Source organism: Physella acuta, unplaced genomic scaffold (genome assembly GCF_028476545.2).
Source record: "Physella acuta isolate Inbredline_101_S28 unplaced genomic scaffold, ASM2847654v3 ptg000200l, whole genome shotgun sequence".
Classification (NCBI taxonomy): domain Eukaryota; kingdom Metazoa; phylum Mollusca; class Gastropoda; family Physidae; genus Physella; species Physella acuta.
In genome coordinates this window covers 918642-990730 of record NW_026731719.1, presented here as the reverse complement: position 1 = coordinate 990730, position 72089 = coordinate 918642, and the positions used below count along the sequence as shown (strand labels likewise).

At 36.9% G+C, this 72089-nt stretch overlaps 1 protein-coding gene across 3 annotated transcripts; it reads right to left on the bottom strand.

Annotated features, from left to right (window-relative positions):
- Nucleotides 1-43271: 43271 nt before the first annotated feature.
- Nucleotides 43272-70642, bottom strand: LOC131937147 (putative amine oxidase [copper-containing]). 3 transcript variants are annotated; one of them, XM_059294342.1, is made up of 18 exons: nucleotides 70573-70642; nucleotides 70389-70535; nucleotides 68306-68494; nucleotides 67977-68115; nucleotides 67729-67885; nucleotides 67379-67442; nucleotides 62946-63070; nucleotides 62545-62724; nucleotides 61920-62070; nucleotides 61231-61380; nucleotides 58767-58868; nucleotides 58387-58544; nucleotides 57831-57919; nucleotides 55779-55960; nucleotides 54635-54789; nucleotides 52940-53147; nucleotides 52082-52287; nucleotides 43272-43410 (listed from the first exon to the last, which is right to left on the bottom strand). In XM_059294342.1, exons 3-18 carry the CDS (start codon nucleotides 68489-68491, stop codon nucleotides 43296-43298), a joined length of 2367 nt encoding a protein of 788 aa, XP_059150325.1. In that variant the 5' UTR covers nucleotides 68492-68494; nucleotides 70389-70535; nucleotides 70573-70642; the 3' UTR covers nucleotides 43272-43295. The 3 variants fall into 3 exon arrangements, with proteins under 3 accessions (XP_059150325.1, XP_059150326.1, XP_059150327.1); XM_059294343.1 differs by having other exon boundaries at nucleotides 70389-70511; nucleotides 70573-70590; XM_059294344.1 differs by lacking the exon at nucleotides 70573-70642 and having other exon boundaries at nucleotides 70394-70534.
- Between the last annotated feature and the right edge of the window lie 1447 nt (nucleotides 70643-72089).

The following is a 72089-nucleotide window of genomic DNA, read 5'->3' as shown; positions in this document are numbered from 1 at the left end:
GCTACCACCTCAACTTTCTTTGTTGCTGAGGCTGCGTGTAAAGGTAAGGGCTACATGGTATAAAGGTTATGGCTACATTTTGTAAAGATAATGGCTACATTGTGTAAAGGTAATGGCTACATTGTGTTAAGGTAATGACTACATAGTGTAAAGGTAAGGGCTACATGGTATAAAGGTAAGAACTACTTCGTGTAAAGGTAATGGGTGTGAAGGTAATGGCTGCATAGTGTAATGTAATGGCTACGTTATGAAAAGTAATGGCTACATTGTGTAAAATGTAATGGCAACATGGTATAAAGGTAATGGCTCCATAGTGTAACGGTAATTGCTACATTGTGTAAAGGTAATTGCTACATTGTGTAAAGGTAATGGCTACATAGTAGCAACAAGAGAAGAAAAAACTGTCTTAAATGTGCTGAAATCAAACGGTGAACCAAACGTGTCTGCTTATTGCAGGCTACTAGTGTACATTTATCTTATGGTGATACGTGTCTACTTATGTAGGATACTAATGCATATTTCTCATAAGGTGATACGTATACAATATTTATGTTAAAGATTTTTTTCAGTAGAAATGATTATTTAAGTTGCTATCTTTTAAATAGTTAGTCTTTTAACTTAATCAAACGCTTTTAACTCAGAAATTAAAGTAATATGACTTCAGCAGTTTAGTCCTTGCATCACGTAATAACATTTCATTTACCTGCAGAATTTGGAGGAAACCTCTACACACCGAAGACATCAGATAAACTAAATATCTTGAAGACCTTCGGTAACAGAAACGTGTGGGTTGGCCTGGATGATATCCAGAAAGAGGGCGAGTTTAGATGGGTGGATGACGACTCCGTTGTCTCCAAGTCTTGGATGTCAACAATCTTTAACACCAGTAGGTCCTTCTCTTACCATAGACCCGTCCCTACAGCTGAATGCTCAACGGTACTTACAACATGTCCATTCCTTTTAACACACTCGTCTTACCATTTTCAAGACCAGACCATATATATGGACCATCTGTGATGTTTCTGTTCCAAAACAGCTACATGAGTACGTATCATCTATTTACAGATGAACCTAATGGTGGAGCATCTGAAAACTGTGGCGCCTATAACCCTTCTAGCCAAGGATTGAACGACGTCGGATGTGCTACTCTCTACGGATACTTGTGTGAGATGCCAGAACTGATTTATTGAAACTTTCTTGAGATTATATCAGTTACTCATCTTTGCTTTGTTGGAGAATGTTTGTATTATTTTCTCTTCATTATGTGCTATAAAAAAAACAATGTAAGACCTCAGCATGTTTAGTGTCCAGACGACCTTACTGACCCAACTAGCGTCAGGTACTGATCAGATCTGCTGGGGTACCTCGATTATATACACAATGCTCAGATTTATGTAAAAGTCTGTTGAATACAAGTTCAAGGTTTTCATTTCTGTCACCGGACTAAGGTTGAGATGAAAACTACGTGTTGTGTTTGTATTGTCGTTAGCGTTTTCACCTCTACGTGTTTTCTTTCATTGTGCTTGTATTATAGTTGCTTCCTTCATCTCTAAGTGTCTTTTATTTTGCTTATATTTATATATAGTCTTTTATACCAGCTTCTCAAATTTACAGCGGTTTTTTGGAAGGGTTATAAAAAAAACCTTCCATATTTTATTTTGAAAATGTGAATAGTTTGTAGAGACACGTTTGAAACAAGCACACTTGCAATTATCTGCTTTTAACTGTTTTCAAATATTAAAACTAGCGTTTAAATGACGTGTTCTGTGTGGTTATTAAAATATAAAACATTATTATTAACATTACAATTTTTTCTTATAGTTATACAAGTTAAAGACGCGTTACACATAAGTGGGGTTGTAGCTCTTATTGAATGTTTTTACAACGTTCTACTGCAGCGAATGTCGGGCAAGATTAGAAGAGTCTGTACTTCTCTCTTGTAAAACTGTGTGAGACCCGGCTAGCGTGTGTGAAAACCTCTGATTTATACGTGTACAAGATGAAAATAAAATACCAATGTGTCTACAACTCGAGAAAGTAAAAAAAAACAAATTAGAACGGCACTTGTTTTCCAAATATACCAATATATATATATATATATATATATATATATATATATATATATATATATATATATATATATATATATATAAATATTGTAACTTAGTTGTTGAGACACGGGTTTATTCACACAACCAAAGAGTCACACCCAATCCCCCTGTATTAAATTATCTGTCATTTGTTATTTATCATATTTATTATTTATTATTATTTATTATAATTAATTAATAATTAAATAATTATTAATTATAATAATAATTTGAATAATTAATAATAATTAAAGTAATTTACTATTTATCAATTATTAATAGAAATTGACAATAAATAATTTTCTTATTAGAATTCATTTACTAATTTTTTGCGCAATTTCCATACGGACAATTGCGATTATTAACTCATCATTTCTGGATGGATGGATGAATGAATGAATGGATGGATGGATGGATGTGTGTCCGCAGCTTTACCGCAGCTTTAAGTCGTATCTCCTCCTCAACGAAGCAATATCGAGGACTAGTTCCAAAAGCAAATATGTTAAGCAAGTTCCGAGGATGATTGTGGGCAAAAAGAATTCCCGGAATTCCTTCCTGGATTTCCCGGAAAAGCCAAAAAACCTCGAAATTTCTGGATGTATGGATGTGTGTCCGCAGCTTTAAGTCGTATCTCCTCCTCAACGAAGCAATATCGAGGACTAGTTGCAAAAGCAAATATGTTAAGCAAGTTCCGAGGATGATTGCGGGCTAAAAAAAGTCACGGAATTCCTTCCTAGATTTCCCGGAAAAGCCAAAAAACCTCGAAAAAATGCAGTTTTTGGCCCATATCTCGGCAACCAGACCATTTAGCGACTTGAAACATTTACCAATCGATTTCTGTCATAATTTAGAACAATATTGCCGAAGAAAGTTTTCAAAAATATCCTTTCGTTCGGTCACAATTTTTTTTTTTTATAATTACATAAACACCTACAAACCGATCGTTCTCCTAGCTTGAACGCACCCCAGCATTATACGTCTTTGTGATCACTATCTATTTTTAGATAACATAGGGAAATTGCGCTTAAATTGTCACTAGACTTTTTTATTAACTTGTTTTTAAATAATATAAAAATAATCTGACCTTCCTAGCTTTATGAATGAGATTCATCAAATACTATGCAAGTAAATTAATATCTGCTGGCTTTGTGTCTTACAAAATGTGCGGACGTGGTGAGGAAGTTCACAAACGATATATTTATCAATTCGATAAAGAGGGTGGGATGGGGAGTCTACTCGGAAATAAACATGAAATGAACAATAAAGCGTCGATGTAAATCAATAGTACCGAATTTGAATGGTCACTACTACTTTTCTCAAAGCTAATAAAAAACTTTCTCAAGAGGGGATAATTCAAAGTACACAACTTTACTATCGCATCTCTTGTAAAGGTAAAAACAAGTGAACGTATAAAAAAAGCCAACGCTGCTAGTATTATATTCTTTTTAATTATATATTGGATGCTGGATTGTAAAGGATAAAAGTTCAACCAATATCAGAAAGATATATTTTACATTAAAAATGTACATTGGACGTTTTTCTTTATAGTTATTTAAATAGCAGTGAATAATTTATTTTCTACTTTTTAGAGCATTATTACATTAAAGCTTGTTATTAAAGCGCTTTTTATTAATGTTTTTTCAGTACTTTATTTTTTTTTAATTTACAATAGTGTTGCATGACTTAAAACCATTGCGCACCTAATGAACATTACAAAGCGCGGATATTATTACGGAATAGTTGGATAAAACCGCCTACTTATTTGGACAAAATTTAAATTAATTCATAGAAAAAAAATTAATTAGGCATCCAATGTCAAATTTAATGTCAGATTGCATTGTCTTCATGTCTTGACCTACGTGCCAAATATGTTTAGGATCTGCGAGTTAGAAAAGCCCTTAATTTCGCGCGGGCGTTTCGATCTAGACAGAAAGACAGACTGATGACAGACAAAGGAAGCAAGTTAAATAAAAGCTTGAAATAAATAGCATGGATTCATAAAGTGTAATGATGTCAGATATTTAAAATACTGTCTGTTATTTATTTTATACACCGAACGTACTGTTTACTAATTATTATTATTAAGCAATACCAGTTTAGAAGACGCTATTAAATCTCCTCTATCTTTAATTTCCGTATTCGGACAAATTGGGGGTATTAAAGTTAATAACAACGTTGAATAAGGCACGTCTGCCATAGGACCCGGAACGGTTCAATGTTGGACCCCGGGCTATCCCGCGATCGCAATGGCGCATACGTTCGTTTTAACCAGTGCAATAGACTATGGATAAAAAGGTTACTATAGTCCTTAACTAGATCGAATCCAGGGCGGCATCCGGCGCTCCCAAAAGGTACTATATGGCCCCACGGGCCTTTCCGGGAGCGATATGGCAACTTCATTCGTTTTAAACAGTGCGATAGACTATGAATAAGATTGGGTATTATAGTCATTTACTTAATTGAATCAGGTAATTCAGCCGGCGCCTCGTGCCTTACTGTGAGCTCTATGCTTTCATTTTTGTATTTAAGATTGTGTTTATGTTCTGCGTTACTGTTTGCACTTAGGTTTGCATTTGTGTTTGCTTTTGTAATTGCGTTAGTGTTTGCATGTTTCTTTGTGTTTGTGTTTGTTTTTGTGTTTGCGATTATGTTTGCGTTTTTGTTTCTTTTTTTGTTTGCGTTTGCGTTTTTGTTTGCATTCGCTTATGTGTTTGCGTTTGTTTTTTGTGTTTGCGTTTTCTTTTATTGTCGGGTTAGGGTTTCGTTTGTGCTTGCCTTTTTGTTTACATTTTGTATGTGTTTGCGTTTATGTTTTGGTTTTGGTTGGTTGTGGTTAGGGTTATTTCGAAAAGTAATATAGATTTTCTAAACCCGGGCAATGCCGCGAATATGCTGCTTAATAAACACACAAGTCACGGTCCTTTACAGAAAGGTTTTTCACAGAGGCCAGTGCAAGGCCAGGTCGGGACGGCTAATATATATATATATATATATATATATATATATATATATATATATATATATATATATATATATATATATATATATATATATATATATATATATATATATATATATATATATATATATATATATATATATATATATATATATATATATATATATATATATATATATATATATATATATATATATATATGCATATGCATATGCATATGCATATGCATATATATCTGTAGAAAAAAAAAGTTTATAAAGTTTTTGTGTCCATGTATATCACATGTTCCAAGATGATCAGAGATGGTGACCAAGGTTAGTGCTGTGTCCATCTTTGTCAAATGTGCCAGGACAAGCACTCCATCTCACACAGGTAGAAGTCCTTATCAGAGCACCATGAGTCGTGGAGCGGGCTGTTCACAGGATAGTAGCTCACACAGTCCTGGTTGCCTACATTGTTGGGCTGACCTGCAATCAAAACATGGAACTGTACATGTATTTTGAGTAAACAATGTACGTAATTGTTTAAACTGATGAAACAGTAGGCCTATAGGCCTACGCAAATGTAAACACAATCAGTTGAAACAATATATGCTAAGCTTTTAACACGTTTTATTCTGCTTTTTTTACCATTTTTTATTTTCTCAAAAACACATTATACAAATAGTATTGTAATCGTGCAAAAAATCGAAATAAATATTTTCACAAATCTCGATGTTTTATACCTACCTGTGTCGGAATGTTTAGTTTTGCAATTTGGTCCGTATATCTGTGTGTGTAGATGTGTGAGTGTGTGTGTCTGTGTGTGTGTGTATCAACACGATAGCTTGCGTACCGATACACGAAAGTAGTAGTATATTAGGTCCCTTTTGGTTAGCATTTTTGGCGCAGGTGGTGGTGGGAAGGCGCAAAGGTTATATAGTAAAATACTCGGGAGCAGGGAAGGGTGAAGGCGCAAAGACATATAGTAAAATACTACGCCAACTGCCGCAGCCTGGCGCATCGCAGGGTGAGGAGCGAAGGGTGAAGGCGCAAAGACATATAGTAAAATACTACGCCAACCGGGGTTGGCGCAGGTGGTGGGGAAGTAGGTCACCTTTTGGTGACCTTGTGACGTAATCATTGACCTTGTGACGTAATTAGTGACTTTGTGACGTAATCACTGACCTAGTTACGTAATTTTAATGCGTTTTTTTAACTAGATTTAATGAGTTTTTAAAATTTTAATTAATTTTTGACCTAGTTACGTAATTTTAATGTGTTTTTATTACGTAATTGTTTAATTTGTTTGATTTAAATTGTTTAATTACTTTGTTTATATTTCTTTTCTTTGTTGTTTAATTTGTTGGTTTGTTTATTTGGTTGTATGTATGTTTAAAATTCTCCCCTACAACGCGAACGTATACTTTGTATACCACCCTTTAACCAACCGTGCAACATGTGTTACATATCGATCCGCAATCCTTTGTTTTTGTCAAACACTGGACAACGGGCGCGTTAATATTGATTCCACCCACGGGCCATCACAGCATGATGTCCCACCTAATTAAATTTTGTTATGCTTCACCGAGTTTCCCCGCTCGGTTTGACAGGTCATGATAATTAACGACGTACATTAAGTGCCTCTCCGCGTTAAGTGTGGGAACATCTGTTACCACTTTAATTGGTTTTACCACTCGGTTGGGTCCCGTGCTTTTCACTAACAGTTATACGGACAGTATCATAGGTTTTTCATCGAGTAAAGAAATAGTATTGAGCGACTCGGGTCGAGCCCGTGTGTTGTATGTAGTTGGTATATCCATGTTTTGTTGTTGGTTGGTGTAGAGTTTATACCAGGGTCGGTGAAGTTTTCACCGAGGTTGGTTTTGAACTCGGACCATGCATGTTTAGGAATTGCTAGGTGTAGAGTTTATACTAGGGTGGTATGGTTTTGGTTTCACCATGGCTTGGTTCAAAGTTGATACATGTATGCTTTGGAGTTGGTAGGTTTCAAACCTGCCTCGGTGAAGTTTTCACCGAGGCAGGTTACAAAGTTGATACAGGCATGTTTTGGAAGTGTTAGGGGCCGAATCCATACTAGAGTGGGAAGGATTTTGTTTTCACCGAGTGATGTTGGTTCACGGATGTTTTGGAAGGGGTTGGTGTAGAGTCTATACTAGGGTCGGTGAAGTTTTCACCGAGGCAGGGTTCGAAGCTAAACCATATATGTTTAGGAATTGTTAGGGGTAGAGTTCATACTAGGGTCGGGGGAGTTTTGTTAACACCGAGGCATGTTGGTGCATACATGTTCTTGGAATTGTTGTGGGTAGAATGTATACTAGGGTCGGTGAAGTTTTCACCTAGGTAGGTTTCAAAGTTGTTACATGTAGGGCCTATGTTTTGGAGTTGGATTAGGGCCGTGTTCATACTAAGGTCGGTGAAGTTTTCACCGAGGCCTGTTTCAAACTCTGTCCATCCATGTCTTGGAGTTGTTGCGGATAGAATTTATACTAGGGTCGGTGAAGTTTTCCCGATGTAATATTATTTTTGTCTTTACCAGTTCGTTTTGTGATTGTGTGTGTGTGTGTGTGTGTGTGTGTGTATGTGAGAGCTTTTTGGTTTGAGTGAAAAAAGTTTGGTTTGCGGTGTATTACAGACACCGATGTTTTGACTGCGTAGGATTTCAAAGTTGGATGGGAAAGTTGTCACACCTTTTAATCAGCTATTACAATAAATCACAAAAGAGCATTTAAATGTATATAAAAATTTTATTTACTTAAAACAACTCCTGTGTGTGTGGGTGTATGTGTGTGTGTGTGTGTGTGTGTGTGTGTGAATGTGCAGCCCGTACAAAAGGACAGTCTGGATAATAGCGTCGATGTTCTTCTTCTACCACATCACCCGTTTCCCAACCCCTCAACGTATTCAAACAGAAAATACACTTGACAAGGTCGCCAGGTCCAATGAAGATAAAACCATTTTTAGCCAAACTGATAGGGTCGACCGGGTAGAAGTCGGACCAACACCCTGAAAATGTTTGCAACCTTTCCTCCTCATCATGGAACCTGATGTCACTGTCCCTGTCAGAAGCTGGGTTGGGTGGTGGTGGTGTCTCATCAAGGGGTTCAATAAAGGTTCCACCTATAGGTCGCTGTACAAACACTCTCTCATAACCTAGATTCATATCCCCTTGATTAGTCTCATGAAAGGTATTGATCATCTGTACAGGATACAATCTCACTTCATCTGGTCCAATATCAAGACCCGTTTCCGTTTGATCCGACATTCCCGTGCTCTCACTGGAATCCCATCCACAGCACTGAAGACAAAAACATTCACCGGATATAGTATAGGGTTCTTATACGGCGGTGTTTATAGTATTCCCTGAATACCACGCCTGGGTGGGCTATCGATCAATGCCGTAAAGAGCTGTTTCCAACACGGATCCAGTATTTTAAATGGTTGATTTTGATTTCAGTCATGCCTCTTATACAGGATACCGAGTTACATAACTTTCAGGGACAAGTAACAAAACAATAACTCACATCAAAAATTTAAAAAAGACCGTTTATATCATAAGTTTTTATTGAATAAAAACAACCCCATCAGCATACCGTCATGGTTCTGTCTTATTTACATATTTACATTAAAGTCTCGTTAAAGTCATGGTTGGTAAACTAAAGGTTCTTATATGTCTAGGGGAGATGTTGTCACATTGTCTGCGTCTACTCGTCTTTTAATGTAAAAGTAAGAAAGTGAGTTTCTGTGTTGGGTGTAAGTATATATCCCCGTGTTGTATGCTCTGAACCCTGTGTTTGTCCCACCACTTGGTTCCTTTGTTGTGAGGACCTGCATGAAAGATTCTTTGCCTAATGTGTTGTGATTTTTAGATAATCCTTTGGTTGATGTTTTATTATACTCGCCAAAACAGTGGTACGTCTTACTACATAAAGATACCATCCCATCCCCTTCATATTCTAATTTAAACAACCCCGGTGTTCTTTTTTCATAAATTTTCCTAGCCCTACACCCCAGACAATGACTATCTACCGTGCCTTTGCCGCTTATAAATTGTGGTCTATGTGAGTCACATACTTCTGAGGGGAACCATTTATCGTAAATGTCAAAAAACTCGTGTTCTAGTCCCGGTCTAACGGTTTTTAACAAGTCATCGGTACTTAAGGCTACGTATAAACTGTCCGTGTCCATCTCACATAGCTGAAAGTCGGTTCTATCTATATATTTGTCTATAAAGTCATAATAAAATTCTAACATTCTAAGTTTTGCGTACTGATAAACGAAAAAGCCTATCTGAAGAGGGAGATCCCAAACTATCTTCTTTTTTAACGTTTCTACTTCGTAAACAGCGTCGGTAAGTTTTGTCATTTTTTTAAATCGTGGATTATTAATACAATCCCCTATATCCCTATCACTACAGTAGGTCATGTCCGCATGTCGTGTTTTATCCGTCAAAGTTTTACCGTATGCCGCGTTTCCTAACAATTTCATTGTTTCACTAGTTATCGCGTATTTGTCGTCTATGTCCCCCTTTCTTCGCGCGTCTGAAACTGTATCCCCAAATGTCTTAAAACATGCAACTGGATTATATTCAACGACTTGATAAATTTTACTGACTACCAACCCATGATTTAAATACCACTATAAAAGGGGGGTCGCTAATAAAATTTTCTCCCCTGTAAAGCTACCGATTAAAGTCCGTCTACCGCTAGTTAATAAGTTGTTATCGATCGCGTATTGTCTCATAAACGGTCCGATGTCATCGCGCGTAACGTCCGTATTTTTAAAAATAGGTGTCATCTCACTAAAATGTTCTCTTAAACTATCCGGTACTTTAATGTCGCATTCTATCAGTCCAAAACACGAGTCGTCTAAAACAGAATCGATGATCTGTTTTTCAGTCAGGGGCCATTTCTTACCATAGGTCGGTGTCGGTGTCTTTTGTGATTTGTCAATAGAGTTTAAATAGTCTTTAATAGTTGGGTTCATTTTTTTCTGGTTCCCCCACTCACATTCCCACATTTCTACGACTTTAACGTCAACAGTCTCGGTAAGGTACTTCGTAATTTCGTTTGTCTTTTTAAATAACTCAGTCAAGGGTCTGTTACTAATGGGGTTTACTGTTCTGTCTTTAGTTAAAGGGCAGTCAGGGTGTCCATGAAAGAGGCAGCCATGGAACTGATAAACGGTTCGAGTGTTCGCGTCCCACCTGTCTACTCTTATATGGCGAGATCCTAAGCTAACTTCGCCCCCGTTAAACGCGGTTTTTAAAGTTACCCCCTTTGTTTTTGAAACCCACGATAACCACTGAAAAGCCTGTTCCCCGTAATGATTCGTTTTACGCGGTCTAAACCCCTCCTCACTATTTCTAATAATCGGAAATCCCGTCGGCATTTTTTGCATTAAAGACCATAAATAAAGCGCGTTCGCATCGTACCCCTTAATTGCCTGTACCACCTTTTTACTATTCCCCCTAATGAACGTTTCACCCTTTTCGTGATGTCTATGAAAAATAATGGAGGGGCCCCCTACGATATTATTTCGGATTGTTTTATGTAACTCTGATTCGCGCTCGGAACACAAAGAAAAAGAAACGTTTTTGGGTAGTGTTTTGAATAAGTATTTTAAGGTTACCCCGGGACAGAAATCGCGTCTTTAAAAATATCAACCCCTAAATTTTTATAAAAATTAGTTTACTGCTCGAGCGCTTCGATAAACGGTTTTACATCGATATTGTTATACCAAATAAGATAATCTTTAAACGTTTGCATCCCCTTCTCTACCCAAATTTGCCTACACGTCGCGTACTCCTCGTCTGAAATGTTACAATTTTTTAATGATGAAAAAAAGGCCGAATGCGGAGGTAAAGACGTTTCATCTAAGACGGCTAAATTTTTGACATATTCTTACGGAAAAAATCCCTTGGTCTCTTTAACATTATATGCGGCGAGGTATTTACTATAGCTAAACCCTGGTGCTAGATAATTAACTATATCTAAGAACTTTAATTTATTTGTTGATATACACATAAAATTATTATTTCTTTTAACTACATATTTAAACGGTGTTTGTTTATCTTCTACGTCGTCTTCATCATCGTTACAACTAGCTCTAGGTCCCTCCTCTAACCCCTCTTCTGTGTTTGAATAAGCTAAAAAGTACTGAATAAAATACGGCTTAACGAGATTTATATCATATTTTCCTGAATTAAACCCTATAACCGGCATTTGTCGCAAATACTCGTCTAATCTTCCGCTAAGAAACCTATCAAACCCTTTGTCGTTCGACTTATTATCACTACCCCTAGCTTTAGGTGGAAATAACTTCCTGATTTGCGTAAAAACAGGCTCGAACTGTTTTTTCAAAATTCCATAAGCTGCCTCGGCGATTATGTGGAGTCTGTCAATAACTCTAGTCACTAATTCTTGAGGGTCACCAGTCGAAATAAAACAGATGGGTTCGACGAACCCATCTACGTTTGAGGCGACAGAGCAAGACAAAGGCACGTGTTTGGCAACGCTTTTTGTAACTCTACCTAACGTGGGTAACTCGGTATGGTCGAAATAGCATTCGAAATCGTAAGTTGCTCGGAAGGGATAAACAAAGTTACTATCTACATCTAACCCATAGGACGCTAAAAACTCCCAGATTGTTTGCTGTGTCTGATAAACCCCTCCCTTATACCTATCTACGGGTTTCCCCCCATTACACCCTTTCACGTGTCTGTTTAATTGTTTAACGGTGGGCCATAATTTGTTACACACAGAACACGCGAAAGCGTGACCCGCCCCACCTATATTATTAATGTACATAAACTGGTTTTGAAAAAATAAAAGATACACAGTCTCCCTAAACCTATCACTACTTCTAATTTTCGGAGAAAGGATCTGGTTTTCGTTAAATTCAAAAGCTCAATATTTACACTAAAACACGACTCTAAGAGGGGAATTTCGACCAACCTAACCCCGCTAAAATTATCCAAGGTCCCGAGACCTTGGTGCGCTTGCCACTGTTTCGCGAGTTTTAATGTTGGCTTTCTAAGATCTGTTACGGGTGCTCCTAAATGTGTGGCTAAACATCTAAACAAGGAAAAATTGTCTGTGTAGGGTTTTGAATGTGAATCGTGTTGTAACATGTTAATGGCGTGATTATGTTTAATAAAATCAGGAATGTCTGTGAGAAGGGATGTGGGTAAAGGATTGTCTGTGGTCGTGTGTAAGTCTACTGCATCTCCCCTAAGGTCGTCTACAGGAAACATAGTGGTGTCTGAATAAATGGTACTGTCATTGTTAGTCTTTACGCGTTTGTTGTTTGCTATATCGTCATACGTCGTATGTCGTTTTAAAGGGCTAGTGTTGGTCGCGGTACAAGCTGTTTGGCTCGCTGAAGGGAGTTGGACAGTATGTGTGTCGGTCACAGATGTGGGTTGGTGTGTTTGTCTGTTGGTTGCTGATGGGGTGTCGGTCGGTAATGTTTGGTTGCTGTGTGCTTTCTTATAGTGGGTCGTTAAATTGTCAAGTCGTGTAAATACTTTCCCGCAAGTTGAACAGGAATGTCTTCCTCGACCGTGTGCAGAGTCGTGATGTCTTGTCAAATGCTGTTTAAGGGTGAACACTCGGTTGCAGATCTCGCATGTGAAACGGGTCATGGCTTGGTGGGTGGTAGGTTGGGCGGCTTCCATTATTGACGATGTGTCTAGTAGTCGGATGCTTGGGTAGGTCGCTGGCTGTAGAATAAAAAGAATTACATAAAATAAAATACATGAAATAAAAAACATACTTAAAATAAAATTGAAAATGAAACGTACCTATGGGTTTGCACGTCTAAGCTGAACGTGAAGTTAGCTGTATGTGGAGATCCGAAGTGGTGTAGTTGGATGTAGTTGGAACGTTTGGTTCAGTGGATGCCTCGGGGCTGGGTAGGTAGCTCAATTGGGTCAGTGGATGGAGCGGGTGTCTCGTAGGGTCGTTTGTACACTAAAAAGGAAAATTCAATTGACTACTTATTTAGATACATATTTATTTAAAGGTTATTTTAATTGGTTAGTTTCCTTAAAACAATAAGTACTATTAACCTTACCTCGGTGTGCGATACAAAATTAAATACATGTGACTACTTATTTAATAAGATTTGATTTTAATGGGGTTAGCTCCCTTAAAACAATACGTAATATTAACCTTACCTTGGTGTATGATACAAAACTAAAGTAAATACCTGTGACTACGTATTTAGAAAAAGGTTTAATTAAAAGGGGTTAGCTCCCTTAACACAAAAGTAATATTATCCTTACCTTTAATAGAATAAACACACACAGAGTGCGGTCCGTGGTTGTTTAGGTAGATGTGGTGATTGGTAAAGCTGGCGTGGGTTAGTCTCGGGAGTCAACAGAGGTCGCAGGCTGGATAAGTCGCGGTGAAGTTTGGTGTGAAGTCCGAAGTCGAATTGGTTTCAAACAAAATTTTCGCGGTCATTTATACGATTGCTCAGCGTAATTACACCACCAGCTGTCGCACAACAGCTGTTATATAATGACCTAAGTGCTTCGCGGAGCTGACAAATCGATCGACGTACTTCGCGGAGCTGACAATTCGATCGGGGAAAAAATCAATTAAAGTGGTAACAGATGTTCCCACACTTAACGCGGAGAGGCACTTAATGTACGTCGTTAATTATCATGACCTGTCAAACCGAGCGGGGAAACTCGGTGAAGCATAACAAAATTTAATTAGGTGGGACATCATGCTGTGATGGCCCGTGGGTGGAATCAATATTAACGCGCCCGTTGTCCAGTGTTTGACAAAAACAAAGGATTGCGGATCGATATGTAACACATGTTGCACGGTTGGTTAAAGGGTGGTATACAAAGTATACGTTCGCGTTGTAGGGGAGAATTTTAAACATACATACAACCAAATAAACAAACCAACAAATTAAACAACAAAGAAAAGAAATATAAACAAAGTAATTAAACAATTTAAATCAAACAAATTAAACAATTACGTAATAAAAACACATTAAAATTACGTAACTAGGTCAAAAATTAATTAAAATTTTAAAAACTCATTAAATCTAGTTAAAAAAACGCATTAAAATTACGTAACTAGGTCAGTGATTACGTCACAAAGTCACTAATTACGTCACAAGGTCAATGATTACGTCACAAGGTCACCAAAAGGTGACCTACTTCCCCACCACCTGCGCCAACCCCGGTTGGCGTAGTATTTTACTATATGTCTTTGCGCCTTCACCCTTCGCTCCTCACCCTGCGATGCGCCAGGCTGCGGCAGTTGGCGTAGTATTTTACTATATGTCTTTGCGCCTTCACCCTTCCCTGCTCCCGAGTATTTTACTATATAACCTTTGCGCCTTCCCACCACCACCTGCGCCAAAAATGCTAACCAAAAGGGACCTAATATACTACTCACGAAATCTCAGATATAAGTATTATATCACATTTTTTGTTCTGTATAAGCTTTTTCAACGATTACCGATACCTGGTTGTTGAATTTAGTCTACTTTCTGTTGTTCAAAAGCCTATAACTTAAGTACTGTTTCAGTTAGAAGAAATTCCACATATAACAATGTTGAAGATTTTATTCCCTATTTTCTGACACATTTTGATTACTTTGCGGTGACCGGAAGTAGTACTTTAATTACCAATTTCTCAACAAATGCATATGAATTTATTTTTAACTTGATTCCTCTGTCTTTCAATATGAAATACTAATGTTCCGTACTATTATACACAGATTATTTGCTGTTCTATTTGTGCGCAATTCTTTTTTCTTTGCGATTCTTTTCTTCGCCGGTATGGTTCCCTGTGCTTTAGCTTACATTTAGATAACGCTTAAGATAGAAGTGAGCATTGAAAAATGTGAAGAGACCAAAGTACCTGGTGCAAAGATCACCTTCCTCCAGCTGTCTGAGACGATAGATCCGTCATCCACCCACTGAAAAACATCTTCTGTCTCCATGTCATGGAGCCCCACCCAGATGTGAGTTGTGTAGCCGGCACTTACATTCTCTGCGATGGTCAGTTTCTCTGGCGTTTTAAGTGTGTACAGGTTCCCACCAAATGCTGCTAGGGCAAGATATGTTAGATATTATATCTGCAGATAACACAAATACACATATTCAGACAAATAAACATACATATACTCAGACCAGTAGCGTAGCTACCGTAAAGCTAGAATAAGGAAGGCATAGGAACACAAGTAAAGAGGGAGCTCTTTTTTCCTCTTAAAAAAAATTAAAACTTTTAAACTGGAATGTTAATACTTGTTTTATATAAATAATTTTACAAATGGAAATCCAGTTTCTTTTTTACTATAGAAAGAGTTAAAAGTTCTTGTAAGGCCCTTCAGTTCATTTTTACTGTACAGGAAGGGGCATTCAGTTATGGGGATGGGGTCGAACAGAGCCCATCCGTAATAATAACACTACAGGGGTTGCCACTTTGTCCGTACATGAACTAGAATTTTGATTCCTTTGTGTGATTAGCATCCGCAGCCGAAAATTGAAATGCATCGCCGCTACACACCTCAATTCACTGGGAAATTACCTAACCCACAGACCTGCACCTCCCCTCCAACTGTCTGCCCTCCCCAATAGTTCCATTCAATTGAGCCGTTTTTAAATAACAACCATCGACAGTGATTTCACAACAAGCTGAGTCAAACATTTGTCAATGTTTTTCTCCTCATTTTTACATTAAAAACATTTCATTTGTTGATCTAATTAATTTTTAATCAATACTAGACTACCCGTTATCTAGTTAGATAACTGTGGGTTTCGGGGGTCATCCATAAATGACATCACGTCTGTCAGCACTTATCATCCCAAAATAACCAGACCCCACATTCAAAAAGACATTTTTTATATTTTAAAAACTCTACTAAACTCTACTTCACCTGCCCAGTGTCCCGCCAAGTCTCACACATGTTTGCATTTAAAAAAAAAAAGATTCCGGCCGAGCATGGCTCTGACCACACTATCCCTTCCTATGCTGAGAACATAGAAACAGGTGAACTCTACTTCACCTGCCCTGTATAGAAAAAACAGATCTAAATAAATTGTTGGGTCAGTGTTTTCACAAAGTCGGTGTTAACCAGCGCGGTTACTGAAGGTGTTACACAATCGCTCCAAACAATTTTGCATTTTCGGTGGGGTGTCACCCCATGCTCACTAATCTTGTATTATGTTAGTTGCATACAACTTAGTTTCGACAGTAAATTTTATAATTATTTGCTACTAGCCGTCCCGGCCAGGCCCTGCTCTGGCTTCTGTGAAAAACCTTTCTGATAAAGACCATCACCTGTGTGTTTAGTAATCATCATAAACCCGGCATTGTCCAGCCAAACCACAACCAACCAAAACCAAAACAACAAAACGCAAACATAACGCTAACAAAATTACAAATACAAACGAAAACAAAAACCTAACAACAAACCCAACCACAACCATAAACACCAATACCAACCAATAACAACACAAAAAAACGAAAAAGCAAACGAAAACAAACCAAATCCAAACGCAAAACCAACCAAAAACACAAATACAAACCCAAAGAAAAAAACACAAACAAAAACGAAAAAAAGAAAGAACAAAAATGAACCAAATCAAACCGCAACCACTAACGCAAACCCAACGGAATCGCCTGTTTTAGCTTAATTAACGACTATAGTACCCCAACTTATTCATAGTCTTTTGCACTCACTTAAACGAACGAGCCTGTTTCAATTTAATGAACAATTATAATACTCCAAGCTTATCCGTAAAATACCTACAATATTTGCACTTGATCAATCCCCGCTAATTATGTAATTAATTTTTTTCCCAACAATAAAACAAAGTAATAAAAAGTAAATTCTTTTCCACTAATGCAATGGTTTTATAAAGGGAAGTAATTGTGTTTTCCTAATTTATCAAAGGGAAGTAAGTGCTATAGGACTAAATAAAGACATATTTAGAATTTTTGTAAAAGGTGATATTTTTTTTAAACTTGTGTTTAATGAACATGCCGAAAATTATTACTTTCAGTTTGATAAATGAAATTTATTTCCCAAAACTTTCAATATTAATTTTTTAACTCATAAATTTAGACCATAAGGACTTTAATTATCTAACACTTAAATCCATCGAAGATCCACGACAAACATATATGTTACATACAGCTTTATATATTAGATTGTGTAACGCCTAAATGTTGTCATCCGATGCGGAGCACACCTCTGCCCCTGTCTTATGAACGCTACTGTGTAGTGTGTTTGTAAACCTGTGACACTTTTAACAAACTACGGGGTAGTTGCCAACATATTGATATGATAAAATTACACAAACAGGACTTATAAAATACAAAATGTACAGAATATTTATATTATTTAAAACTATCCATCGTAAATAGCAGTTGACCTCTGCAATTGAAGCCCAACGACTGACGAAGGGGCCGACTGATAATTATTACATAGCGTCACAAAAATCCAAGCTACTCCACTGATTCAGACACCTCCCACAGTCTAGGGTCAAGAAGTATGATTTTAACAACAATTAAACTATCTGCTTGTTTTTGTTTTGTTTTAAATTCTAGACTAGGCCTACATACATCTCTTTAAAATTTGAGTTTGGAAATGAAGTATTACATTTACACATGTCCATAGCATCAGTAAAATTTAACAGATCTGATGACATTCTGACACAAACCCTGACGTCGCCACTCTGTTGGAGGTTGAAGTTTGCCGCAGTGTTACACGGTTGACTGTTCGTGTAGGTGTTCACGTGACTGGTGGCTACAGGTGAGGACGCTAGCCATCCCCCTGCAGGTGAAAACATCATCAAATCATCGTATTAATTACCACTGCATTAAGTAAACACGAGGCCAAAACATATTTGACATACCTATTTCACCTGAAATTAGAAAACTAAGTGTAATTTTTCTCTAAATCATGGATAGATTAAGTATAGTTTGTTTACAACTAGGCATATTGCCTAGCTTTGCTTAGGTTTTCAAAAAAATCTGAGAATTTTAATAAATGATTAAACAAATTGTAATTTTAAATAAGAAAAAAACTGATAGAATTTTTCAAAACTCGCAATTACTCGCAAGGCAATTAGAACTATAGCTGCTTGATAATATAATTGAAAGATTATATTACATTGACTTTTAAAATTTATGTCTACAATTTAATGAAGATACATACTTTAAGTAAAAGAAATTCTTAATTTAAACGAATGCTATACTTAGTTGTTCTCTGTTTTTGTTGAAAAAATTAATTGCAAAACTATTACTTTAGAAAGCTACCTCCCTTATACATAGACCGAATGATGTATTTTGTGTTTTGATTTTTCACAAAAAAAATTGCTATGCTTATATAAGAAAATACGGCATCTGGACAAATGTAACGGCCCTAAGGGTTTTTTACGACGGCAACAGTTTTTGGTCACCCTCCATGGTCGGTCTCCGCCATCACAAAATATCAGGGTGCTGGTTCGACAACAACATGTTTCTGATATATAGCTAAATTAAGAAGAATTTCACTCGCGGTCAATTTTAGACCTAATCGGGGTCTGATCGACAATTTTTTTTTCATACAGCCTAGCAATTTATCGAGGTGCATGCAAAAAAAAAAGCCAGTTGTATTCTTAAAATCTGTGTTGAAATAATCATTGTTTTCACATAAATTAGAAATATATAGGGATATACTAATGGTCACTTTTGACAGCTTTACCGATTTTTCCGAGATATTGCGCGTTCTTTCTGGCATCCATATGCGTTTTTCTACGACCTCACAAAATATCTATGGGGTCGGTTGCCAAAAGGTTTTTCGAAAAATGAAGTGGATTTCAATCGTGGTCAACCCTAGCCCTCGCCGTGCGATTAGAGACTGACCGTTTGTTTTTCTTTATGGCCAATACATTTACCAAGGTCTAAATAAAAAGCCAGATGTACAACGCCAAAGTACCTTAAAATTGTTTTGAAAAGAGTCAACGTTTTTCTCCAAATTAACAATCTTAATATAGGGAATTCGGACTGGTCATTTTTAAAGGCCTTCGGAAGTTTTTTTTTACGATAACAGTATTTTTTTGGGTTACCCCGAGGGTCATTCATGACCTCAGGAGCTAAAAATGGATTTCTGAGTGTTAATGTTTTTTTCAATATACGGCTTATATAAGGCGCTAGTCAGTGGAGATCAGTTTCGACCCGTTCTTTGTGGACTTTTTGGCATCGGCATCGGCACCCGTGTTCTGTTCGTCTGGGGTGAACGCCTGCCAAATTTCAAACACCTGCAGCGCATAAAAGTACCCGATTCGGCATTCGACCACGTTGTTTTATATTCTATAATATAAGTGAGCTGGTAGTGTGTCAGTCCGTCTTTACTTCACTTCGTCCTTCCGTCAGTATTGTCTTATTGAAATTATTCAAGTGGGTCTGTGTATGTAACGATTAAAATTGCTTTGATAATCGGCAAAGTTTTTACTCTTTTACATTCATCTACAAAAGAACGAGAAGAAAATATTAAATACACGCAAATCGGATCAATGTCAATTAATATTTTCGCTTATATTCCTAAAAAATGGATTCATTTTAATAACGGTAGTGTTGAATACAATTAATCAGTTAAAATGTGTAATAATTAAGTCAGGTGAAGTAATTTTAAAAAGAAATTCAACTCACGCTAAATCCTGCTATTAACGTAATTAAGTTAAATTTGTATGTCTACCGCATTAATTATTATATATTAAAGCTCATAATTAAAAAAGATTAATATTAAATTATTTATATTTTTTCTAATTAGTCGGCACAGAGTTTTTCAGTTTCTTTTTTTTTTTTTTTTTTTTTTTTAATTTCTTTGATTTCTCAAAATCACAATTTTTGGTGGGTTTTTTTTTCGGTGTTATCTAACTAAACGGATGTGGGAAAGTTTCTAAATGGGCGCGGAAGCTCAAGAAAGCCCATTTAATTCATAAAGCCATTTCATAAAGCGTTTGCGTTTGTATTTGAGTTTGCTTTTGTTTTTGCTTTTGCTTTTGTTTGGGTTTGTGTTTTCTTTTATTTTTTGTATTATTGTTCGTATTTCATTTGCGTTTGTTTTTGCGTTTAAATTTGGGTTTGCGTTTGAGTTTTGCTTTTGTTAGCGTTTGTTTTCTGTTGTATTTGTGTTTGTGGTTGTTTTACGTTTGCGTGTTTCGTTTGCATTGTGTTTACGATTAGTGGGTATTTGTGGTTGTGTTTGTCTTTGCGTTTGCGTTTACGTTCAGGTTTTTTTGTGTTTGCATTTTGTTTGAGTTTGCGATTACTTTTGTATTGTGTTTGCTTTTATGTTTTTGTTTGCGTTTGTTTACTTTTGTGTGTTTGCTTTTGTTCTGTTTCTGATTTGGTGCATTTAAAAAACACATTTATCGTGACAAAGCACGGGTATGCAAATAATATATATATATATAAATATATATATATATATATATATATATATATATATATATATATATATATATATATATATATATATATACATATATTTATAAGATTCAATGAATACATTTGACATAATTTCAATAAGACAATACTGACGGAAGGACGAAGTGAAGTAAAGACGGACTGACACACTACCAGCTCACTTATATTATAGAATATAAAACAACGTGGTCGAATGCCGAATCGGGTACTTTTATGCGCTGCAGGTGTTTGAAATTTGGCAGGCGTTCACCCCAGACGAACAGAACACGGGTGCCGATGCCGATGCCAAAAAGTCCACAAAGAACGGGTCGAAACTGATCTCCACTGACTAGCGCCTTATATAAGCCGTATATTGAAAAAAACATTAACACTCAGAAATCCATTTTTAGCTCCTGAGGTCATGAATGACCCTCGGGGTAACCCAAAAAAATACTGTTATCGTAAAAAAAAACTTCCGAAGGCCTTTAAAAATGACCAGTCCGAATTCCCTATATTAAGATTGTTAATTTGGAGAAAAACGTTGACTCTTTTCAAAACAATTTTAAGGTACTTTGGCGTTGTACATCTGGCTTTTTATTTAGACCTTGGTAAATGTATTGGCCATAAAGAAAAACAAACGGTCAGTCTCTAATCGCACGGCGAGGGCTAGGGTTGACCACGATTGAAATCCACTTCATTTTTCGAAAAACCTTTTGGCAACCGACCCCATAGATATTTTGTGAGGTCGTAGAAAAACGCATATGGATGCCAGAAAGAACGCGCAATATCTCGGAAAAATCGGTAAAGCTGTCAAAAGTGACCATTAGTATATCCCTATATATTTCTAATTTATGTGAAAACAATGATTATTTCAACACAGATTTTAAGAATACAACTGGCTTTTTTTTTTGCATGCACCTCGATAAATTGCTAGGCTGTATGAAAAAAAAATTGTCGATCAGACCCCGATTAGGTCTAAAATTGACCGCGAGTGAAATTCTTCTTAATTTAGCTATATATCAGAAACATGTTGTTGTCGAACCAGCACCCTGATATTTTGTGATGGCGGAGACCGACCATGGAGGGTGACCAAAAACTGTTGCCGTCGTAAAAAACCCTTAGGGCCGTTACATTTGTCCAGATGCCGTATTTTCTTATATAAGCATAGCAATTTTTTTTGTGAAAAATCAAAACACAAAATACATCATTCGGTCTATGTATAAGGGAGGTAGCTTTCTAAAGTAATAGTTTTGCAATTAATTTTTTCAACAAAAACAGAGAACAACTAAGTATAGCATTCGTTTAAATTAAGAATTTCTTTTACTTAAAGTATGTATCTTCATTAAATTGTAGACATAAATTTTAAAAGTCAATGTAATATAATCTTTCAATTATATTATCAAGCAGCTATAGTTCTAATTGCCTTGCGAGTAATTGCGAGTTTTGAAAAATTCTATCAGTTTTTTTCTTATTTAAAATTACAATTTGTTTAATCATTTATTAAAATTCTCAGATTTTTTTGAAAACCTAAGCAAAGCTAGGCAATATGCCTAGTTGTAAACAAACTATACTTAATCTATCCATGATTTAGAGAAAAATTACACTTAGTTTTCTAATTTCAGGTGAAATAGGTATGTCAAATATGTTTTGGCCTCGTGTTTACTTAATGCAGTGGTAATTAATACGATGATTTGATGATGTTTTCACCTGCAGGGGGATGGCTAGCGTCCTCACCTGTAGCCACCAGTCACGTGAACACCTACACGAACAGTCAACCGTGTAACACTGCGGCAAACTTCAACCTCCAACAGAGTGGCGACGTCAGGGTTTGTGTCAGAATGTCATCAGATCTGTTAAATTTTACTGATGCTATGGACATGTGTAAATGTAATACTTCATTTCCAAACTCAAATTTTAAAGAGATGTATGTAGGCCTAGTCTAGAATTTAAAACAAAACAAAAACAAGCAGATAGTTTAATTGTTGTTAAAATCATACTTCTTGACCCTAGACTGTGGGAGGTGTCTGAATCAGTGGAGTAGCTTGGATTTTTGTGACGCTATGTAATAATTATCAGTCGGCCCCTTCGTCAGTCGTTGGGCTTCAATTGCAGAGGTCAACTGCTATTTACGATGGATAGTTTTAAATAATATAAATATTCTGTACATTTTGTATTTTATAAGTCCTGTTTGTGTAATTTTATCATATCAATATGTTGGCAACTACCCCGTAGTTTGTTAAAAGTGTCACAGGTTTACAAACACACTACACAGTAGCGTTCATAAGACAGGGGCAGAGGTGTGCTCCGCATCGGATGACAACATTTAGGCGTTACACAATCTAATATATAAAGCTGTATGTAACATATATGTTTGTCGTGGATCTTCGATGGATTTAAGTGTTAGATAATTAAAGTCCTTATGGTCTAAATTTATGAGTTAAAAAATTAATATTGAAAGTTTTGGGAAATAAATTTCATTTATCAAACTGAAAGTAATAATTTTCGGCATGTTCATTAAACACAAGTTTAAAAAAAATATCACCTTTTACAAAAATTCTAAATATGTCTTTATTTAGTCCTATAGCACTTACTTCCCTTTGATAAATTAGGAAAACACAATTACTTCCCTTTATAAAACCATTGCATTAGTGGAAAAGAATTTACTTTTTATTACTTTGTTTTATTGTTGGGAAAAAAATTAATTACATAATTAGCGGGGATTGATCAAGTGCAAATATTGTAGGTATTTTACGGATAAGCTTGGAGTATTATAATTGTTCATTAAATTGAAACAGGCTCGTTCGTTTAAGTGAGTGCAAAAGACTATGAATAAGTTGGGGTACTATAGTCGTTAATTAAGCTAAAACAGGCGATTCCGTTGGGTTTGCGTTAGTGGTTGCGGTTTGATTTGGTTCATTTTTGTTCTTTCTTTTTTTCGTTTTTGTTTGTGTTTTTTTCTTTGGGTTTGTATTTGTGTTTTTGGTTGGTTTTGCGTTTGGATTTGGTTTGTTTTCGTTTGCTTTTTCGTTTTTTTGTGTTGTTATTGGTTGGTATTGGTGTTTATGGTTGTGGTTGGGTTTGTTGTTAGGTTTTTGTTTTCGTTTGTATTTGTAATTTTGTTAGCGTTATGTTTGCGTTTTGTTGTTTTGGTTTTGGTTGGTTGTGGTTTGGCTGGACAATGCCGGGTTTATGATGATTACTAAACACACAGGTGATGGTCTTTATCAGAAAGGTTTTTCACAGAAGCCAGAGCAGGGCCTGGCCGGGACGGCTAGTAGCAAATAATTATAAAATTTACTGTCGAAACTAAGTTGTATGCAACTAACATAATACAAGATTAGTGAGCATGGGGTGACACCCCACCGAAAATGCAAAATTGTTTGGAGCGATTGTGTAACACCTTCAGTAACCGCGCTGGTTAACACCGACTTTGTGAAAACACTGACCCAACAATTTATTTAGATCTGTTTTTTCTATACAGGGCAGGTGAAGTAGAGTTCACCTGTTTCTATGTTCTCAGCATAGGAAGGGATAGTGTGGTCAGAGCCATGCTCGGCCGGAATCTTTTTTTTTTTAAATGCAAACATGTGTGAGACTTGGCGGGACACTGGGCAGGTGAAGTAGAGTTTAGTAGAGTTTTTAAAATATAAAAAATGTCTTTTTGAATGTGGGGTCTGGTTATTTTGGGATGATAAGTGCTGACAGACGTGATGTCATTTATGGATGACCCCCGAAACCCACAGTTATCTAACTAGATAACGGGTAGTCTAGTATTGATTAAAAATTAATTAGATCAACAAATGAAATGTTTTTAATGTAAAAATGAGGAGAAAAACATTGACAAATGTTTGACTCAGCTTGTTGTGAAATCACTGTCGATGGTTGTTATTTAAAAACGGCTCAATTGAATGGAACTATTGGGGAGGGCAGACAGTTGGAGGGGAGGTGCAGGTCTGTGGGTTAGGTAATTTCCCAGTGAATTGAGGTGTGTAGCGGCGATGCATTTCAATTTTCGGCTGCGGATGCTAATCACACAAAGGAATCAAAATTCTAGTTCATGTACGGACAAAGTGGCAACCCCTGTAGTGTTATTATTACGGATGGGCTCTGTTCGACCCCATCCCCATAACTGAATGCCCCTTCCTGTACAGTAAAAATATGTTGTCTAGTAGTACAGCTTAATTCCTTTATGAGAATTAATTTAGTTAACTATTTACCAATGTTAAACACGCTTGTCAATTACTATTTTTAAATAAATGAAACTGTAGAACCCAGTCATAACGACCCACGAATCTAGTAGACCTAGATCTAGAATTTTCTAGATCTAGTCTAGAATAGTCTAGATCTAGATTCTAGTTGATAGTAGTTTTAGAAATTAACATCTGTGTTTGCTGAATATTGACTAAAATATAAATATTGGTTAAATTTTAGTATAAGCAGTTTTCTAAATTTATGGTTAGATTTATTCCTTGTGTTTTGATCTATGGTCAGTATAATAATATAAGCCCTATTGACTATTCATTATGATTAGTTTTTCAAAATACAATTTTGTTGACTATGACATTATTAGGTTGTTACAATAGGATGAGTTACTGCTAATATTAGCCATTCTAGTTATGTATATTATTAACATTTTAAAATTAAATAAAAGTTGTTCTTTTATTTTTATTTTACAGTCCAACAATTCCTACAATGACGAATGCCAAAAAAGCTGGTTGTGTGTGAACCCAAATCAGTTTTGACTGCAAACAAGAATCAAGAAATATAACTGTCCCTTACATTATGTGCTTGCTGACATCTACATATCCAGAAGATATGCCACAATTAGGACTGTGCAAGCATTGTGGATAAAACTTTGGGCTTTCCGCAAGGAAATTTGATGTCGTGAAATGTAAATTTGACCTCATGGTTTACAAGAAGCTCACTTTAGATACACCTACATCATGATGTCAATATTAGAGCCATGTTATCTATAAAGACAGTGGTGTTAGTTTCTCAAAATTCAGATGTTTACTTGGTGAATGGATTTGAAAAAAAAACAATGAATCTCTCATCATTTTAAAAAGTTGATTTTTTAAGCAGAGGGTGGTGTCTTTAAAATTATAATTAAAATAGAAAAATGTATCGTACAAGTATACTTGAAACTGTTTTCGATTCTAGGAATATGAAATTTATTAAAACATCAATTTCCTAAAAATATTTTTTTCCAAGTTTAATTAGCATTTTTTACATGTAGAGGCCCCTTAATTTGTGAAGATGTGTTTTTGCATTTTAAATACAATGTTCATTAATATGATAAATTTACAATTTGTTTGTTAAAAAAATAATATTTGTATTTGGCAAAATATAAATTTATAAACTTTATTAAAAAAATAGTATGTGTATTTGGCAAAATATAAATTAATAAACTTTATAAAAAGTAGTATGTTTATTTGGCAAAATATAAATTATAATACTTAATTACCTAGACTGCAGGTGTTGAGAAGATCGATAAAAACAAAACTAAAACACGAATTGTTTCTAAGGAGACAAAGTCTGGCACAGGTGAAGAGATCAATTCCAGCAAGTTCCACACCAAGTGGGACAAACTTCAGGTACGGGTTGGTCAACAAGACGAACTGGGTCAAGTTTCCAGGTGTAACAGACAGGCAACCTGTCATTAATAATCAGTAAATCAATACATTGATTGTTTATTTTAATGGTTTGTTTGTCAAAAAATGCAAAAATTTAAATCAAGTTATCATTAAGAGCGGAAAGCATACCTGTTATAAAACTGAATATTTGAATCCATGTTAATGTGTAGTGCAGGTTTAAAGACATATTTTTGATGAATGAAGGTGGACTAGTTATTAACTTCATCCGATTAATACACAGACTGACCTGAAAAGCAAATTTTAAAAATGATTTATAATTGTGAAAATTTGCATTGTTACAATTATTTTTTAAAAGCCTTCGACGTCAAATTATTAGTTAAACACCAACAGTATGCATATAAACCCAACTTTGCGAGGAATTATGCAGTTATACACATTGTATTTTCGTGCAAGAGAATAGAGTTGAGTTGCTAAATGCAATGCGCAATTGTTATTTTGAGACTGTAGTCTAATTTGGGTTTGTCACTCTTAGATATAATTTTATAATGTTAGCCAGTTACTGACATCATTTTCAAATATTTGAGTGTTCGGCAAGTTAGTCGTAACTTGAAATCTACCACAACTTCTTGTACTCACCTGCAAACCTCAACCATCTCACACTTCAACCATCTCACACCTCAAACCACAACCATCTCACACCTCAACCATCTCACACCTCAAACCACAACCATCTCACACTTCAACCATCTCACACCACAACCATCTCACACTTCAACCATCTCACACCTCAACCATCTCACAACCATCTCACACCTCAACCATCTCCTACCTCAACCATCTCACACTTCAACCATCTCACACCTCAACCATCTCACACCTCAACCATTTCACACCTCAACCATCACACACCTCAACCATCTCACACCTCAACCATCTCACACCTCAACCATCTCACACTTCAACCATCTTACACCTCAACCATCTCACACCTCAACCATTTCACACCGCAACCATCTCACACCTCAACCATCTCACACCTCAACCATTTCACACCTCAACCATCACACACCTCAACCATCTCCAGCTCAACCATCTCACACCTCAACCATCTCACACCTTAACCATCTCACACTTCAACCATCTCACACCTCAACCTTCTCACAGCTCAACCATCTCACACCTTAACCATCACACACGTCAACCATCTCACACCTCAACCATCTCACACCTCAACCATCTCACACCTCAACCATCTCACACTTCAACCATCTCACACCTCAACCTTCTCACACCTCAACCATCTCACACCTCAACCATCTCACACCTTAACCATCTCACACTTCAACCATCTCACACTCAACCTTCTCACAACTCAACCATCTCACATCTCAACCATCTCACACCTCAACCATCACACACCTCAACCATCACACACCTCAACCATTTCACATCTCAACCATCTCACAACTCAACCATCTCACATCTCAACCATCTCACACCTCAACCATCTCACACCTCAACCATCTCACAACTCAACCATCTCACATCTCAACCATCTCACACCTCAACCATCTCACACCTCAACCATCTCACACAACCCTTTGTACTCACCAGCACACATCAGACAGCCCAACAAGCAATGACTTCAGCATTTGACGCTCATCAGATCAGCACACCAATGTATTCGAGTTGTGTCAACTAGATGTTCGTGTAGACAAAACAAAACAACAATGCTGCACGGACAAAGACTACTCACTGATAACGCATTGTTTCAGAGGATACAAAGTATTTATCAACATTGTATTCAGGACAATACAATTATGGGCAGATGAATTTTTAATGTCTTTTTCTTTTAGAAAAATTTTGTACCATGAAAATCAATACTGACTAAATATCTATGAAAATATACTATTTACTTCAGTGGCGGAACTAGGGAAAAAGGTCCCCGCATAATTTTTTGGGCCCTATATATGTATACTAGCCATCGGTACCCGTTCCACGTGAATTATAGGCCAATATATTTTTAAATGTTGTTCTTGTTTGAGAAAAATAATTTATAAAATAGTTATTGGTCAAAACGCAATGTGCTTTACTACACGCTGAACGATATTAATGACAAAGCAAAGAAATAACTAATTAGCTTAAAATCTGACACATTTAACATAACACAGGCACACACTGATTAAGTTACTTAAATGATTCCGTTATAAAAGACATAGTTAAGAAACTTAACTTACGCGAATAGCCCTATACTTTCAAAGTAAATTGTATCCCAATTTAGCCAATTCCATAGCTAAACAAACACAGATTTCTATAAAAAAAATTAAGGTCTGAAATAGTTTAATATCGAATTTTTTTATGGGAATAGATTCTAGTGTAGATAGTCTAAATCTAGATCTTAGCGTCTACGTCTAGTTTTTCCGTAGATCTAGTCTAGATCTAGAATCTCTAGATCTAGGACCCAAATAGATGGGGTAAATTTTATAAGTTTAGGTCGCGAAAATTGTATTGTATACATTTCATAGCGTACGTAGATCTAAATCTAATTTGAATGAAATTGTTCATTTCTTTATTTTATTCTAAACTTGCAAGATGACGTCATTAGTTTCGTGCTCTTTCCTTAGTGTAAACATTAAGTGACGTCATTGTTAAATGCGTTCTTGTCCCAAATATAAACACTTTTTCGGTTGCATAATTAAAATTGTTTTTCTTCTTTAAATAAAATTGTGTTTATACATTTAAAACATCTAACATATTATTTTCAACGAAAGTCCGTATAAGGTTCTCCATATATCGCTGAAGATTCTGATGTGATCTCCGGCGAAAATATTTTGCAGACAGAGAGAGAGAGAGAGAGTGAGAAGTGCGCACATAGGCGTTTATATATTAGGATATATATATATATATATATATATATATATATATATATATATATATATATATATATATATATATATATATATATAATATTTAATTATGAATTTTTAGGCCCATTTGTTTTTAATGTGAAAAAAAATGATGTAATACGTGCGTGCAGAAGGCGACACTGCTAGAACAAACAACTCAGTTGAAGGCTGGCACAGAAATTTCCAGTCCAATATTTGGAAATTGGATTGACTTTGTAAAGAAAATTATCTCCAAAAGATGTATTATGAAGAGTATAATTTCAGGCCAATGGTTACTAAACGATAAAAATTATAGGAATGTAACGGCTGAATTTCAGCTGTTGTTAAGTGTATTGACTAGACATTGCTAACAATCTTTTAGAAATTTCTAGCAATCAAAACTATCCTTTAATATTCTATATAATTGTTTTTCGTAATTTTGTGTTTACCTTTTGCAACAATTTTTGTCTCTTCACTCGTGTCTTGACTTTATATAAACCAAAATGGGGGTGGGGGTGGGGTGGGGGTATTGTCCTGGGGTTTAGTGTAACGAGGGTTATGTTACAGGTTTAGTTAAACTGACACCATCAGACGTCTAGCGTCAAATGAACTAACAATTTTCAAGGACTGATATCAATTGAGTTTCAAACAAATGAGTTGAATATGAAGTTGCTATTTAATAATAAAATAGACGCCACTATAAAACAACAGCGAAGAACACAACACCATCCATTTCACTACGTCACCATTCTCCAGTACAACGCTGCAAGTCTCCCACCCACTAATCGATACTCAGGTTAAAATAGAATTTTGATCTCTTTTGTTTATGCAGGTCTCGTTGGTTGACTAATTTGTACATTTCTTATTGGTTTAAAAAAACAATGTCGCAGTTAGTCTTTACCGTCAGTATCTTTATTTGATCATACAAAATGTCATTGAGTTTCGCCTCTCGCCACCCTCACGCTCAATCCACACACTCATCCACCCCACATTGTCATCCCCACCTACACCCCCATCCACCCAACAACCCCACCCCCACTCGAAATCCCCTCACATCCACATTCACACCCCCACACACATCCGACCCTCACCCCCACCACCCAACTACACTCTATCCACACCACATTAAACCCCACCCCCATCCAATCCACATCCACCCCTATACCCCAACCACACCCACATACATACCACATCCACATCCATACCCACACCCACGCCCGATCCACCCCACATCCAACGAGCGACAGAGAGACGCAGCCTTTTAACTCGCCGTCATGGGCAAACTATCTTTATTTTTCAACAAGCCCCTCCCTACCCTCCCTACCCCTCCCTACCCCTCCCTACCCCAGTTTATTTTTACGGGTTGTATAGTGGAAGTATTGAAAATCTCGATGTTTTACACCAACCTGAGTTGGAAAAACTTTGCTTACAATATCGTCCGTATGGCTCAGTGTATGTGTATGGGTATGTGTTGCTGAAATTTCATATTTAAGTATTATATCAACTTTGTAGTTCTGTATCAACTATTTAGCGTATTCCGTTAAACAAAAATGACACCCATTCCACTTTTCAATTATTTTCAAAAGCCTATACAATGAGTACTGTTTCAGATAAAGAAAGATCTAATTATCTTTCTTATATAAATGATTTTAGTAATTTCTCTTTACTGGAAGAAGTAATTTTGGCTATTTCCGATGTCTCAAAGAAATGAACGCTTGAGAAGGTTTCTGCGCAACAAAATGTCTTATGTGTGGCGCCCGAGAGGATGCGACTTTTGTATAAACACGGTTTTGCGTCCAAAACTAACGTCATCGAAATAGCCAAGACATCCTAGTTTAAATACTGTTGATGTTCCTATACATAAGAACAAATTGTTGGTTGAATTGGGTGTAGGACAAAAGGCCGACATCCAAAAGGCCGACAAGACAAAAGGCCGACACGGGCAAAAGGCCGACATGGACAAAAGGCCGACAGCCAAAAGGCCGACAGGACATAAGGCCGACAGGACATAAAGCCGACAGCCAAAAGGCCGACAGGACATAAGGCCGACAGCCAAAAGGCCGACAGTCCATAAGGCCGACAAACCATAAGGCCGACAAGCATAAAAAATAATAATATCGCAAAATATGTGTTACTGCATAGCTTCTATCTTGACAACCATCAAAATAAGGCATGAAATAAGGTGAAACGTTCAAGAGAAGAGACGGTGCTAGTTGCTATTCTTATAAGGTGAACCATCGGGTCAAGCGACTGGAGATTACGGGAGTGTCTTAAACACAAAGGATCAACACCTAAGTATTGCGAAATACTGTCGCTGCTGTCTTTCATAGCTCCTTCTATGTCAAAGGGGTGAGATAATCATCAAAGAACAAAGTGAAAAGCTGCCGGCATTATCGCTCATATGCAACAAGGTGGAAGAGACAATGTTAGTTGCGATCCTTATAAGGTGGACAATTGGGTCCATGCGACTGGAGATAGGTGGCATTACCACCATATTATGCAAAGAAATCAAAGAAACCGAATGAAGTAGACCGATCACGTGCCTTGACTGGACTACATGTTAAATACCGACAAACTTTGAATTATATTTTAGTTTCATCCATTGCGAATTGCGTGAAAAAAAGTGTATACTATATTCGTTGGATTCATTAATTCTGTTGTGATTTTGATACAAGTGTGCCAAAATCGGTAAGTGTTTTTGTGTGTGTGTGTAAACTTGCCCCTGTGATTTCCCTCTATAAGAACCAATATATCGTCAACAAATAACTGGTTACATCGTGTGTATTATTTTATCCTATTGTATGTACCTAAGAATATTGATGAGAAACTTAAACAGTCGTATATAATTACATATTTTAGATATTAAACATGTCTGTAATTGTAGTTTGGTTTTATAAAACTTGTCGGCCTTTTGTCTTGTCGGCCTTCTGTCTTGTCGGCCTTTTAGCAGTCGGCCTTTTGTCTTGTCGGCCTTTTGTCTTGTCGGCCTTTTGGATGTCGGCCTTTTGGCAGTCGGCCTTTTGTCTTGTCGGCCTTTTGTCTTGTCGGCCTTTTGTCCATGTCGGCCTTTTGTCCGTGTAGGCCTTTGGTCAATGTCGGCCTTTTGTCCGGATCCCGGTTGAATTTGCTAGTTGGCGAAACTGAATTCCTCCCATGAGCACATTCAATCATTGTGGTTATGCTACAATCATTGTGGCTATGTAACAACCATTGTGGTTAGGCTACAATTACTGTGGTTATGCTACAACCATTGTGGTTAGGCTACAACCATTGTGGCTATGTAACAACCATTGTGGTTATGCTACAATCATTGTGGTTAGGCTACAACCAATGTGGCTATGTAACAATCATTGTGGTTATGCTACAATCCTTGTGGCTATGCAACAATCATTGTGGTTATGCTACAATCATTGTGGTTAGGCTAGAAACCAGAGGAAACGTTTCATGTAACCGACTGATTTTATTATTTCTTTGAACCAGCAAGCAATAATTGCTTTAAAGCTGTATTACCAAGGCTTAGATTAATAACAGATGAATTAAAAAAGCTTTAAATGAGCGCTTGTTAAAAGGATCAAAAGATCCTGCTTGCTAACAATAATTCGCCTAGTTTAAAGGCTTTAACGTCAAATGTTGCACGCACTTGATCGATATTTCGTTTGTTTAACAAAGCGTCATTAGAAAAAAAGACTTTACGTTGATATCACCTCAGAGATGGACCTCCCTACACGTTGAAATAATTGTTATGAGGAATCTATCACAAAAACTCCCTTAATGTGGTGTTTTTAAAAAACTGTTTGCAACATATTTTTTCAAGTATGTTTTTTTATATTATTTATTGCTTGTAAGTATTTCATCAAAGTAATATAGAGCAAATATTTTTCTAAAGAAACAAACTTAGGGTTGTAGGGGGTGTAGGGGTGTTAAGGTGTAGGGATCGGGTGTAGGGGTGAAGAGGTGTGGGGATCGGGTGTACGGGTTTACGGGTGTGAGAGGTGTGAGGGCTGTTGCGTCTGTTGCAGTTTGGCCGTTGAAATAAGTCGTACCCTCAAGAAGGACGCCAAATTAACGGGTCCCATTTGATGAGATAGACGCTCGGGAACTTTGGGCGCAAACTGCACCCTACTGGTTGGGCTTCGATCCTCAGAATTTATATTTTTTAATCGCAGAAATCTTCACGGAGTATTCTCAACAATTTTGTGAGCGTTAAAAATGTTCATAAACATGTATTTAAGTGTAATGTGCCGTCATTTCTAGAATAGTCTGTACTGTGCCTAAGCGTTTGAATCTTCCACGACTTTAAGTAATATTTTACTCTGGTTTACATTCACAGGACTCGTGTAAAAAACTATAGAAAATGTACTGCCTTTCACGAAATACCATTTTAGAGATTCTAAAGTTATGGTGCAGAATTGGGAGTCCATCAATGGATGGTACCCTGGGTTTAAGTCCCGTCATTATCCCCGGTGTGTCTCTAACCCTGACATTTATGTGACATGTAATAATCACGCTCTCAATTTAAATACAGACGTAAAATCGATGTTTATAATTTTTTTTCAATTAATGTATTATAAGATATTGATCTAAACAAGCTGATCGCTTGATATCAGTGTTAGCATGGGCAAACTTGACGTGCAGTTTGATACAACTGAAATGTTCTACTGACAAATTAGCAAGCAAAATTCTTAGCTAGCTTGAATTAATGTGATCTAAATATTTCGGCTAAATTGTATTAGCACTGAGATTTCGACAACGGTAATTAAATTTCATTTTTAGAATTATAAGCTTTATGATATTGTTGATTGTTTGCTGATTACATTAGAACAGTAATTAAAAAAAAATATTTTTGAAAATTATTACTAATAAATTATTAAATACATTATTAATAAGTCTAATTTGATATAATAGTAAATCGTGAATATTGTGTAACAACTTGAAATAGCATTAGCCTCTAAACTCTAGCAACAGTCTTTGTACTACAGCGACCATCTCTCTACCAGCGACCATCTCTGTACCAGCGACCATCTCTGTACCAGCGACCATCTCTGTACCAGCGACCATCTTTGTATTAGCGACCATCACTGTTAAACGACCATCTCTGTACCAGCGACCATCTTTGTATTAGCGACCATCACTGTTAAACGACCATCTCTGTACCAGCGACCATCTCTGTACCATCTCTGTACCAGCGACCATCTCTGTACCAGCGACCATCTCTGTACCAGCGACCATCACTGTACCATCTCTGTACCAGCAACCATCTCTGTACCAGCGACCATCTCTGTACCAGCGACCATCACTGTACCATCGACCACCATCTCACCTCACCTAATGCAGCAACCAGGCACCAAGTTAACATGGGTCCGCTTCGTGTTGCTGCTAGTCTTCACAAGCCGTGTCTATCATGCAGGTACGTTCATTCTTCATTCTAAAACTGCGAAAAAAATTTTTTTCTAAAAATATTAATTATGATCGTCTGTAGGCCCCCTAAACGTTCCCCCCCCCCCCACTGGCGGCATGTTAGGTCTGCCCCTGAATTATACAAGATAGTATCGCACTCAACATTAGACAAGTCAACACTAATAGAAATTAATCTATAAAAATGAATGCTCACAATTTTCGTTTGATATAATTGGCAAGCACCTGGATGATAAAGTATTTGAGAACCTCTAACACCTTGAGTAGGTTCAGATGAAATAGATGTATCAATGTATCTGGAGGTCATACATTGCTGGTGCTGACGTGGTGGATGGTGATATAGTTCAGATCTGTGCAAGTACCTGTGAACTCACTCTCTTTGACAAGGGGAATACGATTATAAAACTCAATGAACTGTTGAAACTGTTGAAACTGTTGAAACTTTTGAAACGATGCTGACTATAAAGGTGGCCATTCTGTACAGCTGTAAATCAACAAAATCACAAGCATAAAAAAATGTTTTTAAAAAATTAACGAGCACATACCTTCGACTTTCCAGCATCTTGTGACGGGTGATCGCTAAACATGATATTGTTCGGTTGAAATCTTTCTAAAGAGAATAACCAACTCTTGTTCTTCATGGTAGGATAGATCGCATCATCAACTGCACAGTAAATGGTGCGTTTTAAAAGTATGGCAATAAAAATTAAATATTCATTAAACATATGGCGTTGGGGCTATTAAAAATTCTTGTGTCTCTAGATGAATGGTTGGCACTCGTTAAATGGTTGGCACTCGTTAACTGTTTAGTCTTGTAACAAACCTGCTTGCATACAGACGTCTAGTGCTTTAATGCCAGTGGAAACTTTTTCTTTGTTTCATTGTGTTTTATTTAAAATTAATTTAAACACTTAGCTCACGAAATCAACGCCACATTTTTAAAAGATAGGATTGTGTTTTAATTATATTTTTTTAGTAAATAGACCCAATGTGTAGTAATATGTTTTAGAGTGAAATGATCAATCTAGTATTTTCACGTTTTGAAATACTATAATCGTATACATTTGTTATCTAATAACTTATAAGATTATAAGAAAAGAAAAAGTATTTTTGATCGAAAAAAATTTCACTGGAACCGTGCATGAAGATGACACCATATATGGCAAGGCTAAGTGGTGCATGGTCTACTGCAGTGCTCTACACGATCCCCTTTGTTTACATATTTCAACAGACAACTGTAGGTAAGGAATGCTGGAATTATCTGCTTCAATCATGTTTTGTTTGTTAAATTAAATATTTGCTTTCATCTTATAAAATTCAAACTATTTCATAAATTTAATGATTGTTCAAGAGGTTATTATTTTAGGACTTGTTTTAAAAATATGTATTTGGTGAGATTCCTTCCTATTTATTAACTGATTAACTCGTCCGTAGAGCATCCGCAGCAAAAATATGCAGCTCGCACAGAAGGTGACCACAAAGGGCATTTAATTACAACAGCCCACAGTTACTCGAGGTTACAGTTGTGGTTACACTACTGATATTGAACAAAGCACCAACAAATATACAAGTACACTTTCGAAAATCACACAAATATATTTCTGAACTTTCCCAGAATATAGGCCACACAAATATATTCCAAATTTTACTAAACTTTCTTACAATATAATTTATGCTACACAAATATATTTCTAAACTTTCTAAAATAGAACATGTAGGCATTTAGCAGCTGGACTGTCAGTATTACGTTTAGTAGCCAGTTAGTCAGTATAGTGTTTAGTTGAGGGTCAGTATGGTGTTTAGTTGAGGGTCAGTATGGTGTTTAGTTTAGGGTCAGTATGGTGTTTAGTTGGGGGTCAGTATGGTGTTTAGTTGAGGGTCAGTATGGTGTTTAGTTTAGGGTCAGTATGGTGTTTAGTTGGGGGTCAGTATGGTGTTTAGTTTAGGGTCAGTATGGTGTTTAGTTGAGGGTCAGTATGGTGTTTAGTTTAGGGTCAGTATGGTGTTAAGTTGAGGGTCAGTATGGTGTTTAGTTGAGGGCCAGTATGGTGTTTAGTTGAGGGTCAGTATGATGTTTAGTTGAGGGTCAGTATGATGTTTAGTTGAGGGTCAGTATAGTGTTTAGTTTAGGGTCAGTATGGTGTTTAGTTGAGGGTCAGTATGGTGTTTAGTTTAGGGTCAGTATGGTGTTTAGTTGAGGGTCAGTATGGTGTTAAGTTGAGGGTCATTATGGTGTTTAGTTTAGGGTCAGTATGGTGTTTAGTTGAGGGTCAGTATGGTGTTCAGTTGAGGGTCAGTATGGTGTTTAGTTTAGGATCAGTATGGTGTTTAGTTGAGGGTCAGTATGGTGTTTAGTTGAGGGTCAGTATGGTGTTAAGTTGAGGGTCATTATGGTGTTTAGTTTAGGGTCAGTATGGTGTTTAGTTGAGGGTCAGTATGGTGTTCAGTTGAGGGTCAGTATGGTGTTTAGTTTAGGATCAGTATGGTGTTTAGTTGAGGGTCAGTATGGTGTTTAGTTTAGGGTCAGTATGGTGTTTAGTTTAGGGTCAGTATGGTATTTAGTTTAGGGTCAGTATGGTGTTTAGTTGAGGGTCAGTATGGTGTTCAGTTGAGGGTCAGTATGGTGTTTAGTTTAGGATCAGTATGGTGTTTAGTTGAGGGTCAGTATGGTGTTTAGTTTAGGGTCAGTATGGTGTTTAGTTTAGGGTCAGTATGGTATTTAGTTTAGGGTCAGTTTGGTGTTTAGTTGAGGGTCAGTATGGTGTTTAGTTGAGGGTCAGTATGGTGTTTAGTTGATGGTCAGTATGGTGTTTGGTTGAGGATCAGTATGGTGTTTATTTGAGGGTCAGTATGGTGTTTAGTTGAGGGTCAGTATTGTGTTTATTTAATGGTCAGTATGGTGTTTAGTTGAGGGTCAGTATGGTGTTTGGTTGAGGGTCAGTATGGTGTTTAGTTGAGGGTCAGTATGGTGTTTAGTTGAGGGTCAGTTGGTGTTTAGTTGAGGGTCAGTATGGTGTCAAGAACAGTTGACGCTGTAGTAGTGCCCCTCGATGGTATTCAGAGGTCCTATAATGTGCCTTTATTGTAATCTAAGGGACCTACACTGTGCCATGATGGTACTCTTAAGGTCCAATAATGTGCCATGATGGTACTCTGAAGGTCCTACACTGTTCCATGATGGTACTCTGAAGGTCCTTTAATGTGCAATGATGGTACTCTAAAAGTCCTACACTGTTCCATGATGGTACTCTGAAGGTCCTTTAATGCGCAATGATGGTACTCTAAAGGACCTACACTGTGCTATGATGGTACTCTAAAGGTCCAATATTGTGACATGATGGTATTCTATGCTCTTGTATGACAAGATGATACTCTAAAAGTCCTCTACTATTGCAGGATCCATCAGTACCTCTGGAATCATGCAAAAGAAGTTAGCACTTCTCAAGGACCCGTATCGGAAGTTCGTCCCCCTAGGTGTGCTGGTGTCAGGTACAAGTCACCTTGACTGTGCAAGATTGTGTCTGTACCGGTACAACACCTGTTTTAGTTTTGCAATCAACGAATCTCTACGATCATGCATTCTGGGTAGGGATGTGTTTTCACCTTTTAAATTTTTTAGTTGTACTCCAGTTTACGTCTATTTGTGACTAGGTTCGAATCCCGAGACTCTTACAGGAATACCAGTTCTGTTTTACTTAACCAACTTTCTTACACTCGAACACACGCAGGTTCATGGCCTATCACGTCACCTGTGGCCAGCAGTCACGTGACGACCTACATCGTCACAAATGTATGTAACACAAGGGCAAACTTTACGCTCAAACAAAAGAACAGTGTCAGTGTCTGCGTCAGACTGTCAGACGACGTCAAAAACTACACCAGTGCCAGACAGGCCTGCCAGGGTAATTTAAAATAAACCGTTACTATCTCTATCTTTAGAAACTATGCATATCTATAATAATTAATACTAATAGTTTCGCTGTCTGTGTATCTATCTGACAAGAACGCTCTAGAGAAAACACAAGCCAAATAAAAACATGCATAGTAATACGGAAACGAAATATGACGTCATATTGAGCATGTAGTAGAAAATAATATCAAGCCGGAGAGTGCACACAGTAATATGACGTCATTGATTCTCGAGTAAACATTGAATTTAAAAAAGCCGATTTTGTCTAATCTTAAAAGTGGTTTGCTTGCAGAGTTTCTTTCATGTAGTTGTTTCGGGTAGGGGCGAAGCCCATCCCCCGCGTAAGAACGTCTAAGCCGCCGCCGCCCCCCCCCCCCCCCCAAATCAAAAGAAATATCTTCATCGATACTCTATAATAAAATTACAGCCTAATTCATGTGTCTAATCTAAAAAGTGCTTTGCGTGCAGAGTTTCTTTCATGCAATTCTTCGGGTAGTGGCTAAGCGCGACACCAGTGTTTCTTTCAGACTTTTTCCTCCCCGGAGGAAGGAAATTTTCTAACCTAAAAAGTGTTTAGCGTGCAGTTTTTTTTTCATGCATCTCTTCAGGTAGGGGCGAAGCCCCGCCCAGGTTCTTCCTTTAGTTTGTATGATCTACAAATACGAGTGAAAGAAACTCTAAATGCGACTTTTGTCATGAATGAGATTAGGTGCATGGTTTAGGTATATGCCTATGACTATATTTTGTATAAATTAAAGTTCCGATTCTAGATAAAAATCCGTTTTCAATGTCATTTTTCGTTTCCGGTTAAATTGAATTAAGGTGGTGATTTTGGCTTTGGTTTTAGTTTAGAGAAAATAGACAGCACTATCGACCTAGCGCCCGTTGTATCCTTCCTCAACGGGCCATTTTTCTCGTTCACTATAATAAATTTGCTATTCTGTCTGTCTGTCTGGAGCACTCGATGAAAAACATAAGGAAATTTAAAAGATGAATAGTGAAAGGCAGAGACGTCACATCGAAAAATATAGGACCTTTTCAAAACGAAACGAAATATGTCCAGGTCTAAAGCCGGAAAAACGCACTATGCAATGAGGTCATTGATTCTAGCGAAAAAATAGAAGTAAATAAACCGGGAGTGATCTCCCCTAATTTTTCTCGAATATTCTTATATAAAACAACAGGGGATGGTAACTGGGGATATAGTTATGATTTTTAATCCATTTTAAATACTAAAACTTTTAAAAATAGAATAGAATCTCATAAAAAAAAACATTGCGCACCAAGCAAACGCCGAATAAAAACGCGTATAATAGTGCGCAATATTATTAGTACTTTAAAAATTTACATTAGTTTTTTGAGAAATCGGAAGTAGCGTAAATTACTATTTCCAGGGCCTGGCCGGGACGGCTAGTAATATATAAAGCAAAGTTGTCGGGTGCCCGATAGGGCACTTCCCGGCGCCGCAGGCGCTTCAAATTTGGCAGGATCTTGCCTTGGGGCGACAGAACACGGGGGCCGGTTGGCCGAAAAGTCTACGATGATGGGGTCAAAACTGACCTCAACTGACCGGCGCCTTATATGAGCTATAAATCGAAAAAAAAATGTCCACGGAGGAACCTCTTCATAACTCCTGAGGTCGTAGACCGACCCTCGGGCGAATTAATTAAGCATTCAAATTCTCAATGTTTTCGAAAGCCTAAGCAAAGCTGGGCAGCATGCCTAGTATAAAATAACAGGGGATGGAAACTCGGGCTATAGACATGATTTTTAATCCATTTTAAATACTTAAAGTTTTAAAAATAGAATAAAATCTCGTAGACAAATTAATTGCACACCAAGTGAACGCAAATAAAAAAAAGCGCATAATAGTGCGCAATATTATTAGTACTTTTAAAATTTACATTAGTTTTTTGAGAAATCGGAAGTAGCGTAAATTACTACTTCCAGTCAACGGAAATTACTCAAAATTTTACAGGAGGTAGAGAATTAGATCTTTTACTTACATGTGAAATTTCATTTATCTATCTGAAATAGTACTCAAGTTATAGGCTTTTGAAAAATTCAAAGTAGAAAAAGTACCACTTCCGGTTATCGGAAATCGCTCAAAAGTTGATACGGATCTACGATTTTGATAAAATACTTATATATGAAATTTCATCAACCTAGCTGTAACGGTACTCAAGTTATCGTGTTTACACACGGACAGACACACACACGGACAGACACACACACACACAGACATACGGACAAGATTGCAAAATTATGTTTTTCCGTATCAGTGAGGTGTAAAACGTCGAGATTTGTAAAAATCTCGATTTTTTTTTTTTGCACGATTACAATAATTTCTCTATACTACGTATATACGAGAAAGTAAAAACCATTGCCGATAAAATACACATTAACAATGACGTCATCAATGCTTCATAATAGACACTAATATTACTGTCAATTGTAGGTCTATTTGTCTAATCTTAAAAGTAGTATGCACGGAGTGGTTCCTTCAGGCATCTAAATATACACATACACACACACACACACACACACATATATATATATATATATATATATATATATATATATATATATATATATATATATATTCGTCAGATTTCGGCGGTAATCTCTACACAGTGAAGACCAAAGACAAATTCGACATCTTGCTATCAATAGCCAGCACCATTAAAGTCTCGTTCTGGGTAGGTTTGGATGACATGGAGACGGAAGGTGTTTTTAAGTGGGCGGATGACGGCACCAATATCTCCTACACATGGATGAGGACCATCTTCAGTCCTAGTACGTTCTGCGTATTTTGTGAGGGCATTTTTATTTGCTGGCACCGGGTCTGGTAGTCTTAAACTGGGAGGAGGGGACGGATTGTAGTCTATTCTATTTCATACAATACTACCACACTTGAGATCGTGTGGCACACACTAACGGAATGTGTGACTGTGACACTGAAGGACATTCGTCCCTTTCACAATTTTATCACTCTACTTTTTTTAAAGCAAAACTATAAACAAAATATATCAATAACGACCGAGTTGACGAGAATGTTTCCATCATACTGTTGACATGGATAGAAATCGTTTTCTTTTCAAAATAATTTTCACTTTCACCGAAAATACTAATACGCCAAATACATCCACTCATTTTTGGAGTCCGATAAAACTAAACAGTATGGGTTTTATAACCGTATAAATTGTAATTACACCGAGCATGATTTTAAAAATATTTAATGGGCCTCTCAAATACCTTTGAGGCTATTGTCGCAAGGGCCATTAGGCACAGGCATGTTAATATATTCATCTTGTTTACCTGTTGATCTATTCAATATAAGATTCTTGTTTACCTTTAGATGTGTTCAATATATTCATCTTGTTTACCTGTTGATGAGTTCGTGGTTTGTTTCAGCCGAGCCCAGCAACGGGGGTTTGTACAATAATGAGGATTGTGTGGACTACCATCCGTCATACAAGCCTCTCAACGACGATGATTGCTCGTTCGTCATGAATTATCTCTGCGAAGATCAATTCTTTATACCTTAGATTGTGGGGGATGGGGGGAGGGATGACGAAATATGATGCCAGTTGCAGAACTAACACAAAAAGCAGAAGACAGAGAACGTGATCAATGATTCGTTTTTAAAAAATGAGCTGTGATGCTCCTGGGATCACGGGGTTACGAGTTACTAGATTGATTGGAACATTTCTCCTAAGACGCCACATCTGGATACTAGCTAAAGGCCATCTAACAGAATGTATTGTGCAGAAACTTAGTTGTTTTATAAGCTTTTACTTGTCCCTATGTCTATATATTTTTTAAACTTGTATTCAAATATTTGAACTCAATTATGACCACTTTTCCTAAATTTTAAATATTCATTTCATGAAAGAATATTTAAGTTTCGATCATATAAAATATTAAATGCGTCAATACAAATAATCTTAAAGTTCATTGTGTTCACTAATAAAACGGGAGATCATACTAGTAACAAAAGCTTGTAAAAAAAAGCACATTTTGGCCAATCAGGAAAACAATGGGTTTTTTTTCACCAAGACCACGGACGTGAATCAGAAGGAAAAAAAATTCTTGCTTAAAGTCAGAATAGCAAACGTTTTGCAGGAATTAAAGAACATACTTTAGTACACTTTTTATCACGTATTACAGAAAATATTTTAGTAAACTTTTTTATCCGGTATTAATCATATTTTAGATTAATGGGACGTCGACTTCTTAAAATAGACTAGGAGCATATAATTGCATTAAAAAAATAACTGCTCACCAAATGAATGCAAATTATATAATTATGTATAATAGAGTGGAGTTTAAGTGTTTTATATTATGATGTCGCAATGTATTTTCATCGAATCTTGACCTACGCGTAAAGTTTGAAAGAAATCAGCCACGTAAAAGTGGTCGAAAGTTTGCTCGCAAGTTTTCGTCCATAGCGGGCGATAAAAGTAGGAAAAATAATTCTTATTTTTTTATTGAGCAATCAGACTGCGTAAAATAGTACCTCCGTTTACAAGAAATCACTCAACACTAGAAAGTCCATCAGTGAATAACATAGCCGAGTAAAATGAAGTTTTTTTTTAAAAAAATGATTTTTAGTATTTTTTATTCTGATCTTTTTTTGTTTTGACAACATGAGATTTATAGAAGTATGTGGTGTTTAAAACTGCAACGTTATGGCATTTGGTTTGCCTATTTCTTAGGACATTTTTAATTCTACCTTAAAACTGACTAATCTAAATTACGGTTGGACACACTAATACAGTATGCTGCTGTTCTATTGATAAGTCATTTATCTGCCAGCACCCAACGAAGTTGTAATCTTAGAGCTTCCTGCAACACATCAACAACATAGCTGAACAATCAAACACACGGACAAAATAAACCAAAGTTTCTAGACATTGCGATTTAACTCTCGTTATTCAGAGAACAATAATTAAATTATGATCAACAATAAGAAGACAGCGTATGGCTAGATTTGGTTCTTTATTTTTAAGCCAGTCAGTATAAAATAAAATTCTTTCTCCTGCTCTCTAGGATAAGGTCAGGGTTGTCACTAACTGTCTCCTCTAGGGTTGACTTCGGGATGACACACTGGTCTCTTGAGTTGCCGTTCCTGTACACAATATGAGCAGTATGGTATATTTGTGTATTAAAAAAAAAAACACTAAAAGATAAAGTTCAAAATCTGTATTTGGCAAACCGAGGATTACAAAGGAATATTAGAAAAAATAAATACTTCTATGTCATCATAGTGTTATTCATCTAACGTGCTCATCGTCTAAATTTATGTTTTAAAAATTAATATTGAAGGTGTTGTAAAACAAATTTCATTTTTCAAAATTATAGTAATAATTGTCGGCATGTCCGTCAAACAACAATAAAGAAAATGTATCATCCTTCACAAAAATTGTAATTGTGTCTTAAAATTATTTACATTTAGTCCTACAGCACTTATTACGTCCCTTAACAAAATTAGGAAAACAACAACTTCCTTTAAAACAAGTTAATAAAAAGTCTAGTGACAATTTAAGCGCAATCTCCTTATAACGAGCGACGCGTAGCTCGCCTCTCTCTCTGTCTTGCCGCGCGCAGTGACGCGAACGACCCCACGTCACGACAGGCTAGCCTCCCGTATCAGTCGAAATGATCACAAAGACGTATAATGCTGGGGTGCGTTCAAGCTAGGAGAACGATCGGTAAAAATTCTTAATTAATTTTTTGTGACCGAACGAAAGGATATTTTTGAAAACTTTCTTGGGCACTATTGTTCTAAATTATGGCAGGAATCGATTGCTAAATGTTTCAAGTCGCTAAGTGGTCTGGTTGCCGAGATATGGAGCAAAAACTGCATTTGTTCGAGTTTTTTTTTTTTGCTTTTCCGGGAAATCCAGGAAGGAATTCCGGGAATTTTTATGGCCCACAATCATCACTGGAACTTGCTTAACATATTTGCTTTTGGAACTAGTCCTCGATATTGCTACGTTTAGGAGGAGATACCACTTAAAGCTGCGGACACACATCCATCCATCCATCCATCCATCCATCCATCCATCCATCCATCCATCCATCCATCCATCCATCCATCCATCCATCCATCCATCCATCCATCCATCCATCCATCCATCCATCCATCCATCCATCCATCCATCCATCTATCCATCCATCCATCCATCCATCCATCCATCCATCCATCCATCCATCCATCCATCCATCCATCCATCCATCCGTCCATCCATCCATCCGTCCATCCGTCCGTCCGTCCGTCCGTCCGTCCGTCCGTCCGTCCGTCCGTCCGTCCGTTTGTCCGTCCGTCCGTCCGTCCGTCCGTCCGTCCGTCCGTCCGTCCGTCCGTCCGTCCGTCCGTCCGTCCACCCGTCCACCCGTCCATCCGTCCATCCATCCATCCATCCATCCATCCATCCATCCATCCATCCATCCATCCATCCATCCATCCATCCATCCATCCATCCATCCATCCATCCATCCATCCATCCATCCATCCATCCATCCATCCATCCATCCATCCATCCATCCATCGATCCATCCATCCATCCATCCATCCATCCATCCATCCATCCATCCATCCATCCATCCATCCATCCATCCATCCATCCATCCATCCATCCATCCATCCATCCATCCATCCAACCATCCATCCATCCATCCATCCATCCATCCATCCAGAAATGAAGAGTTAATAATCGCAATTGTCCGTATGGAAATTGCGCTAAAAACCATTACATCGGGGTTTAAAGAATATAGATTTTATAGATTTGTTTTGGTGTTGCGAAAAAAAAAAGAGTTACATAGTTAGCGGGGATTGATCCAGTGCAATGTTGTAGATATTTCTAATACTGCCTTTTATCTATTATATACACCAGGGGTCTCCAAACTACGGCCCGCGGGCCGCATCCGGCCGGCGAGGTCGTTTTATCCGGCCCGCGACGATCTTATTGTCCACTGAATAAATGTTGGTTGGAGATGGCTGAGGAGCTTTGCACAGAAAATTCAAAACTATTTGAAAATGTAGCTTTGTGTGCAAATACAATTACTCGCCGTGTTGCAGACATTGGTGAAAACATAGTGACTCTAATAGTGAAAAATGCAAGCAAGCTTCGCCATTTTTCAATTGCAATGGATGAGTCGCTGGACAGTTGTTCCACCTCTTCTTATGTTCATTAGTGGTGTGAAGACATGAACATAACACAAGAGCTGGCTTGCTTACATAGAATGTATGACACTGTTACCGAAGAGGATATCTAACCATAGATAGTTCAGAGAGAAAAAAAATCGCAAGATTTACCATATTTCACATCAGTAAGATTGCTTATTTTGCGAAAACGTTCTGAGCAGAGTATTTAAGTTAAGAAAAGAAATAGGTGACTTCCTGAAAGTAAAGGCAAGTCACAGCCATTGTTGTCTGATGAAGAGTGGGTATAGAAATTGGCCTCTGCTGCAGACATAACTAGTCATTTAAATTTTCTGAACCTAAAACGGCTAGAGAGGGAAATCTAGTTTCTGATCTATACACCCACCAAAAGGCCTTTAGATACAAACGTGTCATGTTTTTGGAACAAGTACAGGCTAACAACTTGACACACTTTCAGCAGTGCAAGGTCTTTACCACTGAGTTCCCCACATCATTTACATACGAGATCATTAAAGAGCTCCAGCTGCAGTATCAGAAGCGGTTTTTCTGACTTGGATTCAAAGGCAGAAGAAGTTAGACTGTTTCAAAGCCCATTTGAAGCAAATGTGGCCAGTTGCAAAGATGAACTGCAGCGGGAGGTCATTGAATTGCAAGAAAATGACTTCCTTAGGGACACGTTCAAAGAAGGGCGGATGGGTTTTCATAAGTTTGTGCACAAGGAACAGAGGCGTAGCGACCCTTCCCGGCGCCCGGGGACAAACTTTTGATTTGCAACCCCCTTAAACTTTCGATCTGCACCCCCCCCTTCAACCTTTCGATTTGCACCCCCCCCCCATTCAAACTTTCAATTTGTTTTTCCAACCCATTTTGGCGCCCCCTCAGGTCGGCGCCCGGGAACATATGTCCCCCCCCCCCGCCCCCCCCCCCCCCGCCCCCCACTTGCTACGCCTCTGACAAGGAAGACTTTCCTAATATAAAAACTTTTGCATCAAAGTACCTTTCAAATTTTGAAACAGCATTCCTGTGTGAACAAACATTTTCAAGAATGAAATACGTGAAGAACAATTTGAGAGCAAACGTAGACCTCGGGTGGGCGGGGGACATTTGAAATTTGTTTATATTTCTATATAAATTTTATATAAATTTTATTTGGTTGGGGGGGGGGGGGGGGGCTGAAAAAGATGCCTTAAAGAAACTCTGGCCCCCGAACTGATTTTTGATAGTTAATGCGGCCCTCGGGCTGAAAAGTTTGGAGACCCCTGATATACACTAAACGTACTGTTTATTAATTATTTTTTAATAACAGTTAATAAGCCGATTCCTAAATGTCCTCTATGTTTACTTCTTTCCGTTTGCGGATAAGCTTGGGGTATTATAATTGTCTACAAAATTAAAACAGCCGCGTCAGCCGACGCCCCGGAAAGGTTCGATTTGACGCCCTGGGCTATCCTGCGAGTGCTATGGTGCATAATTTCGCTTTAAAAAGTGCGATATACTATGGATAAGAAAGGTTACTATAGTCTTTAAGTGAATCAAATCCGGGCGTCCTCTGGCGCCCAGACAGGTTGCTTTTTGGCGCCTCGGGCCTTCCCGTGTTTGCTTCGGCGCCTACATTCGTTTAAGTGAGTGCAAAAGACTATGAATAAGTTTGGATACTATAGTCACTAAGCTGAAATAGGCGGTTCCTGTGTCGCCCCAGTATGGTGAGATTTGGCGCCCCGGGCTAGATTGTGAGCACTTTGCGTTTATGTTTGCGTTTGTGTTTTCTTTGTGTTTGAGTTGGGTTTGCGTTTTTTATTGGGTTTGTATTTGCGTCTGGATTTGGTTTGCTTTCGTTATTTTTTTTGTTTGTGTTTCTGATTTCTTTGTGTTTGCGTTTGTTTTGGGTTTTTGTTTGTGTGTTTGTGTTTGGATTTGTGTTTGCATTTTTTGTTTGTTTTGGTTTTGGTTGGTTGTGGTTAGGGCGGGCAATGCCGGGTATATGCTGATTACTAAACACACATGTCATGGTCCTTTACAGACAGTTTTTTTTCACAGAAGCCAGTGCAGGCCTGGCCGGGACGGCTAGTCTAATAAATTAAGTTTAAATTGACCGTATGTATGTATGTGGCGGACAAACGGACACGTGGTAAACATGCATATAGTCAAAATCTCGACTTGATCGCCATATTGTTATATTCTTAAAGTGTTTTTTGTTGTATCTAACTTAGTGATTTTTTAATTAGTTTTTTTGGGGGTTGGAAAAAACAATTAGATAAGTAGCATGGACTGATATAGTGCAATGTAGTAGGTAAAACAGAAATTTTAAATCCTGCCTTTTATTTATTTTATACATTGAACGTACTGTTTACTAATTATTATTCGTAATCAATAACAGTTTAGAAGCCGCTTCTAATTGTCCCCTATGTTTACTTCTATATTTCTGTTTGCGGACAAGCTTGGGGTATTATAGTTGTTCACTAAATAGAATCAGGCTCGCCCACCACTAAATCAAATCCATGGCGTCCTAAGGCGCCCCGACAGAGTGCTATTTGGTACACCGGGCCTACCCGTTAGCGCTATGGCAACTACGCTATGGATAAGAAAAGTTACTATAGTCTTTCACTAAAACGAATCCAGGGCGTCTTTTGGCGCCCGAAAGGGTGTTATTAGGTGCCCGGTAATTCACAGGAGCACAATGGCGTCTAGGTTCGGCTTAAACTGTGCGATAGACAATAGATAAGATGGGGAATTATAGTTGTTTACTATCTTGAGTCAGGTGGTTCCGCCGGCGTCTCGCAAGTGTAGAATTCGAGCCCCCGGCTATACTGTGAGCACTATGCATATATGTTGGCATATAAGCTTTTTACTTTCTCGTATATACGTAGTATAGAGAAATTATTGTAATCGTGCAAAAAAAAAAAATCGAGATTTTTACAAATCTCGACGTTTTACACCTCACTGATACGGAAAAACATAATTTTGCAATCTTGTCCGTATGTCTGTGTGTGTGTGTGTCTGTGTGTGTGTCTGTCCGTGTGTAAACACGATAACTTGAGTACCGTTACAGCTAGGTTGATGAAATTTCATATATAAGTATTTTATCAAAATCGTAGATCCGTATCAACTTTTGAGCGATTTCCGATAACCGGAAGTGGTACTTTTCCTACTTTGAATTTTTTAAAAGCCTATAACTTGAGTACTATTTCAGATAGATAAATGAAATTTCACATGTAAGTAAAAGATCTAATTCTGTACCTTCTGTTAAATTTTGAGTAATTTCCGTTGACCGGAAGTAGTAATTTACGCTACTTCCGATTTCTCAAAAAACTAATGTAAATTTTTAAAGTACTAATAATATTGCGCACTATTATGCGCTTTTTTATTTGGCGTTCACTTGGTGTGCAATTAATTTGTCTACGAGATTTTATTCTATTTTTTAAAATTTTAGGAATTTAAAATGGATTAAAAATCATGTCTATAGCCCGAGTTTCCATCCCCTGTTATTTTATACTAGGCATGCTGCCCAGCTTTGCTTAGGCTTTCGAAAACATTGAGAATTTGAATGCTTAATTAATTCGCCCGAGGGTCGGTCTACGACCTCAGGAGTTATGAAGAGGTTCCTCCGTGGACATTTTTTTTTCGATTTATAGCTCATATAAGGCGCCGGTCAGTTGAGGTCAGTTTTGACCCCATCATCGTAGACTTTTCGGCCAACCGGCCCCCGTGTTCTGTCGCCCCAAGGCAAGATCCTGCCAAATTTGAAGCGCCTGCGGCGCCGGGAAGTGCCCTATCGGGCACCCGACAACTTTGCTTTATATATTACTAGCCGTCCCGGCCAGGCCCTGCTCTGGCTTCTGTGAAAAACCTTTCTGTTAAAGACCATCACCTGTGTGTTTAGTAATCATCATAAACCCGGCATTGCCCACCCAAACCACAACCAACCAAAACCAAAACAACAAAACGCAAACATAACGCTAACACAATTACAAATACAAACGAAAACAAAAACTTACCACAAACACCAATACGAACACAAAGAAAAAAGCAAACGAAAACAAACCAAATCCAAACACAAAACCAACCACAAACACAAACCCAAAAGAAAAAAACAAACGAAAAAGCAAACGAAAACAAACCAAATACAAACGCAAAACCAACCATAAACCCAAAGAAATAAAACACAAAAGAAAAAACAAACGAAAACAAACCAAATCCAAACGCAAAACCAACCTCAAACACAAATACAAACACAAACCCAATGAAAATAAAACACAAACGAAAAAAGAAAGAACAAAAACGAACCAAATCAAAACGCAACCACTAACGCAAACCCAACCTAAACACAAAGAAAACACTAACGCGAATATAAACGCAAAGTGCTCACGGGGCTGAATCGCCTACTTCAACTTAATAAACGACTATAGTACCCCAACTTATTCATAGTCTTTTGCACTCACTTTAATGAACGTAGGCGCGAAACCGAACACGGGAGGCCCGGGACCCCAAAAAGCACCCTGTCTGGGCGCCAGAGGACGCACCATGACGTCACCGCCTGATTGAACTTAGTAAACGCCTATAGTGCATAACTTATTTATAGTCTTTTGAACTCACGCGAACGTAGATACCATAGCGTACACCGGAAGGCCCGGGGCGCCAAATAGCACCCTGTCGGGGTGCCGGAGGACGCCCGGATTTGATTCACTTAAAGACTATAGTAACCTTTCTTATCCATAGTCTATCGCACTGTTTAAAACAAAATTATGCAGCATAGCGCTCACATGATAGCCCAGGGTGCCAAATCAAACCGTGCAGGGGCGCCGGCGGACGCGCCTGTTTCAATTTAGTGAACAAAAATGATAATACTCCAAGCTTATCCGTAAATGGAAAGAAATAAACGTATATGATTTGTAGGACCTGGCTTATTAAATGTTATTGATTTAAAAAAAAAAAAATAATTATTGAACAGTATGTTCAGTGTATAGAATAAATAAAAGGCAGTGTTAAAAATATCTAACGACATTGCACTTAATCAATCCCCGCTAATTGTGTAATTATTTTTTTTTTCTTAACACCAAAAACAAAGTAATAAAATGTTAATTCTCTCTTCTTAAGGATTTATTTTTCATTAAAGGGAAGTAACTTTGCAGACAATACATTTCCGACACAATTTTAGAAATTTTATAAACGTCGATACACTTTTTAAAAATTTTATGTCGTGTTTATAATTGAAAATTCTTCTTCTAAGTAAATAGAATGAAAATTGTTTTTAAAGACTTTCAATGGTAATTTTTTGACTCGTAAATTTAGACTTTGAGCATGATAAAAAATCTAACACTTAAATCCGTAGAACTGTCCACGACAAACTTTTTTTTTTGCCACACGTTACAGAACTGAGCTTTATATATTAGATAGAGATTAGCAAATGGCATAGATAAACAAAGATTTCAATAAAGTAATTAAGGCCTGAAATACTTTAGTATAGAAATGTATTATTTGAATAGATGAATCTAGAATATCTAGATCTAGAATCCAAATAAATAAAATAAATTTTATGAGTTTAGGCCGGAAAAATTGTATTGTATACATTTCATAGTGCACGTAGATCTAAATCAAATTTGAATGAAATAGTTCATTTCTTTTTATTCTAAACACGGCAGATGACGTCATTAGTTAATGTATAAGCAATAGTGACGTCACAGTTTTATGCGTTCTTTTTCACATCTATTAATGCTTTTCCGGTTGCATAAATAATACTGTTTCTCTACATTCGAATACGCCTTTAATTTTTATTTTTCTTCTTTAAATAAAATTGTGGTTATACATTTAAAACATCTAACATATTATTTTCAACAAAAGTCCGTATAAAGTTCTCCATATATCGCTGCCGTTTCTGACGTGATGTCCGGCGAAAATATTTTGCGGACAGACAGAGAGAGAGAGAGAGAGAGAGAGAGAGAAGTGCGCACATGGGGAATTATATATTAGGATAAGAATATTCGAGAAAGTTTAGGGGAGATCACTCCCGGTTTATTTTGTTCTGTATTATTGTTTTGTGGGTTTTTTGCGTTGCATTAGTTTCTATCTTTGCTTTATTTTTTGTGTTTGTGCTTGGATTTGTAATTGTGCTAGTGTTGCATTTTTGTTTGTGTTTACAAGTGTGTTCGTCGTTGCTTTTGTGTTAGCTGTTAAGTTTTCGATTTCGCTTTTGTTTGCGTTTTTCTTTGCGTGGCTATTGTGTTTTGTTTCTTTTTCTGTTTGTGTTTGGCTTTTGGGATTTTGCTTTTGTTTTAGTTTGCGTTTTTGTTTGTTTTTGTGTTTGCTTTTATGATGTGTTTGGTTTTTGTTTGCTTATGTGTTTGCGTTTGTGTTTGTGTTTTGTTTGTAGTTGGTTGTTGTTAGGGTTAATTCGAAAGGTATATATTTCCTAAAGCCAGTATATGTTGTTTAATAAACACACAAGTCATGTTCGTTTACTGTTTATATTTTCGGACAAGCGTCTTTCGGAAATTTGTTTTAGACCTATCTAATGTACAGTGTACAGTTTCTTTAAGTTTCATGAATGTTATAACCGTTGTACAATGCTGCTATGGGGGTTCTTTAACATAAGATCTTTATAGACCAGGGGTTGATGGCTGTAGATGCCTCGGCTCACCTGTCAACAGTAACACCTTTGGTGGGGTCACGTGGGTCAATGTGTTTGATATACATTGCATCCCGTGAACCCATTGACGGACACTCATCGAAATAGTTGTAGGGCAGCAAAAAGAAGGTCAGGTGATTGCCTACACTTGGGGTCACAGGCAGGTCTTCAGTGTGGGGGATGTGATGCATGCCCCCAGTCAGCCAGAATACCAGGTCCTGGTTGGGAGACGTTAGCAACGGTTGTAACAATTTCAATCAACATTTGTAAACTGCAAAATTTTGTAACAAAACAATTTAAACAGAAATTTGATACTCGTGATTTGAACCAATCAGCTCACAGACAGTTTAACAGAAGACTGCATTGCGAAAAGTTCACCCTGCGAAAAATTGTAGTGAAATTTGTTAAAATGAAATGTGTTAAAAGCTCAAGGGAAAAGATTGAACTATTACAATCCACCGACGCCTAATGCTAGCCATGTTGGGCAAATATGTGAATCCGTTGACAGAGAATACGAGAGAGGGTTAGGGCAGGAAATGGAGGCCCCACTGAGTGAAAAGCAAGATGCAGACGTTGATGCTGTCGAGATTACATGTTGGTCTAGAGTCTCTTCTGAAGGAATTTAACCATTTGGTGACCGTCGTAAGGAAGGGCACTTTCAACAACCATCGATAATCTGATTTTTAATTTATTCTGTAAATTTTCATGTTACTTTATTTATATGTAACTAATTTTCTTTCCTGTGATTACATAAAAAATTATTTGTTTTAACTTTTGTTGCATCACTGAATGAGTGCAATTAAGATAAGAGTGATAAAGATCTTTAGCATTACACTATCGATGGCTTCTAGTAAAACTAAAGGTCCTTACCTTGTCAACAATGTCTTCGTCGTCGTCATAAAATTTGGTGAAGTTGACCACAGGGTCAAGGCCGTCAAACATGCCGTAGTTGGAGCTGGACCAGATCTCGTCGTCCTTGTGCCTAGTGACCACCATCTGGTGCCGTGCCCAGGGGATGGTGCGCTCATTGCCCTGGTCACGGGGCAGCAGGTTGTAAGAGATGCCGTTTAGCTGAATTCTGTTGGTCAATGTTAAATAGTTTAACACTAGACATTAACATTGTCAATATATATATATATATATATATATATATATATATATATATATATATATATATATATATATAATATATAAAGCTCAATTCTGTATGTAATTTTTGTCGTTGACATACTTCGATGGATTTAAGTGTTAGATAATTAAAGTCCTTACGGTCTAAATTTATGAGTTAAAAAATTAATATTGAAAGTTTTGGGAAATAATTTTCATTTATCAAACTGAAAGTAATACTTTTCGGCATTTTCATTAAACACAAGTTTTAAAAAAATATCATCTTTTACAAAAATTCTAATTATGTTTTTATTTAGTCCTTTAGCACTTACTTCCCTTTGATAAATTAGGAAAACACAATTACTTCCCTTTATAAAACCATTGCATTAGTGGAAAAGAATTTACTTTTTATTACTTTGTTTTGGTGTTGGGAAAAAAAATAATTACATAATTAGCGGGGATTGATCAATTGCAAATGTTGTAGGTATTTTACGGATAAGCTTGGAGTATTATAATTGTTCATTAAATTGAAACAGGCGCGTTCGTTTAAGTGAGTGCAAAAGACTATGAATAAGTTGGGGTACTATAGTCGTTTATTAAGCTAAAACAGGCGATTCCGCCACGGGATAGACTGTGAGCACTTTGCGTTTATGTTCGCGTTAGTGTTTTCTTTATGTTTAGGTTGGGTTTGCGTTAGTGGTGGCGGTTTGATTTGGTTCGTTTTTGTTCTTTCTTTTTTCGTTTCTGTTTGTGTTTTTTTCTTTGGGTTTGTATTTGTGTTTTTGGTTGGGTTTGCGTTTGGATTTGGCTTGTTTTCGTTTGTTTTTTCGTTTGTTATTTTTGTGTTGTTATTGGTTGGTATTGGTGTTTGTGATTGTGGTTGGGTTTGTTGTTAGGTTTTTGTTTTCGTTTGCTTTTTTGTTTGTTTTTTCTTTGTGTTTGTATTGGTGTTTGTGGTTGTGGTTGGGTTTGTTGTTAGGTTTTTGTTTTTGTTTGTATTTGTAATTGTGTTAGCGTTACGTTTGCGTTTTGTTGTTTTGGTTTTGGTTGGTTGTGGTTTGGGTGGGCAATGCCGGGTTTATGATGATTACTAAACACACAGGTGATGGTCTTTAACAGAAAGGTTTTTCACAGAAGCCAGAGCAGGGCCTGGCCGGGACGGCTAGTATATATATATATATATATATATATATATATATATATATATATATATATATATATATATATATATATATATATATATATATAAAGTTTTGAACACCCCCTCACCCCAACGAGACTATCCTGGCTACTCCACTGCCTGCCATATGAGAACCCACCTAAAGCCTTGCAACTAACCAACCGGTCATATAGAACTCACTTAAAGCTTCTAACTCACATGTCATATAATAACTCACCCAAAGCCTTTCAACGAACTTACCTGTCATTAAGGAATTCATCTGCCCTACAGGAACTCACCTAAATCCTTTCAACTGGTTGTATTTTGTTCTCTTGGCATCATTGTGCACCAGCAGGTATTTTGGTTTCTTGAAGTGGTAGTCATATACAGCGGCTTTCTCTGTGGTCTTCAGTTTTCGGACCACTTTGTTTTGATAGTACTTCACGTGGGGTCGCTTTATATTGTTACAAGAAATGGGTTTGCATTTTAGTTTTGCTTTCAACTAACTAAACAACGCTCTCTCGCACTTACAACATTATCATTTAAATCGACGCAATGTAAATTACTGTTATCGTCCGCTTAAGAGCTGGGATAATCTAAATTGAAGCTGACCTACCCTATGTAATAAATATCCGAGAAAACAGGATTTAAATTTCAGGATGTGCTTAGTGGTTCAGAAATTGAATCCAATTTAAGGATGAGCCGATGAGTTATTTTATTAACTATACAAAATCAATTATTGCATCTAGAAATGGGGTAGTGGGAATTGTAGGTGTTCACATATTCTAAGGTGTATTTACTTTCAACAATCAGTCACTAAAAGAGAAGACTACAATACACACAATGTTCACCAATTTTACTTTTATAGAAATACATTTAAAGCTTAGGAATTTATACATTTCTAATCAGTGAAAACTAACAGAGTATGTATTCATTTGTATCTATCATCTACTGTAATCCATAAAAATGTATTATCGTGTACTGCGATAGATATCTATATAAATAATTCTCTACGTAAGGACCATGCGGAACACCAAGTACGCTGGCCGACCCAAATGCTCCCTCGCTCCCCAGGCATGCGCAACAGACCATTACGCTATCACCCCCACACCCACTTGTCTGGTGAGCTATTGTTCACCCCGAATGTTTACAATCGTCGAGCCGGGTCGAATTAGTCGAATTAGTGACGGATATTATTATGGGCAGATAATTTAGTTTTTAAACAATTTGAAACTAAGAGGAGGTAACAAGTTCTGCTTGATGTTTTCATCGTCATCTGTAAACTGTCGCTACCGAATGCTGCTTCCACTGGGGAGGAGGGAGTGGGGGGGGGGGATGTGAGGAAAATCGCCGTTCACGAGCTACTGATAGTGTTTCAAAGCAAAAAACTATTAGTCTCATCTTTGGAAGTGTCGAATTCAACAATTTTCCTGCCATACTCACAGATTTCAGTCTGACCGTCTCTCTAACGACGTCTAGAGTCTCATAACGGTTAGACGTACCGCCCACATCCAGGTCAACTTTGAAGTGTGCCATGTGGTGGTGGAGACTTCCGGTGATGTAATCGTGGAGCCGGAACCCGTAGTCGCCTTTTTTGTTAGCATAGTAGGCGGGCAGGATGTACCCTGTCAGAATATAAGGCTAGCAGGATGTACCCTGTCAGAATATAAGGCTGGCAGGATGTACCCTGTCAGAATATAAGGCTGGCAGGATGTACCCTGTCAGAATATAAGGCAGGCAGGATGTACATTGTCAGAATATAAGGCGGGCAGGATGTACCCTGTCAGAATATACGGCAGGAAGATTGTACCCTGTCAGAATATAACGCAGGCAGAATATACCCTGTCAGAATAATACGCAGGCAGAATGTACCCTGTCAGAATATAAGGCAGGCAGGATGTACCCTGTCAGAATATAAGGCAGGCAGGATGTACCCTATAATGTGACTTAGCAGATCGTGTCTTAAATTATTTACGAAGGCTGTCCAACCAAAAAATAAAACAAAAAATAAAAACCTCAATGACCATCAGCTTTAGCAACAAGCATTGACACTAAGTTTGTATCGAGATCAGTGAATTGGCACCTTTTGTGCCAATTAGTATGTCTCTAACAATTACACAATTCAGACTTGCAACAATACAATCCTACTGTTTTGTACAAGTTCTCGAAAAAAGGTCTCCAAAATGTGATAAATCAATGACCAAATATTTTAATTTTTTGTAAATGTGTATTACACCTTCAACTTAATAAAGGTCTTATATCTAGCATTTACGATCAACTTATCTATATACTACTAAAACTCAAGTTTGTTTACATGTTTGAATATTTATTTGTTTGTTTGTCTGATTTGGTACTCTAAGGAAACTGCCCTATATGGGGGGGGGGGGGGGGGGGGGGCTGTAAAATAATATGTAGGTAGAGAACAATTTTTTTATTGCAGTCTGACTGTTAATCACACATTTATTTAAAGACGTTAAATAATTTATTGATTTATTCATAGGTAGATTAACCACATTAATTTTAAAATTTTAGAACAATAGCTTAACTTTGACTGAATAGTGACGTTTGATAACTCATTTTTTTTATTTGTTATTGGGGAGAATCTGCATATCTGTAGAGCTGTAAAATAGGATTTTGGGTGGCAAATATTGTTTTTTCTTAAACACACTGTTAAATACAAACTAATTTAAAGCCGTTAATTAATTTATTGATATATTCATTGGTAGGTTAACCACATTAATTATAAAAGTTTAGTACAATGACTTTAGTAATAGTGAAAAGATTTTTTTTTTACAACAATGTTTTCAATTATTTTTTCTTAAGGCCTATATGTGAATGATAAGGTTGACTATCAGGACCTCGCGGGGCACAGGGCAGGTGAAGTAGAGTTCACCTGTTTTTATGTTCTCAGCATATGAAGGGATAGTGTGTTCAGAGCCATGCTCGGCCGGAATGGTTTTTTTTTTTAAAATACAAACATGTCTGAAACTTGGCGGGTCACTGGGCAGGTGACGTAGAGTTTAGTAGAGTTTTTAAAATATAAAAACACGTCTTTTTGAATGTGGGGTCTGGTATTTTGGGATGATAAGTGCTGGCAGACGTGATGTCATTTATGGATGACCGCCCCCCCCCCCCGAAACCCACAGTTATCTAACTAGATAACGGGTAGTCTAGTTTTTTTTATAAATTGGATTTGATATAATTTTTGACGTTATGAATGGCAGTTGAGCATCAAGCTTTAAAAAAGACAGACTAATACTTTTTTGAGGGTTCTCATGTTTGTGAGAATGGTCTGTGTGTTGCCGTGGGGCTGTGTATATCTGAGATGTATTCTAAGAGAATTTTGTTCGTATTGAGGGCTATCGTCTATTATTACGTTAAATATGTATGACATTATACTTCGTTAAAATTTATCACGCCCGTCAAGATTTCCTAATGACACAGCTGCTTATCCGTACTAACCCACACACAGAGTTACAAGCTTCTAATTCCTACCTGTACTCATTAGCCGAAATTCCAAGATACCATTTTGATGAAAAATAAAATCGATGATGTAATCGTAATTTCCTAACGTCAAGGCGGATCTGAAAGGTATTCATGGCCGGTTAAAAAGAGCAACACAACATTAAATAAATGTATTACAGGACACAAAATGTCATTACTGGTTTTAAAGCAACACAACATGAAATAAATGTATTACACGACACAAAATGCTAAATGGTTTTAAAAAGAATTATTGTACATCTACACGGCCATATACTTATAAAATTGTTGGGAGAGACGCAAACTTCTGTCCTCAGTGGCCAAGTCCGATATTTCATTGCCTACTGCTATAAAGTAACAATGAACTTCTAACCCTAACTCTACTATACCCCTCTTCCAGAAACTCTTCCACCCCACATTTAACCCACCTGAATGAAACCATCTGAGATCACCATAAGAACATAGCACCAAGTCCAACTGCTAAAAATCTCGGCCATCCATAACTAACCTTGACTTTAGAACGAACTTATCGTGAGTACAGAATCCAACATGCCGCAATAAAACGAACCTTAATGTGAGTACAGAATCCAACATGCCGCCATAGAATGAACCAGCTTCCTTCTCATAGGACGAGTGTCTCCTAAGCGGGTAACCGTTGTTGATCTCGAACAGACAGAAAGTGGAGTCAAGGACTCCAGGTTCGTCTTGGTGCTGACTCCAGAATGTCTGTTATGAAAAAAAAAATGAAATCATGTAAAAAATGCTACACTTTGGATCACGAAAATATAGTAATACTTAACTAACTCATTATTTACTGTTTGCTTATTGCATATATTGTTACATAAATTAACGTATTGTGTCATAGTTTCCACACGACAGGTCTTTTATTTAGAATTGTGAGGCTCGTGAAAGAAATGTCATACGAAAGTTGGGCATTTAGGAACATACCTGATTGACAAGGGTAGAAAACTCTGGGCAGTCTCCACCTGGCACAAGGGACTTAGAATGTGATCCTAAGAGTACACCGCTGTCCACGTAATTCGTTATTTGCTAAATAAAGAACTTATAGGTGAATTGTAACCAGAGTTTAGAAAAACAATTAATATAAAAACCTTTTTTATAATATACTAGACTACCCGTTATCTAGTTAGATAACTGTGGGTTTCGGGGGTCATCCATAAATGACATCACGTGTGCCAGTATTTTTCATCCGAAAATAACCATACCCCACATTCTAAAAGACGTTTTTTTATATTTTAAAAACTCTACTTCACCTGCCCAGTGTCCCGCCAAGTCTCAGACATGTTTGAATTTTTAAAAAAACGACTCCGACTCAGCACACTATCCCTTCATAGGCTGAGAACATAGAAACAGGTGAACTCTACTTCACCTGCCCTGTGCCCCGTGAGGTCCTGATAGTCAACCTTATCATTCACATGTAGGCCTTAAGAAAAAAAATTGAAAACATTGTTGTAAAAATAAAATCTTTTTACTATTACTAAATTTATTGTTCTAAACTTTTATAATTAATGTGGTTAATCTACCTATGGATATATCAATAAATTAATTAACGGTTTTAAATTAGTTTGTAATTAACAGTGTGTTTAAGAAGGAACAATATTTACCACCCAAAATCCTATTTTACAGCTCTACACATAATGCAGATTCTCCCCAATAACAAATCAGAAAAAGAAACAAACAAAAAAATGAGTTATCAAACGTCACTATTCAGTTAAAGTTAAGCCATTGTTCTAAAACTTTAAAATTAATGTGGTTAATCTACCTATGAATAAATCAATTAATTAATTAACTTCTTTAAATAAATTTGTGATTAACAGTCTGTCTGAAATCAAAAATTGTTCTCTACCTACATACTATTTTACAGCTCTTCACAATGAGTAGAACCATTTACAATAGTATTTCAGACAAACAAATAAATATTCAAACATGTAAACAAACTTGAGTTTTAGTAGTATTAGATTTTTGCATTGTTATTGTAGACGAACGTATCGGGAAAATTTGAATGAAATCACTACATTAAAATAGGGGGTAGGCTCCAGAAAAAACCAACTTCTTAATGAAAAGCTTTTATTGATTCATTTGTGCATATCTAAGTTAGGGTACTTGTAGGGAAATATTTCCATGCATCAGGGACTCTTTTGAAAATTTGGTTGCCATGGCAACGGCGGCCATCTTGAAAAAAACATCCTTTTATGGAGTTCTAAAATTTCATAAACTAACATAAATATCGGCTATATAACCATTGATCCTTCTTGTACTAACGCTAATAGAGTCAGCTGGCTAGTTTTTGTAACAGAAATCACTCTAGAAATATTTTTTTTTAATTTTCAAAATTTGGTGTGACGAAATTCCAATGAAAATAATGTTAAATTCAATGGAATTTCACCAAATTTCTTTTTGAAAATTTGAAAAAATATGTCTAGCTGTTTTTTGGTTACAAAAATTAGCTAGCTGGCTCTATTGGTGTTAGTACAATAAAGATCAATGATTATATGGGCGGTTTATATGTTACTTTAGGAAATTTTAGAACTCCACATCGGTAGTTTTTATTTGACAGTTGTTTTGTTAAAAGAATACTGTAGCTACGGTTGAATTATCTTTATTCAATAGACATCATCCCACACTCTTGTATAATTATTGTTTTCCCTTTGTTTTTAAACCATTGTGAAAGATAGGCAAATGTTTACACCACTTACATGACTTATTTCCCTTTTTTAAATAGTATAAAACTGGTGCTCATAAGCTCCTTTTAATATATTTGTGATAAACAATTAAAAAGCAATTACTTCTCTTACTTGTTTTTAAAAAAAAAATACATGCTAAAAATGACATAATATAAGAAGGAAATATATTAAAACTAATAATATAAATACAAAATGACATAAAAAATAAACTTAACACGAGAAACCATTACATACACAAAGCTTTGATATTTCATGTTGTTGTTTTGTTTTTTTTTGACCGACTCGAGGTTAAGAAACAATACGGCCAAAATAAATTAAAACAGATTTTCAAAAACAGACTTATGCACACACACATGAGATGTTGTAATTTGTTTAAATTGACAAAAAACAAAGACAATTTTTTTTCAAAACCGGAACATGCCAGAACTAAGTATCCTATCCAACCTTATCGTTTAGTTTAGACTGTCAATAAAACACGACGTTCAATACTTTTTGTCCAAACACTTTTCATTTTTAATTAATCACGTGATTGTTTAGTTTGGTCACGAGCGTGATCGTATTTTTTTTATTATGGTCTGGAACTGATGTGATTGTGTACTTTAACAAATAACAAGGGTACATGTGCAGAGTTTTTATTAAATTTTCCAACAAACACTGGCTCTAACACTTTATCCAGCGAGTTTATGACTAATAAAAGCTCAACTTACAGGTAAAGGGTCTTTCCCAGAATAAAAAACAGCTATTTCAGCCACACCTATCTCGTAAGCGATTCTCTCCCCTTTAAACCTGACGTCATACACCACCGGTCCAGTCAGTGCTGACATCCGGAAGTTGAAGGTCCAGCCCATGTACTCTACCTGGTGGTCAAAGACTAAATTAACATTGGGAGGGGGCAAATGCATAAGTGATTCGAATTTAAATGGCTTTATATTAATCACGCATGCAGTTGTGAATGTCTGTTCATATAAAGTTATCTATGACGACATCGCTATGATCAAACCGTGACTGAAGGGAGCGAGCAAGATTTATTTTGATTATCTCCCCTAGCTTACCTTTCTGTGTTTGAGTGAGCAATATTTATTTTGATTATCTCCCCTAGTTTACCTTTCTGTGAGCGAGCAATATTTATTTTGATTATCTCCCCTAGCCTACCTTTCTGTAAGTGAGTAAGATTTATTTTGATTATCTCCCCTAGCTTACCTTCCTGTGAGCGAGTAATATTTATTTTTATTATCTCCCCTAGCTTACCTTTCTGTGAGTGAGTAAGATTTATTTTGATTATCTCCCCTAACTTACCTTCCTGTGTTTGAGTGAGTAAGTTTTATTTTGATTATCTCCCCTAGCTTACCTTTCTGTGAGTGAGTAAGATTTATTTTGATTATCTCCCCTAACTTACCTTCCTGTGTTTGAGTGAGTACCTCTTGCCGTCTGGCTCTACCTGTACCGGTGCTCTCTGTGGTTTCTTGGGTAGAGGCTGTCCTCGTCTGTACAAAGTGCTAAATAGTTCGTTGGTCTCTTTTGGCTTGACCACTTTCACTGTGGGGATTCTGGGAAGAGAAGATGTGTGGTAAACAACCAATTAGTCTAGAGAGTAGACGTGGTGTGCAGACATTGGTGTTTCTGGTTTTTATTTTTGGCCATATTTACTTTGTAAAAATGTTTGACCTTACAATAAACAAAACAGTAATATAAAAGCTGGGTGGGTTTCTATAGCGCACTACAGGGGCGGACTGTGGCCAATTGGCCTGGGAAATTTAAATACTGGACCCAATCCCTGATAAATATTTTCATTGAGTATTTTTCCGCATTAAAGTCTGATTATCATCATCAGCTTGATGGAAATTCACTTGAACATTTTGTTTTAAAAAATAAAAGCACTCATAGGCCTAGAACCGCACCGTTCTTGGGGTCCCAACGGAATTTCCCGTTAGATGGCTGGCCAGTCCACCTCTGGTCTAAAATAATTAAAATGATGTATAGATACACTAGTGTAAGTGAAAGTCCGTCTAGAAACCAGTTACGTTTTAGCGTTGTATCCGTCTACCAGCTCCTCCACAGTGTCGTATATCCTGCCAGCGTACCAAATCTTCTCCACCATCAAATTTCTAGGATCCGAACCTTCGAGCTTACACAGGACTCCGAAGTCGACAGGATGTAGTGTATAAAATGGGACGTCGAAACTGGCAAACAGCCATATTTTTCTGTGGCGAGAAGAGGTCAAACTTATTACAGAGCGAACAGCGATACCACACTAAACACTGAGGGGAGAAACGTATTCTCTGTAGATGATTTAAGCACTATAATTGTGAGTACAACTAAATGATCAGACAGCTTGTAACCTTATAACGCAGCTTAATGTTGTTTGTACAAAGATACACGTGTACACAGATATACAAGTAAAGCAAATTGCTGCAATGGTCACCTCTGGTTAATGTTGTCCAATAGTCCAGTTGACATAGGTACAGGATTGTAGGTCAGACAGTCGGTGGGATCCTTGTCACATCCAGTGACTGAAGCATTATAACTTTCACGTAAGATGTGACCAATCTGTAGACAGGGAAATCGTGGGTTCAACTTTTATTTAGATTTCTGTTCTATCTTTTTACTTTCTTCTATACGAAGTAAAAAGGAAGTATGGTAATCGTGAAAAAAAAATCGAGATGTTTACAGACCTCGACGTTTTACACATCGTTTTGCAATTTCGTCCGTTTGTCTCTGTGTGTGTGTGTGTGTCTGTGTCTGTAAACACGATAACTTAAGTACCGTTACAGCTAGGTCGATGACATTTTAAATATATGTATTATATCAAATATGTAGTTGTGTATCAAATTTTCAGTTATTTCCGATAACCGGAAATGGAACTTATTCTACATTCAAATTTTCAAAAGCCTACAACTTGACAATTTCAGATAGATAACGAAATTTCTAAAATAAGTAAAATATCTAACTCTCTGCCTTCTGTAAAATTTGGAGTAATTTTACGTTGACCGGAAGTAGTAATTGACGCTATTTCCGAGTTCTCAAAAGCGCATGTGAATTGACTAGCTGCATTACCGTGTTCCTTCTCGGTAAATCTTTTTTAAATGTACCAACTTGGGAACAGAACAAAACTAAACACAACACAAACACAAAACAAACACAACACAACACAAACACAAAAGAAAACACAAATACAAAAAAACACACAAACACAACACAAAGGCAAAAGAAAACACAAACACACAAGAAAACACAAAAACATCATGAACACAAAATAAAACACAAGCACAAGCACAATGCACAATGCACACAAACACAAAGCAAACACAAACGCAACACACAAACACAAACACAAAAGAAAAAAATAAACGCAACACAAACATAAAAGAAAACACAAATACTACACAAAATAAAAGAAAACACAAATGCAATGCAAACACAAACGAAAACACAAATGCAGCGCACAAGCACTAACACAATAGAAAAACGAAAAAATAAAAACAACGCTCATAACATAAACACAAATTAAATGCAAACAAAAATACATAGCCCGTGACGCCAAATCGCACCCAGTCTAATCCCCGCCCCCTCCAGGTAGAACGTCTAATTCACCCCACCCCCGCTCCCCCTAAAAAACCAACGAAATATAATTTATATAGAAAATATATACTTTTACCATTGTCAGCCTCCCCCGCCCCGGAGAATAGTATTCGCCCCTCCGAAAATTCAAGTCCCCACCTCCGGAAAAGTGTCCGAAAAAAACACTGTCTGTGTGAGTGGGCTTTATCGGCAAAAAGTAGGAAACAAGTCTATATTTTATATGTAGGCTCTGCTTTTAGTTTGTATAATCTACAAATGCGATCAGTGTTTCCTTCAGACTTATTCCTAACCCGGAGGGGGTTGGGTGGGTACTTGAAATTTTCAGGTGTTGGGGTAGGCTAAATTTTCTGAGGGTGGGGTGGGGGGGGGTGGTGCGCAGACACAGATAAAATTATATAATTCTCTTTCTTTGAATGGGAGGGTAGACGTGCTTTGGGGGATGTGTGTGGGAGTGAGGGGGGCTGAGCCCCCCCCCCCCCTTCCCCCCATCCCCCAAAGTAGAGTTGCCTGAAAGAAACACTAAATGAAACTTTTATCATGATTGAGATTTGCTGCGAGGTTGAGGGGTACGGCTTCGACTCAGTAGCGTACGCAGGGGGGGAGCAGGGGGAGCGGCCGCTCCACCTCTGGCCATTTTTAGCAAAGTGGCGCCTTTTTGGAAACTTTTTAAACTCAAAGTTTTAAACAATAATATTTGTAAAAAAATATTTTTGGTCGGCACAACTATGTAAACCACAAGACTTCTTTTCATGCAGCAATTAAGCATTATTGTACTAGTCTAGTAGTGTCTATGTTTACAACACGTAGTAACAGCTGCATCAGTTTGCCATTCTAAAAAAAAAAACCATTACGATGCATTGCAATGTTTAAAAAACCTCTACGGGTAGTACCACCTGGCAAGAGGGGTGTAAAGTTAAAGGCAACTGTATAATGTATTTGCTTACGAATAATTGAATTAGAAAATGTTATACATAAAAGTTTCCCTTTCAAACCTGACGGTCTAAGGGGCAAGTCACTTGTTTCTGTGACCTCGGAGTATGAAGAGATAGTGTGGTCAGCACTATGCCCAGCCGCTTTTACTTTTCCTAACGTGAGTTAGGTACCCATCAGTTGGGTGGACTCAGGGACGGTCTGCTGACTTGAACCCGGATTCGAACTCGAGACTTACGGGTTAGCAGTCCAGCTCTCTACCGCTAGACCACTCCGTCCCCTATATACATGAAACTTCACACATAATTACTTAAATTTACTTATGAGCAAACTGAGTAGTGGTGGGGAAATTTTGACAAGGCCAACAACGTCATCACGATGAAGTATTAGTATTCTTACAGTTTGGGCGATATTGATTACGATTACAAATTATATGAAACAGTTACAACCCCCCCCCCTCTCCCATGACCCCTCTGTAAAAAAATATTGTCATAATACCACTGCTACTTATTTAAATATATTTATGTAATAATATATATTTGTATAATATGTATTTGTGTAATATATATGTATTTTTTGAACAGTCATCTAAAACTTAAGCTATGTTCACTCTGAGTTGGTTATCTCCCCCCCCCCCCCCCACACACACACCTCACCACCACAATTGTGTAGAGCGACATTAATGTCACATCTAGGTATACACTGGGTTGGATAATTGACCTAAAGTGACCGGACATTGGTGAATGAAGTTGAACCCCCCCCCCCCCCCCCCCCCGAACTTATCTGTTAAGCACATGTAGAAAAACGCGTAATGATGCACCAAAGTACCATGCCGCCAGAAAATTGTCTTTTTAAACGTAAAACTCTTGTGAATATTGTTTTTGCAATTACCAGTGAAAAGGTTTGTGATCAATACAGTGATCTAACCCATACCTATCACTATGTTAAAAATAATCTTTATAGAACAAAAAGAAGCAGTAGTTAGTTAAAAATATATGATCTGAACTAAGAGAGCGATATTTAGTTAAATGTAGGCTGTTATTCCAAATGTTTTTCCATTGTATCGAAAAGCGTGGTTTTATACCAACTCTGATTTTAAAAACTTTCATTATGCTGTAATACTTTAGCATTTATGATGACGATATATTGAAGTCTGATTATAGACAAAAACATTTTGTAAGCACGAATGGTGTTAAACAATTTTATTATATTCTAAAGTAATTATTTATTTGTCATGACATTTATAATTAAATGTGTAGATATATACATATTTATATTAAGAGAGTAATTATTTGCAGTATTTCACTTTCTTAAATAATATCCCAGGAATTATTATGTAATAATTTTTTAAACAAGAATCACAAAACAGATTGTGTTACGTTCATTGTTTTTGGTTGTAGTGTGTGTATATTTATTTTTGTTTAGATTGATACAAATTTTTTTTTTCGGCCTACATTGTGAGTTTTTTCTTCAGAGTGCTACTTTCAATTTATTTTACATCATAGCGAAGTAAAGACATACAGCTAATAATTATATCTATATATATACATATATATATATATACATATATATATATATATATATATATATATATATATATATATATATATATATATATATATATATAATACACGTATTTAGAACGTGTTAAAAATTCGGCGCCTCTTTTGCTCTTTTCGCTCCCCCTAGGGGTCATCCATAAATGACGTCACACTCGTAGGGGGGAGGGGGGGTCCGTAATTTTGTGACGACGTGTGATGAGGGGGAGGGGGGGGTCAGATGTTGCGACGTCACATTTTTGCATCATAAAAAAGCAATGTTAGAAAACGAATTTTAGACGTTATTCCGCGTTTTAGATAACTGTTTTAATAAATTGTAATAGTTTAGACAAGATTTTGGAAAAATATCAATGTTTAAAAAAAATTCAACTGCAATTTTGAGGGGGGTTGTAGGTTGAGGTGTGACGTCATTTTAGGGGGGGGGGGGTCTGGCTTTTTGTGACGAAGTGTGACGGAGGGGAGGGGGGGAGGTAAAAATCGTCAAAAAAAGCGTGACGTCATTTATGGATGACCCCCTACAACGAAAACTTGGATACGCCTCTGCTTCGACTTTATTTAGTATCCATCCGTTTTCAACATCATTTTTTAATTCTGTATTAATTTTAAGATAAGGTTTTGATATCGGTTTTTGGTTTTTGGTTTGGTTTTTTTTCTGATGTAACCTGCACCTGTTATTACAAAAGAACAGCGATATTTGACGACGTCTAAACAATACATTATTGGTAACGATTGAGTTTTAGCGAGTTATCAAGAGATTTTACGAGATAAGATTACGTGTGAACCAGACCTTAGCATCGAGCGTTCTCCAGAGGAACTCATCAATGATATCCATTTCCATCTGATTGAACGGCCTGCAAGAAGACACAAATCGATCTGTCTTAAGGTGAGAAATCAATTGTTCATTGAGTAGCGTAGTTGATGAAAGTTTTAGGCTGAAAATTTAAAACTTCAAACGATAAAGATAGAGACAGAAAGTGAGGAAATATCAGAGAGAATGAACCTGAGGTATGCGGAAAGAGAGCCTGTCATCGACCTTTGTAGTGAGACAAAGATCTAGATCACAAAGTTAGACATTTGAAGCTCGACACACATGTATGGAGCAAAGTGAGAATCTTGTAATGAGACAGTGGTGCTCACCTGACTGAGAACTCCACCGGATTCCTTCTGTTCCGCAAGACCATCAACTTACATTTAATGATCTTATGCAGAGGACCGCACACGTACTCTTCAACAACTGGAGGGTCAAGGTCACCGCGGTTCACCATTACACGTGCGTATCTACCTGGCTGCTTACCTACATTTGACAAATATCCACATAGAAAAATTAGTCAAAATAAATATTATTGGTAACAATTACTTTTTGCTTTCTTAATACCTTTACGTACCAGCATTGTCCAGAAAGTTGAGAACCTTTGATTTCTTAGGCAGGTACAGATCAGCCATGTAAATGTAACTGGAGTTGAGAGTGGCTGTGCTCGTATTGGCGGCTCGGATGTTGGGATCTTTCTCCAGGAACTCACGGAGCTGTAAACATATGGGTATCACAAGAATTGGGATATTGGGATCTTTCTCCAGGAACTTACGGAGCTGCAAACATAAGTTTGTAAAGTCACAAGAACTTGGATATTGGGAAAGTTCTCCATGAATTTCGAAGCTGTGAACATAAGGTTGTGTGTTTAGTGTTCTATTCTATACACCCATACATACTCCTTACCTTGATCATTTCGGTCTTTGTTAGGTCATGAAAAGGTCCGGGTCTCTTGGGTTCTGTCAGGTCAATCACGTGATTGTTGGTGCTGGTGCTACCACACACATGACTGACGCAGCCTTGATCTTCCGCCAGAAGGCACGTGACCATAGAGCTTATCAGCCACAACCAAGCAAAGTTTCTGAGGGACATCACCTAAGTAAGTCGAGATTTTAAAGACATTTAGAGACAACAGCCAACCAAACAAAGTTTTTGAGGGACATCACCTAAGTAAGTCGAGACATCGAAAGTCATTTAGAGACATCAGCCACAACCAAACAAAGTTTCTGAGGGACATCACCTAAGTAAGTCGACATTTTAAAGACATTTAGAGACAACAGCCAACCAATCAAAGTTTTTGAGGGACATCACCTAAGTAAGTCGAGTCATTTAAAGACATTTAGAGACTTTTACAGACCTTTAGAGACATGAACTATGTTTTTAACCTATGTTCCGATAAATTTAATTTGACTTGCTATTTCATTTTAAACAAATGATATATTTTTGCCTCATGTGGTATTGCATAATTTTCATTTTGAGATATAATACTATTTATTTACTAGTAGTACAGTTGTGCTATTAATTGTAAGCTTGGTAAACAGACTTTAATGTATATAAGTTGAAATTAGATAATATCACACCATTTAGTTGAACCTTCTTTAATAAAACGTCTAATCATAAAATATTTCAGGAAACACAAAATCCGCATGTATGTTTAAAAAAAAACGTATCATCAACTTTTCACTTTTGGGTCCAGGACGCATAGGGGCCACCACAGAAAGCTCCCTCCTTTTTGCCGTTCTCTGGCAATTCTCTTGGCAGTCTCCCATGACAGTTCTGCCTCTGCCAGCTGCTTCCATGCTGTGCACCTCCACGTCTCAATTTGACTTCCCTTCTTTCTTTTTCCTTGAGGCGGTCAGTTTAGCGCAATTCCTGCGATGTCTTCTGGATTCATTCTTAGGACGTGCCCCATCCATCGCCATCTTCGTTTTTCCATTATTTTTGAACTTTCTTCCGTTTCCGTAACTCCTATTAGTCCGTCATTTAAGATCGTGTTAGACCAATGTGTGCCTTTTAACCTCCGCAAGCATTTTGTAAAGAGTCCAGGGATCTGCTGGTAGCGATTGTTACTTTTCATTCTTCGCTGTCATACAGTACAGCACTATGGACATAACTTTAAAAAGTCTTCATTTAGTCGTAAAAGAGATTTTCTTCGATAGGAATGTTTTTTACATGGTTGCAATGGTTGTTTGGCTTTAGAGAAGTGAGTTTTATTTCAGCGGCGCAGTCTCCTAAATAATTTACAATGCTGTCTAAATATGTGAAAAATGTTTAACTTCCTCTTCTTTGTTATTGTTTATTTTATAGACTGTTGGCAAAAGAAATGTCTAAAAACTAGTTACGAATTTTTTTTAGATTTTTCTTAAATAAACAATTTTAGAAAGTATGATATTATATTGGACTAGCCGTTATAGGGTAGGCATTACTCAAGCCATTTATTGCCATGTTCAAAAGTAAATGTTAACAAACATATGTATGTGTATTTACAAATATTTGGCCGCTCATAAGATCTTTTACATATTTTAGCTTCAATAGCTTTCATTAAATAAATTATTTTTATTTTCTTATTTTCATTGTATTTAAAAGCTATAAAGATTTTTACTATTTCTCTTATTAACTAGTTAATTGTAAACAAGCTGACACACCGCAACTACAAATATTATCTGTATTAACTTTTTCAAACGATAATTATCTTCTCATTATATAGCCAGTGGTCGATTATCAGTAATGTAAACATCAGTAGCTACAGCTCACCTGATTTATGAAGGCAAACTTCTACTAGTGAATCTCGATATATTATGATATAGAATATATCGATCTTCAAAAGAAAATATATTTACTATTTTCATATTGTATTGGATTAAAAATATGGAAATCGAAATATTTCTATTGGATCCACAAACCAAAAGACAGACAGGCAGACAGACAGACGAAAGACATCGTGAACTTAGTAAAATCATAAAATAAGTAAAAGCTTATAATAACTCACCTTACCTAAAAAAAAAGAGATTATTTTCCAATGTAACTATCCGAGCTTACATCAAATGTGTTCACCCTGATAGACACCTCAGGCCGTATCAACTAAAAGCCTCACATACACGAGCACCTAGACCTACCATGACACGAGCACCTAGACCTAAAAACCACCTCACTAATGACACGAGCATCTAGACCTACCAAACAACACCACCTCACTAATGATACGAGCAATGAGGAGACGTTAAAAACTGTTTGACCCTGACCGAAATAACTTGAAACAAAAAATCAATTTTAATGGTTCTATTCTTCTGATAGATATCTTATAAACGTGAGGTTACGAGCAAAACAACAATAACACGTTTCTTACAACGCTCCTTTTTAAACTAGATTTAATAAAACTTGTTTAGCCAAGCAAATTTACAGAATTTTGCAACATCCATTACGTAGTACACCAATGTGTACATTATAACATAAAGTCATAGTTACATTATTATTGTTGACTTTGTACAACACACAAAATATATTGAACTCATTGTAAGGGCATTACATTGGTGCCTAAAGATTATACAGACTGAACAAAATATAAAAGTTCAAGATTGAACTTGTACATAATTGAGTCAATTTTTTAAAAAAATTATACAAACGCAAGCTGACGTTTAATATAATGAGGCGAACATTCGCTTATCACTTCAAAAAGACAGGGTGTTGTTTGGATTGTTCAGGCTTTTGGGTATTAAATTGTGTCCAGAAATTGTAAACAAATTGCTTGTTCTAATTAGAATATGAAATAATTGTTTAGTAAAGAATCCTCTTTCTTCATCTTGGCATATGAAGCTAAGGTGTGGTCAGCATTTTGCCAGCCGCCTATATTTTCCCTAACCTGAGTTAGGTACTTATCAGAGATGGGGAAACTAAAAAACGTTCTACTGTTTTTAAAAAACAAGTTAATAAAAAGTCTAGTGACAATTTTAGTGCAATTTCCTTATGTTATCTAAAAATAGATAGACGCATAATGCTGGGGTGCGTTCAAGCTAGGAGAACGATGTTTGTAGGTGTTTATGCAATATTGTTCTAAATTATGGCAGAAATAGATTGGTAAATGTTTCAAGTCGCTAAGTGGTCTGGTTGCCGAGATATGGGCCAAAAACTGCATTTTTTCGAGTTTTTTTTGGCTTTTCCGGGAAATCCAGGAAGGAATTCCGGGAATTTTTTTGACCCACAATCATCCTCGGAACTTGCTTAACATATTTGCTTTGGAACTAGTCCTCGATATTGCTTCGTTGAGGAGGAGATACGACTTAAAGCTGCGGACACACATCCATACATCCATCCATCCATCCATCCAGAAATGACGAATTATTAAACGCAATTGCCAGTATGGAAATTGCGCTAAAAATGCTTGTGTATTGAACACGACAGTGTCAGTGTAAAAGCAGCTGACCCTTTTAGTTTGTTAAATAGCCATTGTACAGATCTATGTATTAGAGCATCAATACGAGATTTTCCCTTATCTTTACAATAGGTTCATTTTAATTAGCGAGACATCTTAATTAAAAAACCATCTTAATAAAACAAGCATCATAATTTTAATTAAGAGCCATCATAATTAGAGAGCCGCATTTGTCGAAGATGAGTTATCTTGCTTGAGACTGTACTAAAATTTTGATAAACTTTAATTAGGAAGGTCGAGCTAGTAGGAAGGAGTATCGAT

Bases quoted from the DNA above. Each gene is read 5' to 3' on its own strand.
- LOC131937147 (XM_059294342.1), bottom strand. From the start codon at position 68,491: ATGTCCCTCAGAAACTTTGCTTGGTTGTGGCTGATAAGCTCTATGGTC. The intron at 62,725-62,945 runs GTGACCATTGCA...TTCTCGCCACAG, and splicing joins TTGGACAACATTAACCAGAG to AAAAATATGGCTGTTTGCCA. The intron at 57,920-58,386 runs GTTCGTTTTATT...AATACCTTTCAG, and splicing joins GATTCTGTACTCACATTAAG to ATCCGCCTTGACGTTAGGAA.